We start from the raw sequence: 70,513 nt of genomic DNA, 5'->3' as shown, positions 1-70,513 counted from the left end.
TGATATGCCATAAAGGTTGAGATTATAAGGTTGATTCCTTGGTGTATCAGGTTGCACTAGCCAAGGAAGTGGTGGGGGATCTAGTTGACGTTCATTAGTCTCAACTGGCCGAACCCCACATTGTTCTTGCCAGGTCTATTGCGCTTCTTCCACATTAATGTATTTTCCAGCTCTTGCCAACTGTGTGTCGAAATTAATCGGGGGCTTATTTGACAAGGACTAAAAGAAATCACTGTCCCTAAGTCCTTAAGCAAAGACACCTATCAAGATTTCAGGGTCTGCAGAAGGAATTTCTTGTGTTGAATGTATTGACGCAACGTTTCCTAAGGCTTTTGCTTGATATTGAATAGACTATGTAGGGTAGTCACGTACCTTTAGGAACTAGAGAAATTCCGCAAGAATAATATAACAAAATTATCAAAAGAAGATATAGATCATGCACGTAACGTGTTGAATCATTACTGCCCTGATCTCACCAAAGTGGTGAGGTAGACATGACACTTTACTCCTTTTGTATATTGATGGAGCACGATGACATTCTCAAAAATACATAAATGGTCTTCCAGATCTAATAAGCTATTATACTCTGGAATATGTGGTGGTCAGAAATGTCGAGGTAGATCTTCCTTTAAAATTTTCTCAACAAAAGGAATTTACTAAGCAACCACCCTCATAGCAGAAGAAAGTCTTACAGACTTGTCCACCAGTAGTATATTATTTGGACGATGAGTCATTGGTGAAGGTATAATCGGTGTATCATTGATCAGCTTCTTACCAGATTGATATTGAGAAGTATCTCCCCTAGAGCTATGCGAAATAGGGGTAATTATCAGTGGTCGATTCATTAGAACATTTTCCTTCCCTTCTAATTAATACTCGAGGAGCTCCTTCTTGTCGTAGGGTTTCTTCTAAAATTGTTGCCACCATATGAGATATATTCTCTCAGAATATTGGATCTCTGTCGTCCCCATTAATTCTCGACAACAGAGCTTAAATGATACTATCAAATGTTCCAATAACTATTATATTACCGTTTTTCGACTCATAATATATTTTTAAGGAATTTTCCACGGATGGCATCAATTTAATGACATGTTTTTTGTTCGCTCAGGCTCCTCCCCAGAAAGCTAAATCGATTGTCAAACTCCTTTTAGATCCAGAAACCTAAGAGATTAACACAAATTAGGACTCGGGCCAGCATGGTCTGCATTCTAGTTAACACAAACCTGAGAGATTAACACAATCGATTGTCATTCTATTTTTAAGCTTTAGGTGGTTATCAATTACTATGTGAGTGTTGATTATTAGTGTATGGTCTGCATCAAAACATTTAATGTTGTAATTAGTTTAAGGGTGGTGCATTTGATGTTGTAATTAGTTTAGAGCATTACTAGTTTGCTACCGTTGTTGGAGTTTCATGGATTCAAAGTAGGGATGTATTTTGGATGCAATTGATTGATACTATGAATGCTAATGCTCGAACTTGCATTTGTAGCTGTCACATCTTGAATTGCTACTACAATTCGAGTGGTTAACTAGCCTAATGAAGTCCTGTATGGAGCCCTAATAATTTTTGAGTCATGATAGATGTTCAGATGTTAATGATAATGAGCTGTGTTTAAAGTTGATGGTTGTGAGATGCTATTTAACAAATAAAAAAGAGCAATTGATATGCTATAATGTCTAGAAAATTGAATGGTTTATTTTCAAATATTTACATTACCTATAAAATTTTGTTAATCGTACCAGTAACCGTTGCATCGACAGAAAAAAGTTTCTCGAAGTTAAAGTTAATCAAAAATTATTTTCGATCAATAATATTATAGGATAGACAAAATGACCTAGTAATGTTGTCAATTGAGAAATAAATAGTCTGACAATTAGATTATGCATATTTGATAAATATTTTTACTTCTAAAATAGCTAGATAAGTAGTGTTTATGTAATTATTTCAAATATTTATTTACTTTTGAGTAATGTAATATATTATTTTTTATTTATTTATGTATTTAATGTATTTGTTATTTGCAAACTAGATTTTATCATTATTTATCGTAATAAAAGAGTCATTTTTTATTATTCGTTTTAGGTATTGTCGAACACTGGTACAATTCTGATTATTTCTGATGCTTCGGAAACCCAGATCCCATCATAAATAAATAATAATAATTCTAGATATTTATCTTATTTATCTTTTTAAGTTTTTTAAAAAAATAGAAAAAACCTTTCAAACCAAACAATGCCCAGCCACAATCAAAACTAAATTACTCATACAATGATGAGAGAAGGGGACTAAAGGCGGGCGGTTTTGGGAGGAAGAAGACTAGGAAAATAATGAGAAGAAGCCAAAGGGGTTTAAATAAAAAATTAACAGTATGTTTGGGAAATTGTCTTTATATATTTTTAGAGTATTTTAATAAATTTATAACCAATTGATCCTCTATTTTTTATTATATGATTATTTCACACTATTTGAATGGTAGTCGTCCAATTTCGAATCGTTTGGGAATTGACAAATTTCTCAACCTGCATCTCTAAGTTTGAGAAATATCTGAGGATTATCTGTTTTGGGTTATCTTGTGCACCCTATTTAGAAAGGTTGTTCTACTAAAGCTGAATAAACCTTGATAATTTGTTCCCTTCCAAAGTGTGTGGAACCGTCTTAGAAATACCTAAAAAATATCTCCTAGTTTATAAATTTTAAAGCAACATTTTGACATTATTCTTCAAAGGCAATTCAAATATAAAAGGGGAAAATTTTTAAGAGTTTTTTTTTCAAAATTAAAATCAACTTCTACATTTCTATTCATTGCAAAAAGAAAAAAAGAAAAAAAAAAAGACTAATCACTCCTGCATGCCTAAGCAAACTTATCAAATAAATTTGGTTAAATTTAAAAACTTAAAAATATTTTCATGACCCCGGGTGGTCGTAGTGGCGCAGCTAAGCAGGAAATTGAGGCAATTTCAATGGCTCACAGATGCTCTCTCCTTGCATAAAGGATGAGAAGTTAATCACATGGAAGTTGCCGGGCATGAACAACCATTGCCCTGTTATTTGTTTTCCATTATATTATGTTTTCTCAAACGATTATAGTTAGTCTACAGTGGTGCATGAAAGTTGTCAAAATCTCAGTGGACATCTGAAAACTTTTTTATTTAGGAAAACACTAGTCATCTGAGAATTTTAAGCATTCAAATCTTCTTTGAATCTTGTACTGAGTAGTTGAGCTAATGCATATTCTTTTGTAACCTTTTTAAGCTTTGTTAGTTCAGTTCAGTCAATTCAAGCATTCTTATTATCTTGAAGAGAAGCAAGCACTTTAGATGATCGACCACATCTTACGTTATTAATTTCTAATTTATAGATGTCTGATATTACATGCAAATGGTGAGGAAGAACTATATACCACTTATGAACATGATCTGATGATTGAATTGGAAATTTCAGAGACAGTTTCCTCGAGAAGTAGATCGAGCACCTTCTTTGCAACTTCTGCTGCTATCTCACGGTTCTCTTCCGACCACCAAACTTTGTTCTTCACTTCCTCTTCTGTGAGCTCGATAATCCTGAGCCAATTTTGACTGTGATCTTGACCGACAGGCTTGAAATTGCTTGTTGTCTCAGGAGTTGCGGGCGGTTCTCTGCTGCTAGAGTGGAGAAGAAAATCTGAGGCTGTGCAGTTGAGGTTCTCAAACTTAGACGAGAGTCTCCTTGGGTTCTGGAACTCTGATATCTCCTCTTCTTCTGGATTACGCCAACAATTAGCACAACTATAATGGGTGATTAGAATTACTAAAACTCACCTGAATCGAGAGAATTAGAGTAGCGGATGAGGAAAGGATAGTCGAGGACTGAAACAGGACTAAGATCTTGATGGCAGCAGCAAGGCATGCTCTTTGTGCTGTTACAGTCGTCAATTCCGCAAGGTTTGCTACTTCGGTGCTCTTTCTCAGGTGAATTCTCCTTTCCAAGCACAGAATTCTTGCGATTGTTCCTGGTCTCCACTCCGCTGGAGAATTCCTCTTTCCTCTTCTTTAGCTTACATTTCCTGCCAATTCTCTCTACTTTCTCCTCAGGAACGAAGCTCAGAACCAGGAAGTTCTCGTTCTCCTGCCTCAGGAAAACAGGAGCTTCACAAAGTGACCGCCCAGACTCCGGAGAGGCGCAGGGGAACACTGGCATCGAATCGAGCCCCATCATCCGCGCCACCACGGAGGGACTCACCGGCTGTGTCTTCTTCTGCGCAGCACCACTGTCACCGGCCGCATTGCCACCGAGGCTCGCGCACAACAGTCGACGAACGAACGCAGACACACAACCGGTGCCGGCGTTGGAATTCAAGCGGAAGGGGGAGGGTGGTCGAGGGGTCTTCATGAGGAGGGGGAGAGAGCAACAAGTGGAAGGAAGAAGAAGGAGAAGGAGGAGTTGTGGGGAGTAGGTAGCGCAGTAAGAGGAAGATTTGAATGGAAAGAGGAGGGAACAGAGGAGGCAGAAAGCACAGGCTTTTGCTTTTGAAACGAACAGTGACGATAGAGGGAGAAGCATAGGGGTGGACGTTGTCGGAGGTGGGCCATGGAGAGTTGCTTTTGGTCTGGGAGGGTAAGAGAGGGAGGTGGGTGGAACGGAGGCCCGGCAAACTGCTTGTGGCAGTGGCACCAACATTTCTCCACCCTTCTGCTGCTGCTGCTGCTGGTGTTTCAGTGTTTTGCAGGTTTTTGCTGGTGGTGGTGGTGAGGCAGTCAAGTCAACAGAGTGTGACTGAGAAGCATTAAATCTCCTCGAGGAAATTGACGAGGGTGGTGGTTAACGCCCACCGCAAGGGCGACGATAGCAGCGGATGGGTTTTCAAAAGAGCAAATATCTACACTCATCTCGTTAGAATTTTGAGTTTGGACTTCTCTACAAAAGCGTCCAATTTAAAGATCCTAGAAACAAGATGAGGAACTGAGTCAATCAAAGAATGATAAAAAGTATAGGCTTTATTTTATATATAAAATTCCTATTGTTTACTCGGAAATGTATGGAAACAATTGTACGCACGAGAAATTTCTCTCATCTAACATTTTGATCTTACTATGTAATTAATTAGCTCTTCTTGGGTCCTCACTTAATATATGATGGCTGTCATGCTCGATGACTATCCATGAGTTTTAAACTCATTAACCTGTTGTATTTGTCATCCACGCTTCAGCTTCAATTGGCTCGATTAGTCCTACTCACCTGCCAATATTCATTGCCATAGAAGAAATAGATCATGAATTAGAACAAGGCTCGAAAAAAAAAGGAAAAGGGGAGGATGAGATCCAATCACAAGAAACCCACAACTAATTCTACACAAACTAATTCTGAAAAATAAATTTACCAGACGTGTATACTTGTTATGGCATAGTGACCTCAAATTACGCATATAGGTGTGACTAAACTGACGCATGTTCTGGACACACTTATTCTACAGTGCTGATTTAAGATTTTGATGAATTAATTCATGTACATATACCTCAGCATCTTAAATACCCATACATATTCATGAAACATTAAATCTAAAAGTCACAGTTGGTTCTACATAAAGCAATGTGATTTCCTTGGCAAATGGAATCTCCTGCAAACCAGATATAAGTATATAACAGGGATCTAAGTCACAGTTCATCGTTCATCGTGAGCTTATACACTATTAACATTTAGCACAGCTTATGTTGAGATATACAAAGCTAAAAGGTCCACTTTTCACTTTCCTAAACTTCCTGATCATCTTCTGCTCACAGAATAATACTCAGCATTGCATAGAACTGAACATGCAACTGGCAGTTCAAACCTTGATATTACAAAGTGATTCACGAGCTGTGAGATTTGTCCCTCTTCGTCGTTCCTGAAGATGATGGTTCACCTGTAGAGTCGGGAGAAACTGGCAAAGGCTCTTTCTTTAAAGTTGTTGGCATCCCGGATATTTCCTGGCAGAAGTCCAATCTTAGTTAAGTATGATAAAAACGGATACTAATCAAACCAAAACTTAGCAGGAAGTATCTGCCATTAAAAAGTTAAAAGTCTGGAGTTTCTACAGAAAACTAATGGCCAGAATTGCAATTTGCAAGAAAACAAAAAGCAATTATTATAATATGCATATCCATTTCAAGTGAAACTGATAAAAACCTTATAAGAAGAGTTTGGACAAAATGGAAGTTGCCTACTATTCCTTTGGCTTTGTCACAAGTGAGATTGCTACTCCTGCTTGTATCATTTAGTGAGCTCAAGCAAAAATATTTGATGGTGTCAGAACGTAATTTCATTACCTTGCTGAGGTTGTTCTCATGATAATAGATTTTTAAAAATAGTTTACGAATTTTCTCTGCTTTACACGAATGGGCACGAGAATGTCCAATGAATATAAAAGAATAAAACTCTCTTGCACAATTTGGTTATGGTATTTGAAGTTATCAATGCAGATAGAAGAGAGGAAGGTGAAAATGAAGCAACAGAATATATACCTTCATTAAGTGTAACCTGAGATCACTTGGCCGAACTTCTTCCCCAATACAAACCATAACAAATTGAGAATACTGATACAGAACGTCAGCAGCAGCTTGCTTTTTTTGTTCAGTCTGAATTAACACAAGCATAGTAGCAAAAACTACCATAAAAATCAACCTAAGCTATCAAAGATATAAGCACAAAATACATTCATAAACAATAAAACATAATGAGTACTATATCAGACAAAATATGTTGCCTTTGCTAAAATGATAATGTTGAGTCCAAACCCAAATACAAAATTTCAAGCGACATTATGCCTCAACAACTGGCATAAAAATAGTGTACAATAATGTTATCAACGTCAGTCCAAGTCAGAATAAAAAGGATGAAGGTTACATATGAAGATTTCATTATGCTCAGAGAGAGAATCCAAGATTGCTTGCTTGTTATTCTTGTAGACTCACATGAGCAAGAATAGTAGTAATAAGAATATGTTGGATTTATTTGTTAATAATAACAATAAGATGCTGTTTCAATTAATAATAAAGCAGCAGGTAAATACTGCAATTTATGCTATTGAAAGTGGAAACAGTTCATGTTGGATACAGGCCAGTGCAAATGATGCTGCTTCATTTGTCAACTATGCACTAGTAATATATAATGGTAAACTAAGATTTTTTGACGTCTATTAAAAATAAAATCATTTATTTATTTATATTGACTTAAACTTAGGGATAAAGGTTATATATTACTTGATTAGTCAATCATTTCGAGTAATAGTCTTCTTTGTTTCTCCCTTTTGCATCTCTCAGAAATGGACATTTTAATATGCATTCAGACTATGATCTTACCTCAACCTTTATCCCTCTGTCCTTCTATGGCTAATAAGTTTTGGAAAGTGAAAGAAAGTTCAAATACATCTCTTTAGTACAACAAAAAAGACATCTGCAGCATTAAGGAAACAAAGACAGGTAAACCACAGGGCTTACCTCAGGAATGCTTTGAAGTTCTAATTAAGAAGTAAATGCATGCTCTTTAAGGTGAACAGCGAAACAACACTCATGCATAAATGAGGCCATCTACAAGTTTCATGAAACACAAATAGTGATGGAAGAATAACATTCTGGCAAAACGAGTATTTGTCCACTTTGCCAATCAATGTTTCTTTTTTATTTTTAATAAAGGATTTGTAAGATCAATCACAAATTCTTAGGAGTCAGTTTTTAGTTTTCATAAGGCAATTACAACACCTCCAATCATTGTTGTGGTTAAATTTTAATTAGTAAACCTGCGACCTTTTTCATATCACATTGCCAACTTTTAATTAACAAAATATACACAATACATTAGCTACGGTTCTAGAAAAAAAAGACAGACAATTGTCCAAAAGAGTTCTATGTTTAAGTATTTTCTCCACTCAGGTCCCATTTTCATTAATTACCAGCCAAGTCCACACTACTCACTAGCCAAGTGGCAAAAACGAAAAAGAGGAGCAGCAGGGCAAAAAACTAGAAAAGAAAAAGAAGGATTTTTCTAAAGTAATTGCCAAAAAGAAAAACAAGCATTCCACCCGTTATTTAAGATGGCGAAATCAATTGCACAAAAAAAAAAAACACAGAATGAACTAAGAGATGTATGAAAAGAGTAGCTATGACGCACTAAATATATAGAAGTTTGATTTGGAAACTCTTAAACGGATACATACTGCGCCGAATAATTCGTAATGGCTGTCAAATACACTTTAATTGCAAAGCTAAAGCTCCTGGAGGATGCCTATGGGATTGGGATGACTAGTACTGACGCTCAATCAGAACCGTGATCGGGGTAAAAAAAACCAATTTCAGTTTCATATGCGAGGCTCAATTTTGAACAAAAAAGACAGATACGATTACAGCAAATATAATCTTCAAACATGAACTAAAAGCATCACTCGTACAAATCACATCGTTGATAAACATAAATCTAACCGACAAAAAACAACAATTGATACCTCGTAATCATCCTCTACGATAGCCTTCGGCGTCCGCCCCATCGCTTCTCTTCCCCTTCCCGACATCAGCGTCGGCGGCTCGATCCCTAAAACCCACTTTCATGTCCCAGCATAACACGGCCCACGCAAAGTTTCATTTTGGCCCGGAGGAGCGCTCGCGACGGTCTAGCAGCCTAACATTTTGTTGCCCCGGGACATATATATATAACTGATCTACTATCGGATCTTAAAACAGGTTCTCAGTGTTGTTTGGGTACAGTTAGTTTTGCACCCTGGTCCAGTAATTATCATCCTGGGCTTAACAGGGACGGCCCATTTCAGATTATCGGATTCGGATTCGGATTCGAATCCATTGACTAATGAGGATCGAGCGATTTGAAAAAGGAAATTAGGGTTTGCTGCTCCCGCTTCCCTGGCCCCGTTCTATTCGCTTACAAGACCCTTCTATAAAAGTTTCGCATCCACGGCTTCTTCCTTCCCAAATCGCACGGGGAGGTTAGAGTTAGGGACCGCTAGATCGAAGCCACGATCCCAGGCTGCACTTAATCTTCTCCTCCGATCTGTGGCCCCGCTCGTCTTTGTTCCCTTTTGATTACAGTTAAGGTATCGCTCTCCGCCCTCCGACTTAGGGTTTCTTTACGAACCGATCGGATTCTAAATTTTCATATCCATTTCATGGTTTCTATGTTTGCGATTTCTTTCTTCTTCTTCTTTTTTTTTTTTTTTTGCTTGCAATCGTTCATTTCGGTGGCGGATCCATATCTACTTTGTCGCAGTTTAGTTCGAGTTGTTTCTTTGTTTGAACAAGTATTTGTACTAGAATGTGGCTGCACTTTGTGGCGCTTTTGTTTATTCAACGAGGGCTTAATTTTGTATGTGCATTGACTACTTCATCATAATAGTTCGGTTTAGGGGCTAGGGTTTTACACATTTCCTTGGTTTTACACATTCCCTTCGCTGAATATTATTTATTTTACTTACATTCAATAACGCCGGCGACGGTGGCATAGTACTCCGGTTCAGGGCCTAAAGTTCATACACATTTCCTTCGCGTAATACTTTTTTTTTACTTACATGCAAGAATTTCATTGCAGCTGTCCCTTTTTTTTTTTAACTTTTTCACTTCATTCCGAGTTGGTTTGGGTATGTATGGATTCTCACTGGCTTGTTGATTACTATTCTTTTGAATGTCCCAATCAGGATATTTTGAGCAAGTAAACTATCTTGTCTATTGGATTTTCATTGGTCTTTCTGGTCTTAGAATATTTTTAGCAAAACTGATGTTTTCTTTGATATTTATTTTGTTAGTTACAATGATGATCAGTACTTGCACGTCATGCATACATCTAGATTGTTATTGATCTTAGAAGATATGAACTGGGAATTTACTTTTCTTAACAAAACGGATATGTTGTTTGATCTTCATTGTTTTGTTCGTTACAGTGATGGTAATTACTAACACGTTCTTACTTCTAGGTTGTATTTGAGTTTACAGCTTTTATGTGTGCATAGAAAAATTAATATTGATTTCTCTCAACTACATTGTTAAGCATAAAGCTAAGTAAAATGTCATTTACTGAATAGTTTGTTGCATCATTAAGCTCCCATACATTATAATTAAATTGATATATTAGAAAACTTTCTCCAGGTAGATCATGGTTAGGCACTGGATTAAATTTCTTATTTTACTCATTATTTTGTTTTCTATTTGTTGCTTTATTGTTCTTTAGTGCCTTGAATATGGCGATGGAGATTACCCAGATTCTGTTGGCTGCCCAATCTGCTGATGGGCAGATTAGAACTGTCGCTGAAGAGAACCTTAAGCAGTTTCAGCAACAGAATCTTCCGCTTTTCATCCATTCGTTATCCACTGAGCTATCAAGTGAACATAAGCCTCCTGAATCTCGTAGACTTGCTGGTCTTATACTGAAGAATTCTCTGGATGCAAAGGATGCTGCCCGTAGGGAAGAACTGACTCAGAGTTGGGTCAGCATGGATCCATCTATCAAATCCCAAGTGAAAGAATCCTTGTTGCTGACACTTGCATCACTGGTTTCTGAAGCACGGCACACCTCTTGTCAGGTCATTGCTAAGGTTGCATCCATTGAGATACCCCGACGTGAATGGCAGGAGCTTATAGTGAAGCTGCTGAACAACATGACTCAGCCAGATTCCCCTGCTCCATTAAAGCAAGCAACATTGGAGGCATTGGGCTATGTTTGTGAGGAGATATCTCCTCAAGACCTGGAGCAGGAACAAGTAAATGCTGTCCTCACTGCTGTTGTGCAGGGTATGAACCAAATGGAGCATAGTTCTGAAGTTCGCCTTGCAGCTGTTAAAGCTCTCTACAATGCTCTAGATTTTGCTCAGGCTAACTTCGAAAATGAGACAGAGAGGAATTTTATCATGAAAGTTGTTTGTGAGACTGCTATGGCCAAAGAACCAGAAATCAGACAAGCATCTCTCGAGTGTCTTGTTTCGATAGCCTCTACATATTATGGTTACCTTGAGCCATATATGCAGACTCTTTTTAATTTAACTTCTAATGCAGTGAGAGGAGACCAGGAGCCTATTGCTCTTCAAGCCATTGAATTCTGGAGCTCAATTTGTGATGAAGAGATTCAGATTCAAGAGGAGAGTGAGGAAGAAGATACTGGAAGTTCTCCGCATTCTAATTTCATAAATCAGGCGCTTCCTGTGCTTGTGCCTTTAATGCTAGAAACACTGTTAAAGCAAGAGGAAGATCAGGACCAGGAGGATGGTGTCTGGAATTTGTCTATGGCTGGTGGAACTTGTCTTGGACTCATTGCAAGGACTGTTGGAGATACAATTGTTCCCCTTGTGATGCCTTTTGTGGAGAGTAATATAACAAAGGATGACTGGAGATGCCGTGAGGCAGCTACTTTTGCATTTGGTTCAATTCTTGAAGGTCCATCTGTTAAGAAACTTGCACCTCTCGTTCATTCTGGACTTGAGTTCTTGCTGAATGCAATGAAAGACCATAGTAGTCATGTCAAGGACACAACTGCATGGACCCTTGGTAGGATATTTGAGTTCTTGCATTCAGCAAGTAGTGAATATTCAGTTTTAACTGCTGCAAATCTTCCACGGATTATAGCTGTTTTATTGGAAAGCATAAGGGATGCTCCAAATGTGGCTGAGAAAGTCTGTGGAGCCATTTATTTTCTGGCACAGGGATATGAGGGAGGAGATTCGAGTTCATCATTGCTCACACCTTATCTAGGTGATATTGTTACAGCTCTCCTATCTACAGCTGATCGGGCAGACACAAGCAATCCTAGGCTTCGTTCTTCTGCTTATGAAACACTAAATGAGTTAGTACGATGCAGCAACCTGCGTGAAACTTCAAGCATGGTCGCACAACTCCTCCTGGAAATTATGAATAGGTTAAGTAAGACTTTGGAACTTCAGATTGTATCCTCAGATGACAGGGAAAAACAGAGTGATCTGCAAGCCCTGCTCTGCGGTGTTCTTCAAGTAATAATACAAAAATTGAGTAACTCGGATGAGACAAGTTCCATAATAAACCAATATGCTGATCAGATGATGATCTTATTTCTGCAAGTTTTTGCATGCCGTAGTTCTACTGTCCATGAAGAAGCCATGCTTGCACTTGGTGCCCTTGCCTATGCTACAGGGCCTCAATTTGCTAAGTACATGCAAGAGTTTTACAAGTATTTGGAGATGGGTTTACAGAATTTTGAAGAGTATCAAGTCTGCTCAATATCTGTAGGCGTTGTTGGTGATATTTGTCGAGCATTAGACGACAAGATTCTTCCTTATTGTGATGGTATTGTGAGTCAACTTCTGAAGAACCTCTCAGATCCTGTTCTGCATCGATCTGTAAAGCCTCCTATATTTTCATGTTTTGGAGATATTGCTCTTGCAATTGGTGAGCACTTTGAGAAGTACATTCCTTATGTGATCCCCATGCTGCAAGGAGCTGCAGATCACTGCTCTGAGTTGAGTCCAGATGATGATGATATGCAAGAATATGGAAATCAACTTCGACGTGGCATTTTTGAGGCTTATTCTGGTATCCTTCAAGGATTTAAAAGTTCCAAGGCAGCTCTGATGGTTCCTCATGCAAACCGTCTTCTAAAGTTCATAGAAGCCGTTGTCAGCGATAAGTTTAGGTAGGAATAATCCCTGATGATTTTTGTTCTTTCTTTTTATGTGACATCTAAAGATAACTTCAAATTTGGTTATTTTTCTAGGGATGAGGAGGTAACCAAAGCTGCAGTGGCAGTGTTAGGTGATCTTGCAGATGCTCTTGGTCCGAACACGAAAGTACTGCTGAAGGACCATACCTTTCACGTAGAGTTACTGGGAGAGTGTATTCAGTCGGACAATGACCAACTGAAGGAGACTGCAGTTTGGACGCAAGGAATGATTCAGAGGGTATTAGTTTCATGAGGCAAGATCTATATAACTGCATCGTGTTAAAGGTGTCCGTCTACTTAGCCCATGGTCTTTAGCTGTGTATCACATTTTATGGTTTTATATTATTTCTGCACTTCTTTCGTGTCCTTAGTGTCCATGTTTTGCTACCCTTGGTTAAATGCTCGATATGGAGTTCGAACTTGTTTTACAGTCCACTGTTTTGTGGTCGGAAAACATGAAATGCATGCAATCGGCTAAGACTGCAACTGCACTGTTGCTTATTTTCTGCTAACTATTTTATTGCAGTTTTTATGGTTAAATTTGTCATCATGGTCTGTTATGCTGTATACATCACAACTCCGAGATTTCGTTTTGCTGCTTCCACTCTTTATTGCCCAACTAATCTCAGTGCATATATGATAAATCCAGTTATATCATACATGGGGATTGCTGGATGACAACTTAGAATATAAGTGCATAGATGCAATTACAGATTGTATATCTATAATGTTCGCTTCAATGGCCTGTGAAGTATTTCACCTAAAATATATAAAATAGTTTTGAGGAACTTTTTTACTGAAAAATATTTTCTATATTAGATGAAAAACATGATAATATTTTTCTTCTCCAAAGGACTTGTGAATAATTTTAACGGGGACAGAATAGAAATGGATTTACAGTTGATAATGGAGTGCAGACGAGAAAAAACGACATAGCGAATGCTAAGGATTATGTATAGGGTATAATCGAGTCAAATTGAATTTTTTAATTTTGAATTTGGTTCATTTATAATTGAACTGAGCTCAAGTTTTATTTAATAAATAAACATAACTCATGAATTTATTCAAATTTTTATCGAATTTAAACGAGTTTAATAAATATAAATTATAAATTTAAATGTTTATTAAAAATTAAATTATATATTTAGAAAAAATTAAAATATTCTTATTAAAATTTATAATTTTATTTTAATAAATAAATTTAATATATTTGTCTATATATTTTTATAAGTAAAATGTAAATTTTATAAATTTAATATTAAAATTATTTTTTTATTTAAAAATTAATTTATAAGTTTGCTAACGAAGAAGTTCATGAATTAATGAGGTAAGTATTGTGAAGTTTGAGCTTGATTTATTTATCTTAACGAGTCTCATTAAATGAACTTTTATCGAATCGAGGTTCGAATAGTTCATGAGCAATTTGGTTCATTTATATCCTTATTATGTGGCAAAAGATTATTCATTCGCTCCCGCGTCTTCGTCAACTCGTTCTTAGACCAACATGAAGGAGATAAATCATAGATGACTACTAATCATTAGTGTAGATGGTAAGGTATAGAAGGAGACATGCATAGATATATTAAGTTTTGACCTAAAATTTTTAGGTGGTAACACTCGATGGAGAAAAAAAGGGATAGAAACGTCAATGCTGGGGATAAGGGATAGAAAGGGATTCACAGTTTATAACCGAGAGAAAATAAAAAAAAAACGAGTGAAAAGCTAGAGAATTATGCGTTCGCTTTTTATAGTAAATTTACCACCATGTGGGGACAAGTATCAATTGAGAAAGCGTGTTGGAGAATGAGGTTGTAAGGGGGTGTTCAAAGGTTATCAGATGGTCGACGGAAAATCAATCATTTAGGTTAAAAAGTAGTAATAATTTCATACGAATGTTTTGTACAGTTTGTATTTAGCAAGTAATAATTATCCTCTGGTCATACCATCTTATATGATTTGCCCTGGGAGGTGTGGTGAAAGTACACGGAGTTGTGATTTAAGCATCTATGATTTAATTCTTAGTTATAATATATTTATAAAGATTTATTTTTCAAATGAGATGTGTAACTAAGGGATGCTGAGCTTCTGAATCACCTGCAGCGCTTCTCAATTTATCTTAGTTACGGATGAAAAATTTCAATAAGGCCTAGTCGGTCGCTTCAAGTTCGATATTATTTGACCTGCTTAATCATTTTTTTTATATATTATGTTGTTTTCATCTTAGGACAGAGTGTCATAGTTAAGTTCTCCAATGATAGAACAGAGATTTAGAGTTCAAGACTCAACTGTGAAATATTATTCAGAATTTTTCTCCTTAATGGTAGCAGATATGAGAATGTTAGCTGTTAGGATGTGCCTTCACGTGTAGTTTCCTGATTTACCTTAGATTCGACGTTATCTGACCTAATTAATCATTTTTTATATTATACTTTTTTTTAGAGTGACCCTCTAGAGCATAGCCGAGTTGGTTATCAAATAACAGGTTTACAGAATTGAACAAAAGTCAAATTCTAGCAAACATCGAGGAATTACCCTCCCATATGATAGCTAGCTTCGGTTTCCTGATTTACTCCCTCCTAATAGTGTGGAACAATCGTGAGAGGGGGGGGGGGGGGTCGTCAGGGTGACGGATTTTAGCTTTTGCATAATTATATTATTCCTTTTTTTGCTCCTATGACTATGGTGTAGTGGAAGGACATTCAGTTATCACACATGCACTCATAGTTTGATTCTCAAATATAACTCATTTGTAGGATTTTTTCCCTCTAAATGGGATCCATAACTAGGGGTTTAAACGAATTGAATCGAGCCGAATATGAAGAAAAATCTAAGGCTCGAATTCGGCTCAAAATTAATTATATTCGAGTTTAAGCTCAATTTGAAGCTTGAAATGTTTACAATTTTTAGCTCGGGTTTGGCTCGAATCAGAGCTCGGGTTCGAGTTCTGCTCGAAAGATTCGAACATGTTCGTGAATTATTCGAACTATTACTCAAAAATAAGTACTCGAAAGACTCAAAATTTATTTATTTAATATATAATTATATTATATTAATTAAATATTAAGGCTAGCAAGCGGCTTGCAAACTAACGAACTAAATAATTTGGGCTCGAGTTCGGTTCAAAAAAAAGTTTAAACATGTTTGAGTTTGGCTCAAATTTGACAAGTTCGAATACGAATCAAATATTTATCGAGCCGGCTTGAAAGCTCGTGAACTAGCTTAATTTGTTTACACCCTTATCCATAACCAAGGGATGTTGGACTTCTAGGTCGTTCGTCACGAGTGATTCTCGATTTACCCTAGCGCTTCCTGATTTACCCTAGCGCCCGATGGGAAATTTTCATGGAGCTGAACTGGTGGCCCTAGGTTCGACATTTCCTGACCTGGTTATTCCTTTTTTTTTATATATATTGTACTTTCTCGCCCTAGGACATAACCGAGTTGTCAGTTTTTTTTTGCTCCTGGGAGCAGAGTATCATGGTTAGACCTTCTAGTGATAGATTAGGGATCTAGAATTTGAAACACAACTGCAGCATATTATTGGAAAATTTTCTCCTTAATGGGTAGCGAACCTGAGAATGGTGGCTATCAAGATGTATCTGTTGGAACCCCAAGGTTGTTTTGGTGTGATCAACAAGTTAAGTTAGGTCCTGTGTGTTTCTAACCTTGTGTCTAAGTGTGCAGGAGCTTAGGAGCACAGGTACTCGAGCGGAAGACGCAGCCAGCGAGAAGGACGACACGCGGTGCGTCCGAGGGACGAGGTGCTGCGGAAGAGTACATCGGCGGACGAGAAGGAAGCGTGCGGTGGTTCCGAGGGTGAAAGCCGGAGCGGAAGATTGCTCAGGGAGCAAGAGACGCAGCTAGCAAGAAGGTCGGCACGGGGTGCAACCGAGGGACGAAGATTGCGAATGAGTATGCTGGTGGACGAGAAGGAAACACGCGGCGATTCCGAGGGACGAGAAGCTGGAGGGAAGCCTGCTCGAGAAGACCGGAAGTTGGGTTCGGGTGAGCCCTTTTCCGGATGGCAGAGATCACCCAAGCGAGCGGATCCGGAGTTGAAGACCCAGACCGAGGCGGACTGAACCGGAGCAAAGGTCCCGACAGAGAAAAGTCAATCGCTGTTGACTTTGGTGCTCTAGGCGCCCGGAACAGCCCGGGGCGCCCGAAATGGCTCCGAGCGCCCGGACCAGACTTTTGACCAGGATCGAACTTTGACTCGATCTGAACGTTGAGGGATAAAATTTATCCCCCCAGGACGCCCGGAACCCTTCCAGGCGCCCCCGACCAAGGCTATAAATATAACCTTGGTCTAGAAGCTTTTTAACGAACTCATTACTTGTAATTCCAACGCTTGTGCGCTTCTAGTTGTAGTTGAGCTTCTGTTTTTTGCGCTTCAACGTTGTAAGAGGCTTCTCTGCCTGAAGGAGTTTTAGTGCTTAATCTTCCTTGGATTAACAACCACATCGGTAGTAACCAAGTAAATATCGTGTGCCTCGTTCTTTTAATGTTTTATTTATCTACTCTGTTTATTAAGCAAGTGTTAGCTTAAAGAGTTCGAGAAGGGTTGTTCGTTATTTTTTACAGGACTATTCAATAACCCCCTTCTAGCCGGCCGCAACGGTCCTACAAGTGGTATCAGAGCCGAGTACGCCTCAAAAGGACTAACCGCCGTCTGAAGCAACAAAATGATGGTCGGAGCTAGCAGCTACCCACCAGCATTCGAGGGGGAGCTTACCTCTTGGAGGCAAAGAATGGAGGTATATTTAAACTCAGATGTTGGTATTTTTTTAATAATGAAATTTGGTTATGAAGCACCGAAGAACACGAACGGAGAAAAAATCGACATACGCCTCTGGACCGAGAAGCAACGTGACGAGTCTATGGCAAACGCTTGGGCAGAATTTCACATTCTAAGTGCAATACCAAATGAAGATTTCGACAGAGTCAGAGAATACAAAAGCACGAAAGAACTTTTGAAAAGTTCTTGAAACTCTACGAAAAATAAGTCGAGGCTGAATCCAACACCGATCCGTCATCTGAACAGCCCGAGAATGAAGAAACTGGCGCAACAGCCGAAGCACATCTCGAGGACGTAGAAAACCCTTCTTCACTGAGCATCGATGAAGGGGGAGAATCTTCGAAAGAAAGCAATTCAACAAGGGGAGAACCAACGGCCAACAAGGTAAGTAAGGTATGACCTCTTCCTTCTGAACAATTGATTAAAACAATTGAAAAGTTGTCTGAAGATTTTTGCGAATTAGAAATTGAATCGTCAAAAAAGTTTTTCGGATTAAGAAATCTACTGTCAAAAGAATCATCAAAAGATTTTTGCAAATCAGAATTTTTGTTGTCAAAAAATTCTTGTGAATTACAAAATATTTTGTCGAATGAATTCTGCAAATTAGAAAATATTTTTCTGAAAGAATTTTGCAAAGTAAAGACATTGCTGAAAGAATTTTTACAAATTATATTGTCGAAATTTTTTATTAAGTTAGAGTTTATACTATCAAAATATTTTTGCGAATTAGGAATTCAAAAAACAATAGAAAATAACATGTTACAATTTATACAAATTTTTACATGTTTAAATTTTCTTGCTTCAAATTTAAGAAATTATGATAAATTAAAATAAAAATTTAAATTTTTTTGATAAAAGCATTAGAATAAATAAATAAATAAATGCATAGAATTTTTTTTTAAATGTTATCAATTTTCTTATATTTTCTTGCATAAAGTTTTGAGTTTAGAAAGATTTTTTCTTGACGGCGAAAACTTAGAAATTTTTCAAAAGTTATTTTTGACTTAGAAATTTCCCCTTGACTTGAAATTTTTTTCTTGAAAATCATTGAAATAGACTTTCATATTTTTTTTAAGTGTCAACCCTTAGATTCTTTTTTTTACCCAATTTTTTATGTGATCAAAGGAGGAGAAAAAGTATAAGTTTAGGGGGAAGTAGAAATTTTTTGAAATTTAATTTTTCTATCTTGTTGCACGTTATTGCTATATAAATTGTTTAATTTTCATGTCTATTTTGACCCTAGCTTAACTTGAGTTGATCACATCAAAAAGGGGGAGATTGTTGGAACTCCAAGGTTGTTTTGGTGTGATCAACAAGTTAAGTTAGGTCCTGTGTGTTTCTAACCTTGTGTTTAAGTGTGCAGGAGCTTAGGAGCACAGGTACTAAAGCGGAAGACGCAGCTAGCGAGAAGGACGGCACGCGGTGCGTCCGAGGGACGAGGTGCTGCGGAAGAGTACACCGGCAGACGAACAAGAAGCGTGCAGTGGTTCCGAGGGACGAAAGCCGGAGCGGAAGATTGCTCGGGGAGCAAGAGACGCAGCTAGCGAGAAGGCCGGCACGGGGTGTGACCGAGGGACGAAAATTGCGGATGAGTACGCAGATGGACGAGAAGGAAACACGCGGCAATTCCGAGGGACGAGAAGCCGGAGGGAAGCCTGCTCGAGAAGACCGAAAGTTGGGTTCGGGTGAGCTCTTTTCCAGATGGCAGAGATCACCCAAGCGAATGAATCCGGAGTTGAAGACCCAGACCGAGGCGGACTGAACCGGAGCAAAAGTCCCGACGGAGAAAAGTCAAACACTATTGACTTTGGTGCTCCGGGCGCCTGGAACCATTCCGGGCGCCCGGAACAGCCCGGGGCGCCCGGAGTGGACCAGACTTTTGACCAGGATCGAGCTTTGACTCGATCTGAATGTTGGGGGATAAAGTTTATCCCCCCAGGACGTCCGAAACCCTTCCAGGTGCCCCGACCAAGGCTATAAATATAGCCTTGGTCTAGAAGCTTTTTAACGAACTCATTACTTGTAATTCCAACGCTTGTGCGCTTCTAGTTGTAGTTGAGCTTCTGTTTTCTGCGCTTCAATGCTGTAAAAGGCTTCTCCGCCTGAAGGAGTTTTAGTGCTTAATCTTCCTTGGATTAACAACCACATCGGTTGTAACCAAGTAAATATCGTGTGCCTCGTTCTTTTAATGTAACGCCCGCCCTTCAGCTGCTTACGAAGGACGGGGTTACTTGAAACATAGCCAAACATACATGCGTATATGGCAGCGGAAGTAAATAAATAAAAACTAATATAATATAATCATGTTATCATAAAAGCATATCCATTATCATAAAGCATACTAACATGGAACATGGAAACGAAAGTTCATAATGAGTATGCACCATCAAAAGCATCATGTAGCAAAATAGGGTCACATGTAAAGTTTTAAAACATATAAGCATAAAGCAGATCTATTCCACCATGTCACTGCCACACACATCCTTGCCCTTCCTGCTGCTCCCCTTTTAGTTTGACCATTCTTTTCCTTTTTCTGCAGTACAAGGAAAATTAAACTATAAGCACATATGCTTAGTAAGATTATTTCCTACTCACAAAACATGAATCATGCATTTAACATAAAGTAGTATTCCTTTAACCGTCATCCAGGTATAAAATTCGCATGTTAGCCTAAAGTAGTATCATACTCATTTAAGTAAATCATAACATAGCATATGAGAGCATATACATAAAGTAATAACATGATCATCTAGGCATCATAGACATGTTTTCAAAAGCATTTCACTAAAGCATAAAGGAAATCATTTATTATGAATAAGTATATGCAAGATGTCCTTTTAAAACATATATCATATAAGTACTTAAACATAATCTCAACATGAGGGCACGACTTTGTACCACATATATGAATTTACACGCATCCTAAATAGATCGGAGGTAGCTAATCTCAAACCTATTAGGAACTAGGTCCGTTTCCTTGACCATCGACCTAGGGGCACTTAGGAGCTCATCCCTTACTAGGCCCGCTTCTTTGACCATCGACCTAGGGGCAACTTAGGAGCCCATCTCCGGTACAAGCCATACAAAGTAAAATAGCATATCATGTTTCTTATCATATCATGACATATCATGTTCTTGTCATATCGTAGCATATCATGTTCTTGTCATATCATAAAGAGTGCTCTTAATCCCAACTTAAAGGAAGCATCTCTTAGTCTTTTTATCATACATAAACCTTGCATAAACATAACATGATAACATAAAATGCACATAATATATAGCATATCATAGAGAAAACATAACATGATGACATAAGTGCACATAACATATAGCATATCATAAGGAAAACATAACATGATGGCATAAGTGCACATAACATATAACATGGTGACATAAAATCCATATCACATCATAAAGAGTCATTATCATGCATGATTGGGGTTTTGAACTTCCTACAAACCCTAACTCAACTCATGATCTGGCCGAAACCTATGAGCATGAATAATAGATTTCCAAGCAACATAAAATATGAAATCAATAGCCTAAATTCTCATAATACAAAACATAACATGTGGGACCTATTAAGAACCCTAGGTAGCTCCTTAACCTAAATCCCTTGTCTTGGCCGAAACATGTAAGCATGATTCTAGTTTTCTTCTAACAATTTAAAGCATGAAACTTTTACACCATGCATAGTATAGCAAATGAGACTCTTAGCAGACATAAATGAGGTTCTAACCCTAATGTTCAATCTTGGCCGAAACCTCTAGAAGTATAATTCTAAATTTTTAATTGCAACATAAAGCATGGAAACTTAAACTAACACTATCAAGAAGATCATACATCATGAGGAAACATAAGTAAACATAATTTAGGTCTAAAGACTTTCTATAACCTTTTTCATTTCTTTGGCCGAAACCTAAAGGTAAGGCTTTAGGTTTTTAATGTAACATAAGGCATGGAAACTTAGACTAACATTATATAGAAAGTCATTCATCATGAGGAAGCATAAGTAAACATAATTTAGATCTAAAACTTTCTCTTACCCTTTTCATTTCCTTTGGCCGAAACCTAAAGGTAAGGTTCTAGGTTTTTCAAGCAATATAAGGCATGGAAACTTAACCTAACAATATATAGAAGATCATACATCATGAGGAAACATAAGCAACATAATTTAGGTCTAAAAACTTTCTCTAACCCTTTTCATTCCTTTTGGCCGAAACCTAAGGGTAAGGTTCAAGTAATATAAGGCATGGAAACTTAACCTAACAATATATAGAAGATCATACATCATGAGGAAGCATAAGCAACCATAATTTAGGTCTAAAACTTTCTCTAACTCTTTTTCATTTCTTTTGGTCGAAACCTAAAGGTAAGGTTCTAGGTTTTTCAAGCAATATAAGGCATGGAAACTTAACCTAACAATATATAGAATATCATACATCATGGAAAAGCATAAGCAACATAATTTAGGTCTAAAACTTTCTCTAACCCTTTTTCATTTCTTTTGGTCGAAACCTAAAGGTAAGGTTCTAGATTTTTCAAGCAATATAAAGCATGAAAACTTAAACTAACATCATATAGGAGATCATGCATCATAAGAAATCATGAACAAGCATAGTTAGGTTTCAAACTTTTCTCTAAACCTTTTTTCTATTCTTGGTCGAAACTTAAGGAGATGGTTTCTAAACTTTTTTTTTTTTTTTAAGCAACAAGTAGCATGAAACTTTTAACAACCATAGGTAACCTCAAATCCTTATCTTGGCCGAAACTTGCAAGGCAAGACCCTAGGTTTTTCAAGTAACCTTTAAGCATAAAGCATACGAAAGCTACTTGTATTGCAGGTGAGGGAATACTTATCTCCTTTTGCTAAGGAATAATACCCTTGTTTGAGAAGTTTGCCTAGGAAGAAGACCCCCCTTTAGTTTGGTTTCGGCAAATGAAGAAAATGGCTTGGGAATTTCGGTGGGAGAAGGAAGGAGGAGGAAGAAAGGAGAAAAAATAAAGTTTTCCTTTCCTTTCTCTTATTTATGCAAAAATGAAGGAAGAAGGCAAAACCATCTTCTCATTGGGAAGGAAGAAGGAAATTCAAACTTTTCCTTCTAAGTGAATGAGCCTTCACTTTCACCACCCTTAACAACAATCTCTCTTCTCTTCTTAACAGTACACCCCTGCTGGGGATACTGGTTATCACTTGCACCCATTTACCAAGAGGTTCAAGGTTCAAACCTTGGTTATGCCTCTTTTTTGTTCTATTTCCTTTTAAAATTTTTTTTGAAACAAATCTACATAAAGCCTATTCTAATCATGGGAAAACAAATTTATATAAAATTTCTAGGGATCCTATGGGTGTTACATTTAATGTTTTATTTATCTACTCTGTTTATTATGCAAGTGTTAGTTTAAAGAGTTCGAGAAGGGTTGTTCGTTATTTTTTAGAGGGCTATTCAACAACCTCATTCCAGCCGACCACAACGGTCCTACAGTATCTCCATGTGCATTTCTCCGATTTACCAGGTGACCAATGGAAAATTTTTATGAGGTCAGGCCAATCACCCTAGGTTCGATGTTTCCTATTTAATCATTTTTCTTATATTATACTTTCTCACCCCAAGATATAGTTGAGTTGGTTATTATATGACAGATTTATAAAATTTAGCAAGAGTCGAAAACTAATAAAGACTAAGGAATTACCCTCTCATATGATGGCTAACTTTGGTTTCCTAATTTACTCCCTTCCAATAGTGTGGGGTGGTTGGAGGAGGGGTGGGGGACACTAAGATGGCGAATTTCACCTTTTGTAGAATTATATTGTACTTTCCCGCCCCCATGGGCATAGTTGAGGTGGTAAATGGATGGAGCACTTGAGGTCGAGGGGTCGAATCTCGAGGTTGGTGAGGTGTAAATCCCTGCACCTCATATAACTCACCTACTAATCTACTTGCCTCCTTAATCATTGTGATTTACCTCCTCCGACCTTCGTGTTGGTCCTCAGTCAAGAAAACAGGGGCGTTGGGGGCTAGCACTTCGCCTTTTGCCACTTATATTGTACTTTCTTGCCTGGGGGGTATGGTACAGCGGAAGGACACCAAGTTGTCACCTAGATATACACGGTTCGATCTCCAGCAATAATGAATGTGCAGAGATTTTTCTTCCAAATAGGATGTGCAACCATGAGATGTTGGGCTTTTGGACCACCCACCGTGAGTGCTTCCTGATTTACTCTAGCAGTCGGTGGGAAACTTCCATGAGGCCGGTCTGATCGCCCCAGGTTCGATGTTACCTGGTTCATATTTTTTATATTGTACTTTCTCATCCCCATGGAGGTGCCCAATTGGTTGGAGGATGATAGTTTTGCTACAATGGGACAAGGGGTCAATTTTCGATGGACACATACTCTCGAGGAAAAAAAACTCCTACTTTCTAGTCATTTAACGGTCGACCATAAGCTGACCTTGTGGTTTACCTTCCTTCGCATAACTAGGAGACGGGCTATAAGAGACACCTATAGTGAACGTAATTAACTTTTACTAACATGGATGAGAGCAATGAGTCATTCATACTTCTGGATTTATTCTGATGGTCATAAGCAAATTTTCATAGGATCAAATCAATTATCTTCAGAATTAATCAGTTCAAAGAACTCGAACTTATACTTTTCTGCCACGATGCGTACAATAGGGGCAACTATTTTCCTTAAGTCTCTATTTGAATGGGATGAGGAGAGGCTCATTAATGCTTTGTTTATCTGAAGGAGTGGACAATAGATGAATAAAATAAACCTAAGGGCATGAGAAGAGAATGGAATGGGAAAAAAAAATCTCTTCTTCTTCTTTTTATATATATGGTGTAATTTTGTGAATGAAAAGGGGTACATGTGTCATTTTTTTATTCGTTACTTTTCGCCTGATTTTGAGATAAATGATTTTCATTCTAAAACCATCAGCTGATGGATTGTGTTTCTCTTTTCTCTTAAAATTTTAATAAAGTAAGCGACGAAAACTTTTTCACTGCAAAAACTTTTCCTTAGTTTTGCTTTCCGCTCTCCTAAGTAAACATAGCCTAATGAAAAAGGAAGGGAGGAGAAGGAAAGGAAAGGGAAGGTAACTTACACTCTTACGGTCTGTTTGGGAGGAGATAAGGGAAGGATAAGTAAAGAAAAGGTGACATTTACTCTTGTTTGGGAAGGAGGTGGGGGAGGGGGGAGGAACTTTTACCCTCCCTTACTCCTCAAATGAACTATTTCCTTACACTCCAAATTAGGGTGTAAGGAAGTTATCCTTCTCTTCCATTTCCTTTCCATTAATGAACCTCCCTTCACCTATCCAAAAAAGGATAAATTAAGGTGTAAGGATATATGTCATTTGAGGAATAAGGGAGTGTAAATATTATCTTCCCTCCCCTCACCTCATTACCAAACTCATTCCCAAACAAGATAAAAGTTACCTTTCCCTTTAATTACCCTTCTCTCACCTCTTTCTAAACAAATCATTATTCTCCTTTGGGCAACACGAATGCCGCATAGATTAATGAAAAGGTCAGTCGCCTCCTCTCGATAAGCCAATGCAAAGGCCCACTATTTTTTATTTTGATCGCGGTCGCAATATTAGTCCAGCACATTGCGGTGCTTAGGAGGTGGAGCAAGGTGGCACTGTAGTCTGCCAACGGCGAGGGACGAATTTTCGAGAAGCGGAGAGTGATTGCTAACTCGGTCGAGTATTGTGGTGCTCAAGAAGACAATTAATAGGGTATACATTATGTGCACTTGTAGATAAGTTACCAAATTATAAAATTCAATTAACATATGACACGTCAGAAGACTATGAATGTGCAAATTTTACGAGTGAGAGTTAATCTCACATATCTTCTTTTATAAGAGCATCTCCAATGTGGTTGGATATTTCTCCAAATATCTTCCATTCTTAAATATCCCCCATAGAAAGGGATATTTTTGGGATGATTAGAAATCACTTACCATAAAGTTATGGTCGGTAATTTCTCTTTTGTGGAGCCCACCAAAAGATGGGCTATCCTTTCTTTTCTTTTTTAAAAAAATTTAATTAACATTTTTGGAAAAAAAATTTAAAAAAAAAAATCAAAATTGAATGTTGGAAAATCAAAATCGAACATTGGGGGGAAAAAATTAAAAGTGAACGTTAATCAACGTTCATTTTTGTAAACGTTGGGCAACATTCATTTTCCCTTTATATATACATCATTCCTTTCATCTATTTTTATCAATTTCCACACTCATTCTATACCAAAAATTAGAGAGAAATGGATAAAAATTTTAGTCATTATTTTAGAGATTTGTTCAACTCTCCAAATATCGACAAAAATTCTAGTGAAGAAAGTTCTCAAGTTCGTCCTAATTTCTTCAATCCTCAATTTCCATTTCTCACTCAACACCCACCAAATTTCCAACCTTTTTTCCATGCCCACCATCATATTACCATAATTTTCAAAGTTATCCAAATTCTTTGAGCGGCGATCCCCGAGCTCCGTTTTATACATATCCTCTAGAATATTGATAGAGTGATCAATATTTCATACAAGCTTCATCTCATGGAATTAATCCGCTTCAATCACCAGAGATTCAATCAAATAAATCGAGAATAGCTAGTGTTAATGCAACTGACAGTGATAAAGGTACAGAAATACATTATACAGTCCCCTATTCACAATTTCATCCATTCTCATTTGAAATAGGGTGCGACGATATTATTCTTAATTAAGCATCAGAAATGGGCAACGAATCGGGTGTAGATCATAGTAAGCAAAAGTGTGAACAATAGCAAATGATAAGCTCCTTGCAGCGACCTACACAATTATAAGTGAAGATTCAGTAGTTGGTAATACCCAGAAGAGTGAGTCTTTTTGGAAACGGATGGTGATATCCTGCAATACTAATCGAGATAAGGGAGCTAAAAAGAGAACTGCAGATAAAACAAAATCACATTGGGCTTCATTGAAAAAGATCGTGAATGATATAATGGAATCTACAACAAATGGTATAATGATCGGTCAAGTGGATGGAGTGACGAAGATTTGATGGTGCAAGCTCATGAAGAATACATGAGTATTTTTAAAACTACTTTCCAATATGAATAAGTGTGGAGGATCATAAAAGAAAGTCTGATGTATACTCCTCAATCCTCAGAGCGATGGGCTACAAATAAAGCAAGAACATCAAAATTATCAGGTGCACATATTGACTTTTCTAATCCTAACACAATTATTGATCTAGATGATAGAGAAGTCCGATCTATTCCAATGAGACGGAAGGCAGCAAAGAGGAAAGACAAAGAAAGAGTAGACTAATTGATGATTTGAATTAGGCTGCCAATAACACATTTAGCAAATATAATAGCAATAAGAAAGTGGATCAACTCATCCAAGCACATCAACTCCTCGTAATGGATACACGAAGTATAATAGATGAACAATTTCAAAACCATCTAATGATATGTGAGTAGCTGAAGAAAAAATTGAATATATAGTTAATTTTTATTTTATTAATTGTAATTTGTAAATGTTATGGTGTATCATTATGTGTTTTATTAAAACCACATTTAATATAGTTTGTACCTTCGTATTTCAATTTCAAATTTATAAAATATTTATATTTGTATTTGTATTTGTATGAAGTAGTATTTTTTTTTTTAACTTTGTAGGTCTTCTATTGTATTTTTCTTAAAAATTAAATGTAAGTTAATAAAATGATCGTGAGACCCATAAATATTTAGTTGACAAGATATTTGATTGTGCAATTGGAGATATTTGAGAGTGAGTATTTGATGGGTGAGACACGTAAATATTTGATTGGTGAGATATTTCATTGTGAGATTTGAGATATTTGAATAGTGATGTAAAAATGGAGGGCCACAAATATTTTAGAAAAATATCCCTATCCGGTGTGGATGCTCTAAAGGTAACTTTAATCTTGGACCTATAAATCTAAATTCATTATGGGACATATTATGTCATATCATTGTCACATCAAAAGTAAAATATTCATAAGGGCATCTCCAATGAGGGATATTTGAGAGGTGAATAGAAATCACCGGGCATAAAATTATGCTAGTGATTTCATTTTAGGTGGCATGCAAGTGGGCCCCTAAAGGAGACAATGATTATTTTATTAAGATATTTTATTATATAATTTGAGATATTTAATAGTAAGATATTTAGAGGGTGTTTGGCTAAGCTTATAAGCTCTCTAAAATAGCTTATAAGCTGTTTTGGAGCTTATAAGCTCTTCAAATTTGTTTGGTAATTTTTTTTTTCAAACAGCTTATAAGCTGTCAAAATAAGCTGTTTTAGAGCTTATAAGCTGTTTTTAAAAAAGTATGGAAGAGCCTACTTTTTTAAAAAAGATCTTATTTTAATAATTTGTTTCTCTAAAATATCCTTATATAATTTCATAAATCCCCATCTTATCCTCGATAAATTTTTATAAGCTTAATATCTTTTTATCTCCATCGACTTTTCTTCCAACGTTGTATCATCTTCTCCACCAACGCCTCTTTCTAATTTTCTCTCCCCCGATGCAGAAATTCGCCCAAAACCCTCTATTAATAAAAATATCAAAACTCTCTATTAATAGTGATCCGGCGGTAAGAATGGGGGACCCACTTCCTGAAGGGTCCCAGCCTGAGGACGGATGGAGGGCTAACTAAGTGGGTAATGGCCGCGTCAAGCAGTTGAGTAGGTCCGAGCGGAGCCAGAGATAACCCAGCCATAGGCTTGGGTTTCCGACGCCAAGGCGGGAGGACTGAATGGCCGAGCGGGTGTCTGCCCGGCTGGAACCGAAGGGCCGAGCGGGTGGTCCGTTCGGCCAGGATAAGGGCGAGGATACAAAGGTTAGCCGAGCGGCCTATTCGTTCGGCTAAGGATATGGGATGTCAGCAAAGGCAAGTCTGATGATTATGCCGTACACAAGATTTCACGATAAAGGATCTTGCTGTCACATCATGGAGAGGTTGATACAGTAGCGGTATGGCCTTATGGATGTCCTTCTGACAGACTCATACCTGGGCATGGTCGAAAGCAGGTGATTGCTTTGATTGGCGCGCCCAGGCTCCCTCGAGAGGTCTATATAAGGTCTCCATTTCTTCACCGGAGGTACGCTGGTCTGAATCTCGGAGGCCACCTCTTTGTTATTCCTCGCCTGACTTGAGCGTCGGAGGGCCGTCGCCGGGACACCCCTCCCGGCCCGGTTTTGTTGCAGGTTCGCCGGAGCACTCGAGGATCCAGCAGGGAGCGCCACATCCCCAGCGTTCGTTGACCCCTGGTTCGGACAGGATCAATTTGGCGCCGTCTGTGGGAACGCTCCTGCATCCGAACGGGAACAATGGACGAGGCTGGACGGCAACACACGGTGACGCTTTCCATGGAAGAACTCGACGCTCTGGTCGAGATAAGGGCCGCCAAACTTGTGGAGCAAAAACAGAAAGCAGCAGCCGAGCGGCCGGAGCAACAAGCAACGTCTGCGTCGGGTGGCCGAGCGGAAGCACCTCCAGCCACCGTCGCATTCCATCGAGCCTTATTTCGCACCCCTGAAGCCATACCAGCTCGAAGAGATAGAAGATCTTCTTCAGACGAGATGCCTAGACGAGATGACAGAAAGGGGAAAGCCCCCCGAGCGGACTCATCTCCCGAGCGGATAAATCGTCAATTTTCGGAGGCTATTCTACGAGACCCTCTGCCCAAGCATTACGTGCCTCCGACGATCGGCGAGTATAATGGAACAACAGACCCGGATGATCATCTGGGTAAGTTTGATAACACAGCTACGCTCCATCAATACACAGATGGAGTAAAATGCCGAGTTTTTCTTACCACTCTCTCGGGATCGGCTCAACGGTGGTTTCGGAGGCTGCCAGACGGATCTATCACCAGCTTCAAAGACTTCCGAACGGCTTTCCTCCACCACTTTGCAAGCAGTCGGCGATATCAAAAAACTAGCGTTAGTCTGTTCACTATCAAGCAAGAAGCCCGTGAATCGCTCCGAGCATATATCCAGCGATTCAACCAAGTGGCGATGAATATTCCAACGGCCACATCGGAGACCATGATGAATGCCTTCACACAAGGCCTAGTGGATGGGGACTTCTTCCGGTCGCTCATCCGAAAGCCGCCCCGAGATTATGATCACATGCTACAACGGGCCAACGAATACATAAACGTGGAAGAAGCGCAAGCCGCCCGGAAAAAGGAAACTCCAACCGAGCGGGCACCTATTCATGCCGAACGGAAACAGCACGCCGCTCATCAGCCGCCCAGAGGACCGAGGGCCGAAGCAATCCGATCCCCCCACGCCAGATCACACGTACAAGAGGTGGCTGCCGCTTGGCCCAAGCCAAAGAAGAGATGGACCCCTATGTTCTGCTCCTTCCACCGGACGGATACGCACAATACGAGGGATTGTCGAAATCTTCCCTTCGTGGCTAATCCCGTTCCCAGGAATGCCGAACGACGGTCTCCTCCCATCGACAGAAGACAAAGGACCCATGAAGCCGACCGGACCCGCGCCGAGAGGCGACATCAACAGACGCCCGATCGGCACCGATCTCCAAGACAGGAGAATCGTCGGGCGTCCAGAGAACGGTCCAGACCGTCCACTCGGGAAGAGGAAAACAGGAGCAATACTTCCCGGGGCGAGATCAACGTTATTGCTGGTGGGTCGACCGGAGGAGACTCCAACCGAGCCAGAAAGGCGGGCGTCCGGCAGCTCCAGATCCACGCAGTCGGTTACAGCCAAGAGCGGGCAAGTGGACCCGAAATTACTTTCGGGCCCGGGGACTTAGAAAGAGTTGAAGTGCCCCACGACGACGCTCTGCTCATTAAAGCGGTAATAGCAAATTACACTATTCACCGCTGATTTGTTGACACAGGGAGTTCGGTCAACATCATGTTCAAGAAGGAGTTTGACCAGCTGCAAATTGATCGAGCCGAGCTGTTTCCCATGACAACCCCTCTCTACGGGTTTACTGGTAACGAAGTTCAGCCGGTCGGGCAGATCCGGCTGGCTACCTCGCTGGGAGAGGAGCCGCTCAGGAGGACCAGGACAATAAATTTCGTGGTGGTCGACTCTCCCTCGTCCTACAATGTCATTTTGGGACGACCGGCGCTCGGCGAATTCCGAGCGGTCGTCTCAACCTTCCACCAGAAGATGAAGTTCCCCGTCGAAGACAAGGTGGGATAAGTACGGGGAGATCAGTTAGCAACTCGACGATGCTACATCGAGATGGTCCGAGCAGAATCCAACTCCGCTCGGAAGGCGCCTCGAATCGAGGTAAATGCCATCACTGAAAAGCCACCCTCTTTAATTTATGAAGAAAAAAAGGAAGTGCAGATTCACCCGACCCGATCGGAGGCCACGACTTTTGTTGCCTCTGATCTGGAGGATAAGCAGAAGGAGGAGCTGATCCAATGCCTCCGACGAAATCATGATGCATTCGTCTGGTCGACACATGAGTTGCCCGGAATTTCGCCGAGCATAGCGCAGCATGAGTTGCATGTCCGACCGGACGCTCGGCCGATAAAGCAGAGAAAAAGAGATTTTAGTGCCGAGCAGAACTCCATCATCCGGGTGGAGGTCGAGAAGCTTCTGGAAGCCGGCCATATACGAGAAGTACAGTTTCCGAGTTGGTTGGCTAACGTAGTATTAGTCTCCAAGCCGGGTGGCAAGTGGAGAGTCTGCATTGATTTTCGGGACTTGAACAAAGCATGCCCCAAGGACTTTTATCCTCTGCCCCAGATAGATCAGCTGGTGGACTCTACGACCGGCTGCGAATTAATTTGTATCTTCGATGCCTACCAAGGCTATCATCAAGTGCCGCTCGCCCGGGAAGATCAAGAAAAAGTAAGCTTCGTAACGGCCGATGGCACATATTGCTATAATGTGATGCCGTTCGGATTGAAGAATGCCGGGGCCACCTATCAACGATTGATGAACAAAGTGTTCAGGGAGCAGATCGGGCGGAATCTGGATGACATTCTTATCAAATCCGCCCGAGCGGCCGATCTCTTCAAGGACATGGAAGAAACCTTCCTAACGCTACGCAAATATGGAGTCAAGCTAAATCCCCAGAAGTGCCTGTTCGGAGCAAAAGGAGGGCGTTTCTTGGGGTATATAGTGACCGAGCGGGGAATTGAAGCTAATCCCAGCAAGGTGAAAGCTCTACAAGACATGCCGCCTCCAAGAAATACAAGGGAAGTGCATCGTTTGACCGGTCGGATAACCGCATTGTCCCGATTCATCTCCAAAACTGCCGACCGGAGCCTCCCTTTCTTCAAAATTTTGCTCAAGGCCATTAAATTTCACTGGGACGAGGAATGCGACCGAGCATTCGAAGAATTGAAGACATATCTTAATTCTCTGCCTATACTAGCCAAGCCGATCGGGGGTGAGTCACTTTATATTTATCTGTCTTCAACTGAACATGTTGTAGGCTCGACACTTGTAAGGTCCAGCGGCGAGGAACAGCCGGTGTATTTTCTGAGCCACATTTTAAAAGATGCCGAATCTCGTTACACTGGGCTCGAGAAGTTGGCCTTTGCTTTGGTTCTAGCCGCTCGGCGCCTTCGACCATATTTCTTGGCTCACACCATCATTGTCCGGACGAACAGTCCACTAGGAAGAGTACTGTTGAATCCAGAAGCGTCCGGACGGCTCATCAAGTGGATGACAGAACTAAGTGAATTTGACATCCAATACCAGCCCCGCTCGGCGATCAAAGCACAATCCTTGGCTGATTTTGTGACCGAAGTGCAAAGGCCAGAGCCAGAAGCTATGTGGAAAATATATGTGGATGAGTCTTCCACTCAGCTCGGAAGTGGGATTGGAATATTGCTGCTATCACCCCAAGAAGAAAAGATGCACCTATCCGTCCGGCTGGACTACAAAGCCACCAACAATGAAGCAGAGTATGAGGCCCTCATAGCCGGATTGCAGGCAGCACGGCATGTGGGAGCCGGTCGGGTGACTCTCTATTCGGATTCACAGTTGGCCGCTCAGCAACTTTCTGGCACCTTTGAGATCAACAGCGTTCGGCTTAAACTCTACGTTGAGGCCTTTGAAAAACTTAAAGCTACTTTCCGAGAGGTTCTTATTCAGAAGATTCCCCGAACGGAGAACCAGGCAGCCGATGAGTTGGCCAAACTAGCAAGTTCTATAACGCCGGTCGCCATTCAGCAACCAGTTGAAAAAGTACTGCTGGTGGCGCACGTCGACCGGATGGAAAGCCTTACATTTCCAAGCGATTGGCGGGCACCCATCATAGAGTTCCTCCGCTCGGGAGCCACATCAGCCGACCGGAATGAAGCCCGGTTGCTAAGGAGGAGGGCCGGTCGGTTCGCACTCATCAGCGATCAGCTTTACAAGAAAGCTTTCTCGCGCCCGTTATTGAAATGCGTGAGCTCAGAGGACTCGGTTTACATCCTCCAGGAAGTGCATCAAGGATCATGCGGGGGGCATCCGGGCGGACGCTCGTTAGCCAAGAAGATCCTCCTGGTCGGGTATTTTTGGCCAACTTTGCAAGCAGACGCCGCTCGGATAGTATCTACATGCCTTTCATGCCAGAAATATCACAACGTCTCCCACCGACCGGCCGAAGAAATGAAGGCATCCACCATTTCATGCCCGTTCGATCAATGGGGAATGGATATTGTCGGTCCATTTCCGATGGCGACCGGGCAGAGGAAATTTTTGCTAGTGGTCGTCGACTATTTTTCCAAGTGGGTGGAAGCCGAACCGCTGGCGAAGATCACCGAGCAGATGGTCAAAAAATTCATCTGGCAACACATCATCTGTCGGTTCGGCATCCCTCGCCGATTGGTTTCCGACAACGGGCGGCAATTCACAGGGAAGGTGCTAGAAGATTGGTGCAAAAGCTACGGCATCGAGCAACACTTCACGTCCGTGGCTTACCCCCAAAGCAACGGTCAAGTCGAAGTAGCCAATCGGGAAATTCTCCGTATTCTGCGCGCTCGGCTCGACCACTTGGGAGGAAGTTGGCCGGATGAAGTGCTGGGCGTTTTATGGGCCATCCGAACGACTCCTAAGGAAGGAACGGGCGTCACACCTTTTCATCTAGTGTACGGCGGCGAAGCGGTCATTCCGGTGGAAGTCGGCGTCGAGTCCGTCCGGGTCCAATGTTACGATGAAGGCAACGCCGAGCGGAGGAACATGGAGCTAGATTTGGTTGATGAGGAGCGGGACAAGGCATCCGTTCGGCTGATGGCGTACCGTCAACGGATGAAGCAAAATTACAACCGGCGCGTCATTCCCAGATCATTCCAGGTCGGCGATCTTGTTTGGAAGAAAGTCAAGCCGGTCGGCGACGTCGGCAAGCTTGAAGCTCCGTGGGCAGGCCCCTTCAAAATCATCGAAAAGCTCCGCTCGGGCGCGTATTATTTGGAGGATGAGGACTGTCGGCAGCTAGATAGGCCGTGGAGCGCGAACCACCTCCAGCCTTACCGGGCGAGGTGAAAGGTGTGCCAATGTAAATCATCCTGTGTACTTTTTTCGACTGAATACTTGAAATGCAGAAATGAAAAATCAAGAGAACAAATATAAGGCACCGTCAACGAAAAAACGAAGGCCCCGAGCCGCTCGGCGGGAGGTAAATTATTTATGCAAAATGCTCAAAAAAGAAGGCCCTCGAGCCGATCGGCCAGGAGGTGTATATATTTACTCGTAAGCGAATGACCCGTGCTGTTCGGCCGGACATAAATATTGTTCTAGCGCGGGATATGATACGAAGGCCAAGGTCGCTCGACCTGGCAAGGAGTTAGCCTCGAAAGGCCGACGAGTCCCGTCGTTAAAGATCGAGAGCCGCGCCGACCGGCTATAAATATCCGCGCCGTCTAGCCCAAACCGTAGAGACGAGCCGGCGTCTATAAACTCTCCGAGCGGAAGACCGTCTAGCCCAGACGTTAAACCGTAGAGACGAGTCGGCGTCTATAAACTCTCCGAGTGGAAGACCGTCTAGCCCAGAGTTAAACCGTAGAGACGAGCCGACGTCTATAAACTCTCCGAGCGGAAGACCGTCTAGCCCAGACGTTAAACCGTAGAGACGAGCCGGCGTCTATAAACTCTCCGAGCGGAAGACCGTCTAGCCCAGACGTTAAACCGTAGAGACGAGCCGGCGTCTATAAATCCCCGAGCAGAAGACCGACGACCGACGAGCTCCGTCATTAAAGATCGAGAGTCGCGCCGACCGGCTATAAATATCCGCGCCGACGAGCTCCGTCGTTAAAGATCGAGAGCCGCGCCGACCGGCTATAAATATCCGCGCCGACGAGCTCCGTCGTTAAAGATCGAGAGCCGCGCCGACCGGCTATAAATATCCGCGCCGACGAGCTCCGTCGTTAAAGATCGAGAGCCGCGCCGACGAGCTCCGTCGTTAAAAATCGAGAGCCGCGCCGACCGGCTATAAATATCCGCGCCGACGAGCTCCGTCGTTAAAGATCGAGAGCCACGCCGACCGGCTATAAATATCCGCGCCATCGAGCTCCGACGTTAAAGATCGAGAGTCGAACCCGCGACTGTGAGCTTACTGGACGAAACTAAGGACGCCAAATAACGAGCGTTCGCAAGTACTAAATTGATTAAGTCCGATCGGCCATCAGTTTGCCAATACTTCGCATTCACTGAATGCAAACAGCATAGCCAAGCGCTAAACGATTTCGAGGAAAACAAGTCAACTGATTAACCTGATCGGTCGTCTAGTGGGGAACACGTGGAGCTTAACTGACTCTACGGATAAGCGCCAAGACATCCAAAACGAAGAGCCGAGCGGCTGAATTTGGCATAAGGGCCGGACGGCTCAAGGGATATTATAAGCGACGGTAAGGCGACGACCGCCCGCTCGGACACATAGTCCAGTCAGTCGGACTCACTGCCTCCTTCGACTAGACTTGAAGGGGAGGCAAGTGATCCGACGGTAAGAATGGGGGACCCACTTCTGAAGGGTCCCAGCCTGAGGACGGATGGAGGGCTGACTAAGCGGGTAATGGTCGCGTCAAGCAGTTGAGCAGGTCCGAGCGGAGCCAGAGATAACCCAGCCATAGGCTTGGGTTTCTGACGCCAAGGCGGGAGGACTGAATGGCCGAGCGGGTGTCTGCCCGGCCGAGCGGGTGGTCCGTTCGGCCAGGATAAGGGCGAGGATACAAAGGTTAGCCGAGCGGCCTATTCGTTCGGCTCAGGATATGAGATGTCAGCAAAGGCAAGTCTGATGATTATGCCGTACACAAGATTTCACGATAAAGGATCTTGCCGTCACATCATGGAGAGGTTGATACAGTAGCGGTATGGCCTTATGGATGCCCTTCTGACAGACCCATACCTGGGCATGGTCGAAATCAGGTGATTGCTTTGATTGGCGCGCCCAGGCTCCCTCGAGAGGTCTATATAAGGTCTCCATTTCTTCACCGGAGGTACGCTGGTCTGAATCTCGGAGGCCACCTCTTTGTTATTCCTCGCCTGACTTGAGCGTCGGAGGGCCGTCGCCGGGACACCCCTCCCGGCCCGGTTTTGTTGCAGGTTCGCCGGAGCACTCGAGGATCCAGCAGGGAGCGCCACATCCCCAGCGTTCGTTGACCCCTGGTTCGGACAGGATCAAATAGTATTATACCCTTTTTGGTAATTTTATTAATAAAAAGATCTTATAATACCAAACACATCAATATCTTTAAGTTGATTGTAATAAGTTCACCCAAACACTTTAACAACTTATTTTTAAAATAAGACCTAACAACTTATAAGCTCCTAAAACAACTTATAAGTTGTACGAGCTTATAAGCTGTTTTTAATAAGTTTAGCCAAACACCCTCTTAGTAGGTGGGATCTATAAATATTTAGTTGAGAGGATATTTGATTGTGAGATTTGAGATATTTGAGGAGTGAGATATTTAATTGATGATGTGAACATGGAGACCACAAATATTTAGGAGAAATGTTTACAGGATCATAAATCAAAAAGTAACTTTATATTAAGTCCTACTAATTTACATAATTATCTATATTTCCTGTTTATTATCTTTATTTGTAATATTCATTTATATAGTATCATAAATATATATTTATAATATGCATATTAATTAATTTATTAATAATATATATTATTTTTATTTAATAACTTTTAATACATTATTAATTTAATAATTAATATATAATAGTTAACTTAACTTTAATAATTTTTTTTTAAAAAAAAATAAAAATAACAAAAATGAAGTGGGCTTTAGCTAAAAATCTACTAACCTGGTAATGCTACTGGTTCATAAGGATTTTGTGAACCTCATTGTCGTTTCTCAGAGGATAATATGATGCGGCTACCAAGTCATAATATTTGTCATTTGGACCCAACCAAAACCCTAACGGAGTAAGTGGTGCATAATGCCTGCCATGGCTTCCGGTCTTCTGTGGCGACGGGCCATTACAGAGCTCGGCGAAGGCAGCAGCTCGGCTGTTCGGTGGTTCCTTCTTCCGCGCCGCTTCTTCGCGTCGCCATCCTCCTCACCAACTTCGAGCCCTAGCCTCTCGATCTGGCGGCGAAAGAAAGAGATGGGGAAAGAAGGCATCTTTGTGGTCCATCAGCTGAAGCGGCTCGCTTCTGCTGGGCCACGCCTTGACCGGTTCATGAAATCTAATGTCACTCGGCTTCTGAGAACGGATTTACTCGCCGTGCTCGCCGAACTCCAGCGCCAGGACCATGTGTTTCTCTCAATGAAGGTGGGGCACATTTTGGTTAATCTTTTTCTTTGTTAGATAATTGTTGTGTTGTTGTATTAAGATGAATTTTATGCCTCTTGCTAAATAGCACAACGATGAGATGAAAATTGAAGGTCAATGAGACAAGAATTGTAGTCTTTTGGTATCCTTTATTATATGTGATGCTGGATATCAGATTTTGTCAATGACAAACTAATTGGAGCCTATTTCGCCAGTGTGTCAAGGATGAGCCACATGCTCTTGACCGGCACAGAAAGAATGATGCTCAAGTGGACTAAGGTTGCCAACACCAATGATCGAATCAATTCATCAATAAGTAGAAGAAATAAAATGCAAAGTTGGGAGAGGAAGGGTGGAGTATGATTTACATGCTCAAAACTTTCCTGCGGGGAGGGATCACCCATCTTTGTAGTTGTTCATGATGAATCCTGAAGTGGTGAGCATGGGACTCTGATCATTTACTACTCTTCTCGCCATGTCATATCATGGCCAAGTGTTGTTAGGAAACACCAACTGTTGTGTGGCTTGAGAATGTGGCATACTGTTGATGTTCTTGGGGATCCAAGTTAGTAGGGTTCATGTGCTTTTGTTGTAGGGTTGCTGGTCTAGAAGCACTGCATTCTTGATGCATCGCATGGTCAGATGCTAATGCTGCTTTGCTAGATACCATGCCAAGCCTTTATCCATGATTTAGGTATTTATTGTTGGTTAAAATGGTATATTATATTTTTCTGACCGTAGGGAATTAGGTTGCAGTTTTCATCTTAAGAGTTATGCCCTACTTGAGTTCACTCATAAAATAGTAGCTATGTGTTGGAACCTAGGGCCAACTGATCATCCTTGTTCTCTGTGCTCAAATATTTTTACTGAAATTCTGCTTTTAGGCATTAACCAGGACATGCTTTCTTCCTTGATTCTACTCAAATTCATATTATAGAATACATATAGGATTATCACTCGATGACCACTAGTCATATTTGTTCTCCATGCTTGAGGTATTTATAGTCAGAATTCTACATTAAGATGCGATGACTTGCGGGGGTTAGGTTGGATTCTCAAGTTTACGACTTACCAACCTACCTGAGTTCACATATTGAGATAGTAGTATATAGACTATGCAGAATTGGGAGATAAGTGTTCCCTTACATCCTTTTGCTAACAAGAAAAAAATAGTTTTCCATGCTTAAATGCTAAATTTATGTGGAAGTACCTTCTTAGATTGAGTGAATGGCACTTAGTTCTTATCTCTGCAATTCAAAGATGACCAATGTGAGATTACATAGGCCGCTCATCACCTCCTGCTATTGTAGGATAATGTCCCTTATGAGCTGTTGCCTTTGCTCCTTTAGTAATGGTGTTATGGCTAGATGGATAATGAGCTGTGAGCATGCATGTGCCACATCTAGCATTAAACTGATCAAATCTTTCTAGTTTGAGTATAAATTCTTCGTTAGTGTCTCACATTTGGTGAGAGGCAATATGAGGGTTCAATAAAGGGTGCCACTTTCAGCGGAAATATATAAAAATTTCCCTGACGGCTATTCTGGACGTCAGGGTTGCAGGGAAGACCAACATCAACCTTGATGAGGTTTTTGAGTTGGGATCGTAAGGATGATTTGAAGGAACAACATAAGCAAGATTGGGATGCAGGCAGTTCCTAATGGCCTTACAATGGGTGCCAAAATTGTTGTTCATTGGTTATGGAAATAAATAGCTCTATTTTTGGTATGCATGCTATTACAATGCCATTGCATTCTCTTATTTTAAAGTATCTTCAGAGTGATTTACCCAACAAAGCTTGTCCTTATTAATGTTAAAAAAGCGCCTGAATGCTTAGATCCACCTAATCACCTTGCTAATGTATTTTTGATATTAAATTATGAGTTCTTAGATTCACCTCGTCAGTGTGTTTTTGAAAATGGAAGGATTGATATTAAATTAAGAAGTTATTTTATTTTATTCTTATAGTTAATTAGATGGGTCAGTTTCTTGGTTACCCATTAAAAACAAAGAGATCAATCCATATTCAGATGGGCTAAGTACTTCTCACTGTCGATTACTTGATTGAACTTCTTAGCTCTGTTTTGTTTTAAAATGGAATACTACCAATAGCTTCTAGTTATCACTTTAAAGTCAGTTTCATTGTGATCATTATCTTTCGATGATTAGAGGTATCTATTAAAGGCAAAACGTGAATATTGTGAACCCTACAATGTGTTGGTCATAGGTAAAATGTCAACCAACAACTTGGCATTGCTTCTGGAGTGTGTACATTCTGACTGGATGTACTTTACAGCGTAGCTGCCTTAGAGTTCTTATTTGACAGATTCATGCTTTATAAGTATCTATGTTAACATTTCTGTCAAAGTTTTATGTTTTGTTTCACAAGGAAAAAAACTTTTTTTTCTTCCTTTTTCTGCGTTCTGACCAGAAACTTGTACTCATATCTAAGTCAATTATAACATGACTGACCTCGATAACTTCATTAGATATATGATGCTGTCAGGAAGGAGATTTGGTACCGGCCTGATATGTACTTCTACAGAGACATGCTCATGATGTTGGCAAGAAACAAGAAGTTGGAAGAGACAAAACAGGTTTGGGCACATCTGAAGAGTGAGGAGGTCCACATTGATCAGCATACCCACGGGGATATCGTGAGAGCTTACTTGGACGGAGGGCTACCTGCCTTTGCAATGGAACTTTATGAAGACATGAGGAGTTCTCCGGATCCACCATTGTCTCTCCCATTCCGAGTCATGTTGAAAGGTCTCATACCCTATCCTGAATTAAGGGAAAAAGTTAAGGATGACTTCTTGAAGTTATTTCCAGGTATGATCGTATATGATCCGCCAGAAGATTTGCCTGATGAATAGCAATTATTCTTGTTCCGAAGAGGCATCAAAATTTGATTTGTCAATCTGCAAGTGCAATTTTACAAGGTGGTGGTACTCCATGGATGTAAGCTTTTGGTACGGCTGTCAACCAAGTCTATCAGAATTGGTTCTTATGTCGAATAGAAGCTGAAGAACTTGTCACTCCATGAAATGGGCAATTGTTGTAGAGTAGTACCACTAATTGCTGCAACTATGGTATGATTTGGAGTATTAATGAAGAGTTTTATTGTCATGGCACCTGAATAGTAAATCAACTTTTGTAGATAACGATCTGTGACTATGCAGCTTGATCGTTAGTGGGGCTGCGTGACATTCTAGTTTGGAGAAAATATAAATAAAAAGGGCGTTCTTTATTATTGTAATCATAAAAGAGTGCTTCATTGTGTTGATTATCAAAAAGATGCCTCAGGGATGTTTGTTATCCTTTATTTTTAATCTTAATTTATTGAAACATGAGAAATTGTTTATCGTTGCCAATTTGACATAAAAACCTTTTAATTGATGTACATAATTATTTATTTTTTAAACTGTGGAATATTCACTTGTCAATTTAGAAAAAATGTTTATCTCAAAATAATAAAAAGGAATAAATTTTGTTTTGTTAATTTGAGAAGTTGAAATGTAGATTGCAATAAATCTAGGAGAAAATAAATTATTTTATTTTATTCAGTAAAAGTAAATAAAGGTGGCAAAATATCTTTTCGAGAATAATTAAAACAGAAACGTCTATTTAATAATTTTAAAAATAATCATCAATATATATATATATATATACAGGATGGCCTTTTGGTCATTTCATTAATATATCTAAATATTATAGCCCGTGATAAAGCAGTTTGGCAGGGAAAGATATTTTTCTTGACACGTGGCATTGGGTAGCCAACTGTGCAGTGTGCATGGCGAGACTTGCAATTAAGAGAAGGGGCACCGCTAAAACCACCAACAGACATAACTGCATCCAACAAAGCAATTAGCCTTAACATTACCACAAACCAGATTTTAAGAGGTACTAACACAAAATGGAAGCAATCAAATAAAACAAAGATTTACTACCATCTGGCATTTTTCATATAAGAATGTTACATGTGTCATCATCAAGTGGAGGGAGTAAATACAAAAACGGGATGAAAAAAGGGAGACAAAAAAGGTTCTTACAGTGAGAATTATTAGCTTTGCCTTGCATAACAACTTGTTTCTTCCGCTAAGGGTGCCCACGCATTCCCAAGTTTCTCCCAATGGCCCACCTTTCAAACATCCAAGAGCCGAAGATGGTTAGGTTTCGTCAAGAATGAACTGACTAAATGAAATGGAGCACAAATTTGAAGTGGTTGGTCTGGTAGAATTGCTATGGGTTTTAATCCCCACAACAATGTGGATGAATTGGATGTTTGGTGTTGCTTCATTGAGGTACTTTGTGATGCTTCATCAGCACCAACCTAAATCATATGTCTGGTAGACACTATGATATGCTAGTTAACAGAGAATGAATTATAATTATGAGAAAATGACTAATGAGCTAAGGTCCTGGGGTAAGAATCCAAGAAGCACATCACCATCTGAACCTTCAGAAACCCCATTTGCAAGATACTAGACTATCTTGCTATCCATTGACTTGGAAACGTATCCAGATTTCGACTACATAACCACGACAGAATAACAGTGTCGCAGACAGGTAGCCATTGCCAACAAGGAGATCATTAAAATGCCATGCAGACATCAAGTATTTCAACTTTGCAAAGTAGGAATTGTGGTCGGTGCATTTCTAGCTTATTTTTATCCATGAAATGATGGCATCACAAGCAACACAACAGAATTCAAAGGATTTCGTTAAAAAACTGAAGATAAATTATTTGCACATAGAATCTTGGTGGTAATGTTGTGTGGCTTTTGGTTAGTAGGCATCACTATCCAGAATAATATGACTAATGCATAGGGAACAAAATTTTCAGACAGCTTGCAGGTCATTTAGTCATTATATGATACACCAAGGAACAAAGAACTTGCAATACCTGGCTCGTTACAAACCCTTTCAGCATGTTTAGAAAATCATCATGCTTCTCTCTATCTAGTCGGTTGAGCTCCGTCCTGTTGTTATCCTGTCGAATCAAATGCCATCACAATGCTATGTTTGGAGAAAGCATACATTTTCAAGATTCATTATTAACAAATTTAAGTTGAGAAATTAGAATTTTATTCATTTATGTCATCTTATATCATCTTCTAATCCATATTCATAATCTGACAATAATTACAGTACAAATGATCACTTCATATAACGTCACTGACAGAAAAATATGATAAAGTATAAATGTATAATTAGGAAGGAGGAATTTTAGAGATCCATCAATTATAACACTCCATTTGAGTAACAATGAGAGAAGCCTTGCAACTCTAAGCATCCACGTTATTATTAACGTGTTGTTATGAAATTTCAGCGAATGTGTATGCATACTGCACTTTCACTACACCAAAGAGTTCCTGCTAAAGGGCAGGCCCTAACAGGCAAGTGCCACTAGTTCCTACCTTCCATGCTCTATTCATCAAGTCATACAAAACCGGTAATAGTTGGTGGTAGGATTTAGTAAAGACAGTAGATTCTAAATACCGAGAAGCATAAGGTAACTTTTTGCCTATCCAGATGCAAACACACAGAATGAATTCAAGGGACCTGAAAATTGGCACATAATTTAAAGTGCAATGTTAAGTTTATCTACTATAATTAACCAATAGCATGAGCCTTTACTTTGTTTTGAGGGATATAATATGAGTTATTGAATATAGTCATAGCAATTAAAGAACTACTTGATTGCATGTGGATCAACAATGTCCATAAAGAACAATAATGAAAACATCAGCCCCCACGGGTTGGCGCAGTTGGCGCATACAGGGGTGGTTGCTCCAATAGATCTCGGGGTTAATTCCAAGGACTAATCTAGCAATATGTCCTTTCAGAAAACATACTTCAACTAAGAGAACTGCTGATTAATACTTCTAATCGAGACGACATTTAACTTCTCCAAATAATTGACATGGAATTTCAGACGCTGATGCTAAACAAACACCGTAAGTTTTAAGCAAAAAGGAAGTTAATAAAAGTACAAATGTTTAGCTGATTGTAGTTCTTTTTCTTATTAGCTCATTGCAAATTGGACTAGTACCTTTATCCGTTTATACTCTCTGAGTGCACAGCTTTTAGCGTCCTCTGTAACTCTTATTTTTCCCTTCAGTTCTTCCAATTTCTGGAGTCTTGATTGGTCACCACCAAAAATCTTTGAGGATGCAGCTTCAAGTTTCTCAACCTTTGAATGCAAAGATGACAAATCTGACATAAGTGTTTGTACAGTCAATAGAGCACTGGCCCTGTCGGAGAATCCGCTCTGAACAGCTAACATAGCCCCAAGATATTCATGCAAAGTAGACTGTCACAATATATAACATTAAAGAAAGAAGGTGAATTAAAGAAGACGAATAAATTTTCTGAGCAGAGAATTGAGCATTTATGACCCGATTTATCTTTTTGTTACCAGATGTTTTATGGTTAGGGCATTTAGCTCCCCGTATAACCTGCTTGCTTTTACTGCAGCTGTGGCTACACGTTTGGCATCAGCAGCTAGCATCTTTTGAGAAAAGAATGCACTCTCCTCTGTGTCAAACTTGGTGAACTTGATAAATGCCATCCCAAGCTCTGCCATTGTCTCACCAATATCTTGTTGTGCCTTCACAACTTCTTCAGCCTGAATCAGGAAAAATTATTCAACTTGTTGGTGTAAAATTAGGAGCAGCTTAACAATGACATATATATGTGCTTGTTCTCAAGCCCAAGAAAACTTTTTAGCACTATAAACCCAATTTGGCACATTGACACACGACTTTAATTTCATTACCACATTTCTGAATTATAGATTTTTTTTCCCTGAACCTAAATCAAACCCAAGTCAAACTTGCCACTGCTAACGGGTTTGATTTAAGGTAAACAGTGAGTATATAGCTGCTCACATTTTAAGTTTAGCATCAACATCCAAACATAACCTTTCCATCATTAACATAGAAGAAGTTTCATTACTTTTAAGTCTTGAAATGAAAAATAAGGAGCTCCTAGTAAGTCAAGCTTCAAATTATGTCAGGTATAATAGAATCATAAGCTTAATTGTTATCTCATTGTGATGACTTGTACATCAATGGTTTTTTTTCTAACTAAATTTTGAGGTTTTTTTGCTAATATATACCTGTAGTTGAACAGAAACTTAGATGTTATGCAGAAATACAATCACAAATTGTTCACCATATAATTGCATCAATCACAATTGATTCCTTTTCATTTTAGATTTATTAGTACCTGCAGTGATGTTGAACTAATCTGCTGCTGGAGGTCCTGCATCTTATCCTTCCTCTCCAAGAACTCCTTATCCTCCTCCACAACCAATGGCTTCACCCCTCCCCAATCATTAGACATCGTCTGTTTCAGCTCCTTAAAAATCCTCAGCAAGTCCCTTCCTTCCTTCGCCGGCTGCACCACACCTTCCGGCGCCACTTGCCCAGCTGCCCTTTCCCCGAAGAGCTGCTTCGGCAGGCTCGCCGCCCCATCAAGCATCCTAGACGCCACATCGGTGTTCGCCGGCAACGGAAGTTTCCCCTCCGCCAGCAAGAAAACCCTAAGCTCGTCGCTTCTTCCGATCACCGGATGCTGCGCCAGCTTCCGCAGGTACTTCTCGATCTCCGCCCGCCGCTGCTCGACGAACTCGTGCTTCTGCATCATCTGGCTCTCCACGATTCCCTTGTCCGGCCGTTGCGGGATAAAGTAGCCCCGGAACGCCTCCGAGATCCGAGCGGCGAGCGTGACAACGTCGCGGAACCGTCGACGGACGGTAAACTCGGTGGGGTCACCATCGGAGGCGTCGGCTCGGATCCAAGTGGTGATGAGGTAGGTGACGTAGGTGGTGCTACCGGTAACAAGAGAGTTCGCGGCCTCATGTACCATTTCCGGGTCGGACACGGAGATTGTGAGGTAATCCGATGTGGCGGCGTGGACTGTCCCGGGGGAGGTGCCGTCGCGTCGGGCAACCCAACTTCTAGAGGATGAAGCGGTCGAGGCGGCGTTATGGGGATCGGAGGAGGCTCTTCCGGAATCGGTCGATGGCAGCGAGGAGGAAGTAGCGGCGACGTCGTCTGTGGAATCGTCGGAGAGGGCGAGGCTCTCCATTTCCTCCGTCAACGGCGGAGATTCGGTACCCATCATCACCGCCTGATCTCGTGGGAGCAACAAATTTAGTTGTTGGGAGGAGCGGGTGAATTGAGAGACGGTGAACCGGAGGTGAAGGTACTTACGAGGTCAGCCGGCAAGGCAAAATAAAATAAAATAAAATAAAAAATAACCAGGTAAGGTCGAATCCGGGTCCGCCAAGCCAAAAGACTTCGTGTGTGGTGGAAAGAGAAAACAGGAGGCGTGGGCATGCCAGCCACGTGATGCAGGGCGGCGGCAGGTGGGTATTCGATTCAGAATTAGATTTTTTTTTTAAAAAAAAATATAATGATAAAAAATTCACAAAAAGAATCAAAAATTATTTTTTATCCGATAGTCTTTTCCAAGTCAGCATTTTTGTTTTTTTTAAAGAAAAGGATTAGTGTGTGGAGGAAAAAGTGAAAATATTGTTAAAGATGAAAGATGGAGGGATTTTACAAGGAGAGAGTGGGATTTACTATTCGATAATAGGTAGGATAAGTTTTTTTTTTTTTTGATAAAATATAGACTTTTTTAGAGATTAAATAACTTAACATTCTTTTTTAGCTTTATATTGTTTTTTTTTTAATTTCATTCAAAGATATATAATATAACATTTAGGAAATGGAAGAATAATTGAAGTGTGAATGAAAATTTTTCATGTGAGATGTGAGCTTTAAATTTATTTTTTTTCTACTTCTTCCCGGTGATTTCTCTTTCTACCAAATTTTACAACATTATTGAAAAGTGACCTCTTGCCTTTGTGTTTGTCTTAATTAGAAAGTGTTTGGCATAATAATTTTTATTTTCTTTTGATAATTCAGTGGACGATCCTCCCTCTCGATTCGTTGATCAAGTAAATTTAAAAATGCACGTACGTGGCTCTTTGTTTAATAATCAATTTTTCATTTCAGAATTAAATATATATTTTCTTAATTGTAGTACAACGTACAGAGGTCTTGGTTGACGCATCAATTTGACTCCAGTGGCAAGAAGTTGCCTTCTCGTGGAAAATGCTTACGGCTATCATATCCCAGTTTTTACATAATAATTAATCTGCACTGGAATATGCAGCAACTTAAGAACATGTGAACAATGTGAGTCGCACTCAGCAAACTTTCTTTAATTACGTATGCACAGTCAACTCCGTTATCTAATTTCCATGATTTTTTTAAGAAAAAATATAATCGACGTGAGTTAATGCATTGATTTAAATTAGCATGCCACTATACCATATTATAGGTTAAAAAATTGAAACCGGAAGTCAAGTAACATTGGAGTGACAGGCCGTCTTCTCCATTTCTAATGGGATCTTAACGAATAATTTTTTTTAATGGATCGTTAGATTAAAAATACTAAGATGATAGGCTATGAACTTTTTCTTATTTATCCTAATAGTCATAAAAAATTTTCTTACGTCAAATTGATCTTCAGAATTAATATATAAATAAGATATATATGATGTCAACTTAAAATAAAATCGAAATGAAAAACTTAAAAACAAAATTTGTTGAGCAATAAATTTGAGTGCGACTTGCATTTATTTATTAATGTTGCATAATATTACATCATTAGCATGCCATCTTTTTCAACTGTTGAAAGATAAAAACTTTAACATGTAAAAATTATATTGAATTTTAAAATATAATGTACAAAATTAATGACCCCGTAAATATGTCAATCTTCTTATAGTTTGAGAATCTATGCTTTACCACAAAACTTAGTTTAATCCAAAGCACATTTTGATGTCCACGTTTTATTCCACGGTGTGTTTACTCATCAGTCATCACAATTAAGTTCACAAAGTCAATTAGCGCGGCTTTAATCATAAACACTGAATGATCATCAAGATGGCTTTCCTGATTTTGCCACGAACGTACCTGCGGACTTCATTTATTCGGCATGTGCTCCCGCCCTTCTTGTATATAACAAGGACTCTCCCCTCGCACAACATCCATCACACGGCACAGAGAGAACAGCTTCAAAATGGGCAACAACCTTAGAAGCTGCTTGGCTTGCATGTGTCCTTGTGGCGTCCTCGATGTTGTCCGCGTCGTGCATCTCAACGGCCGTGTCGAGGAGCACAGCCGCCACATCACCGCGGCAGGAGTCCTGGCAGCGAGCCCCAACCATGTCCTGACCGAGCCATGTTCGCAAGGAGTGGCGCGGAAGATTGTGATAGTCGCACCAGAATTGGAGCTCAAACGTGGGCATATTTACTTCCTCATCCCAACATCTGCATTGCCAGAACAGAAGAGGAGCCGCGATAGTAAGAAGCATGGGAAGCTCACATCAAGGTCAAGTATGCAAAGAAAGGACAGGGAGATCCTCCCGGAGAAGAGAATTACTCACCCTAGTCGTCATCGTCGTCGGTGCAGTAGGGTCGGAAAATGGCAACCAAAACTTGAGAGCATATGTGAAGGCATATGAGGGCAGTAGTGGCCGGCCAGGATGTGAAGTTGGACGGTTAATTTCTATTTTCAGTCTCTTGCAATCTAACAAGCATAGCAAACATCAATACTTTTTGAAATTCAAACAGAAGTAAAAAAAACAAATGTATTACCATTCTTTTGGATAAACTTTGATGCAGATATTAATCAAATATAACTGGGCTGAGCTGAAAACAACCAAGCACACATGTTTGATTTTGTCAAGAGAAAAGGAAACTACTACAGCCAAAATACACAGATCTAATTACCTACTTGAGTTAAAATATTAAATAAACTGAAAGTTAGACGACCACAAATAAAAAGAAGCATCAACAAGTAAAATCAAGACACTTCTTAATGCAAAAAAGAAATAAGATAAGAACAGAAAAGAATAGTCTCCTCGTATACAAAATGGCAAAATCAACTATGATCGCTCATAGCTACACATTTTATTGCTATTATCCTATCCAATCATAAAAATTTGTTTATGTATTACCACCACTGGTGAACAAGAACGCCACTATTCCTAAGTGAAGTGAACAATTTTAGACAGTCCCCATATGTGTACTTGTATTTGGGACTCCTTTGTCCAGGGCAGCACTTCTGCCATCGGTTATAATGGCACTCGAGAAAAAGCTCATCAATCAAGCAAATTGTCCCTGTCTTGAGGAGCCGTGGAACAAGATCAAACTCAGTTCCCTCAACATCCATCTTCATCACTACATAGTCCTTCTCAGTCACTGTCTGCTTAAGCCATGCAGTAAAATCAAACCCCTGAATGGCATGCACATTGCCTGATAAAACTTTGTCATTGGAGTCCCCAATTGGCCTGATCCGGCCCATTCCTTGGCCTTTCTCCACATCATGGTTATCAGGATCATGATTGATCTCAAAAGTTAGTGTCTCGTTACGCACCCATGCTGCAAAAGGCAACAAATTGACTCCTTTCTTGGTCCTGTATTCACCATGAAATGCCCTATCTGCTTCAATTGCATAAATTTCAAAGGTATGATTCTGCTTTGGGTACTGTTTCCTGAACCAGCTGCCAATGCTTGACCCATAGCTCCGTGCTCCAACATCAACATAGACATATCTCTGCTTGAAGTTTATATCAGCAATTGAAGATAGGTATTTGACGTTTTGGATATTCCTCTTGAGGGAAATCCATGGCTTAAGTGGCTCTTTCTTGATGAGAGGCTCTGCAGATCGTATAATTTGGAGTTTGTGCTCAGGCAGAGGGCAATGATTACTAGAACCCTTTTTAGGCCTAACAATCTCTGCACTTTCTAGCTTCTGAAATACAATCTCTTGGAGAGGCTCTGGTGAATTCATGCCATTGATTTCGCGAGACAACACAATAATGCAGCCCGGAAAGAGCTCAGTAAGCGAGTTCAGGCTGTAGGCATCACGAGCGGAGGTGGTGAGCACCGCGAGGAACCAATGTGGTCTCAGCGTCCTTGTAATCTCCGCCGCTAGATATGCAGGCTGTTTACTCCGGTCGAGACTTTGGCCAGCGTAAACGAAGTCAAAGCTTCCATTCTTGAAAGGAAGTCGGAGAGGCTCGCCACCACCCACCACCAATGGTGGCGCACTCTTCTTCGCAACGCCAACGGCGTCGGGGACTCCGATCTCCTTAAGGGCAAGGACCTCGTAACCTGCGGCAGTATCCACGCAGAGGGATTCCGATGCCGAGGAGAGGAATCCCTCAGCGATGAGATCCTGGAACACGGAGGAGTAGTATCCGACGGCCTTCCTCCATTCTAGGGTAGTCCAGAGAGCGCGATACGAGGGATTGGAGGCAGTTGCAGCAGAGGAAGCGGGCGTCGCAACTTCAGCAAGATTGGTGAAAAAACAGTAATCGCCACCACCGCAGGAGCCTCCGCGGAGGGTGACCACGTAGACGAACCGCAAGAGGAATATGGAGACGACAAAGAGGAGAGCGCGGAGGAGAAGATTCTGCACCGAGCTCGGCTTAGCCGCCGACTCCATCGCCGGAAAGAATAGATCAAAGAATCCCTATGTACGTCAACAAATTACAAAAGAAAGAAAAAAAAAATGAACGAAAGGCAAACCCTAGTCAGTAGTGGAGAGGGGTTTAACGGGAGAAGAAGCGGGCGGAGGCGTGATTGACGCCGACGAGAGGGCGAGGCGATCCCTGAAGCGGTTGGTTTACTCGGCAGCTGACAAGAGGAACCTAGACGGAGAGACGGCGATGAACCCGTTTTCCCGAACCCGTTCTGTGTGCCCCGGTAAAAAAAAACAACGGGCGGAGAGTCTCGTCGGCGAAGCGAGACGTGATCATGGCCGTCCATCAAATCCCGTGACCTTGGGGAACGTGACGAAATAACGGTAACACGGCAAAGCCGAGACGACCAGTGGGAACAACGTCTATGGAGGAGATGGCATTGCTGTAGTTTCGGTATACGTGAAGGTGATTTTGGATCAATGGCCAGATGCCTTTACAATTCTGGTAAATGAGAGGAAATCCGTTATTATGTCCTCTTATTTCTGGTTTTTTTATTTATATTCCTAAAATATTTTCGTTCCTATTTATATTTTTCTCCTTAATATTTTTTTAAATAATATCTCTATCATCAATTAAAATATATTATTATGTCTCTCTTATTTCTAATTTTTTCACTTATATCCCTAAAATATTTTCATTCCCATTTATATCTCCCTCTTTGATTTTTTTTAGATAAAATATCTATCATTAATTGCTCTGTAAATATCAGACGGAGTGACATGTAATATACACGTAACTCTATTCTATCTTGTCATGCATTTCTGTTCCTCTTCTCCCATGTCACGGTGTGTCCTCATTGTCACTGTTCGAATTTGACCTGACATTTCGAGATAAGAAATTTGGTAGCAAGTGGGGAAACCACGCTACTGATTTCCTATCTCTCGTCGACGATCTATCTGCTGTTGATTCTGCAAGCGACTTGTTCTTCTTCTGCAAGTTCCACGCGATGTCGACGCAGGCCTTGTCCACTATGTTAAAAAAGTCCCTCACGGTGATGAACAACTGCAACGAGTAGGCTCCACTCATCCCGGAGGTTCCAGGCTGATATTATTCTGTTACGCCCCTCACCAACTCCATCGCAACAATGCTCAGGCCTTCAACCTCTCCGTCCTTTGCAAGCTCCCCGACGTGAAGAGCATTGACGGGAGCACGATACTATTGCACTTCGTAGTGGAGGAGGTTGTCTGGTCAGAGGGCAAGCCCCTAGTGGTCAACCACAACCATGACCATGGGTCGACCACCTTGGACCGCACAACCAGTTGGGGCAGCGTTGGCACGAGGGAGGAGAGGGAGAAAGATTACATCAAGTTGGGCCTTCTAGTCATCGGGGGGATCAACGACGAGTTTGCTAGCGTCAAGAAGGTCGTCGGTGTCTTCCCCAACTCCCTCGTGGATACCTGTGCTTCTCTAGGTGCTAGTTTGACTGAGATCAAGCAATTCTTGGACTCATGAGGCAGCGACGGGTTCATGAGGGAGATACGGACATTAGTCGGGACGAGAGAAGAGTAGGGGCGGGCGATGGAGCTGGTGAAGGGCGTCAAGGAATATTGCCACCCTAGAACCTCCAGAACGAATGGAACCCACCCGCAGTGGTTGTTCATCACTTTGAGGGACTTCCTGAACATGGTGGACAACGCCTGCGCCAATATCATGTGGAACCTACAGAAGAAGAAAAAGTCGCCCACAGAATTGTTGGCAGGTAGATCGTCGATGAGAGACAGGAAATCGGTGGCGCGGTTTTCCCACTTGCCGACAAATTTCTTGTCATGAAATATGACAGGGGAGAAGAGGAATATAAACGTGCGATAAAGAAGAATAGAGCCATGTATGTACATCACATGTCATTTTCATCAACGGTAGGAATAATATCGAGAACAAAAATAAAATATGAAGGATATAAATAGAAAAGAAAATGTTTTACAGAGGAAAAATAGGAAATATGAAGGACATAATAATGTATTTCAATTAATTAATGGTAAAGATATTATTTAGAAAAAATAAAGGAGGATGGATATAAAATATTTTAGGGATATAAATGAAAAAAAAATAAAATTAAGAAGGACATAATAATATATTTTCCGGTAAATGATGAAAAAACATATACAGCAAAGATACCGAAATATAACAATTAAACAGCTAATTAGATTTGATACCATTAGATTACAATTCTAGTCAATACATAATGGGAAAAATTAAAGAATTTTATATGTCTAAATATTTTTAAAAATTATAAAATTAGGCATGATTACTTTTTTGTCATAAGAATCTATTTCACGTTTGAGCTAATTTTATAAGTTTAACCGCATCATGTTCGCATGGAGCGAAAAAAAAAAATTTTACTCATGCATTTTAGAAAAAAGATCAGTTATTTTAAGGGCCTCCTATCCTTATCCTATAGATATAGAAAAAAATAAATATATATATAAAATGTATAATCAGGTAGGTATTAATATGAAGTGTATAATAAGTAAATAAAATAAGTATGTAACAAGTATCGGGTAGTGACCAACCGAAGTAAAGACGAACATAATCATTACTAAAGGTTATAACCTACTAAACATATCAACATGACATTATCAAAGATAAATCAAGGTATCCGCCTCAAAAATGGGGATTGAGTCAGTCAAATCCAACGTCAAGATGCTCATCTCGCGTCAAAATCTTGTGTCAATCAATATATATATATATATATATATATATATATATATATATTATATAGCTAAAATTCATAAGAATTTAAATAGGTAAATAAAATCCACAAGACTAAATTATAAGCAATTAACTCTAATCACACTAATCATGTATCAACTAGTGATATACTAACCATCTAGTAATCCATATCATCTCCAATTCAACAAATACCTAATTCATTAATAATACAAACCAATTACCCCTACTTCTTATCTTAATCCACGACCCTCCCTTCTGTTGATCCACACAAGGAACCGATGCTGGATCAAAGAACACCACAGCAAGACCTCTTTGGAAATTCCTCCTCACTGATGGATGGATTGTTGCCGGCACTAAGAACACTGTAAATAATTCCAACTCCATAAAAACAGAACCTCACCTCACTGATCGGATCAAGAGAAAAGATCACACAAACATCTCAACAACCAAACGAACATGATGTCTTACCTTCAAGATCGCAGCTAGGCACGCATTTGTCTTCGCGACAACTGATCAGAGAAAATCCAGAGAAGAGGACTCAAGAGTCTACCATTGTCATCGGCGACAGTGGTGTCGACGCACGCTCCCGTCTCCCGGCAATCTAGGGCACGGGTCCGCAAGATGAAACGGACTCGGTGAAGCTAGCCCCTATCTCGAACCTCCTGTAGAAGACCCTCGCCGACGATCGGATCTGGCCCGTTTCCAATGGTGTCGGCAGTCGGTGCAAGGGAGGATCGGGTGGCCCTCGTTGGCCGGCGACAAAAATCTAGGGCACGCGAAGGGAGTGGTCGGAAAGGGCAGCGACAGTGGCGTCAATGCTGCTTCGTGCGGCGACGGCGGCGGAGCGATGCGATGGGAAAAGGTGACAGCTCGGGTGTAAGAAAAAGAAATCGGGAAGGGCGAAGGAAGAGGCGAAGCCCTTAGCCGAGGGATTTTGTATGCCCGAGGAGGAGAAACCGCCGCGGCAGCATCGGTTGAGGAAGGAGCAGTTAGGCAGATGAGTTCGGCGGGGAAAGAAGAGGGGCACGGGGCGAGGCTCGAGTGAGGGCACGGGGAGGAAGAAAAATAAGAAACATGAAATAGGAAAAGAAATAAAGTTTTTCCTCGCTCAGTGGGGTAGCCTAAACAGGCTTTTCCTGGGCCCCGTTTTTATCCCCGTAACCTGAGTCATACGAGTTCCGAAAAATTCCCAGAAAATTTCTAAAAATTCTGGAAAATTTCCTTAAGGTGTTACGCCCATTTCCGGTATTTTACATTCTCCCCCACTAATAAAAATTTGGTCCCCAAATTTCGTTATCTATCATCAGCAAATACTAACAACAGGTAAAATGTATAAATGCTGAACGGTAATTAACTCACATACCTCAAATAAAAAAAGATGGAGATATCGAGCTCGGATAGTATCCTCGAGCTCCCAGGTAGCCTCCTTGTCCGAATGATGCTACAATCCGACTTTAACCAGCCGGATAGTCTTGTTCCGCAACTGACGCTCTTTCCGGTCCAGAATCCGTACCGGAACCTCCTCAAAAGTGACGTCAGACTGAACGGGAACTGAGATATCTGTCAGCACATGTGTCGGGTCGGGTATATATCTCCTCGACATAGACACATGGAATACATCGTGGACGCTTGGCAGGGACGGTGGTAGTGCAGACGGTAAGCTACCGCCCCAATCCTCTCCAAGATCTGGAAAGGTCCAATGTATCGTGGAGTTAACTTACCTCTGAGGCCAAATCTCTTCACCCCTTTCATGGATGAAACTCGCAGAAATACACGGTCGCCTTTAGAGAACCCCAGGGGTCTGTGTTTCCGATCAGCATAACTCATCTGACGGTCCTGCGCCTCTGACATCCTTCGTCTTATAGTAGGGACCCACTCTACCTCATGCCTAGCTCTATGAGGTCCCAACAACTGGGCCTCCCCAACCTTATCCCAGAGGGTGGGTGTCCGACAAGGCCTATTATACAACGCTTCAAACGGTGACATCTGGATAGCCGAATAAAAGCTGTTGTTATAGGCGAACTCTACCAATGGAAAATGGTCCTCCCAACTGTCTCCAAAATCCAATACACAAGATCTCAGCAAGTCCTCTAGAGTCTGAATGGTTCGCTCTGACTATCCATCTGTCTGTTGATGGAAAGATGTACTGAATCGGAGCTGAGTGCCCAAATCCTACTACAGACTCTGCCAGAATCGGGACGTGAAACGAGGGTCTCTATCCGAAATGATACTCAAAGGAAGACCATGTAATCTGATGATCTCCTGACAATACTGATCTGTCAATCGATCCAGGGAATCAGTCTTCCGGATCGCTAAGAAGTCTGCAGATTTGGTTAATCGATCAACGATTATCCAAATCGCGTCATGCTTCGTCGTGTCCTAGGCAAACCCACCACAAAATCTATGGTAATATGTTCCCATTTCCACTCGGGAATAGGAATCCGCTGAAGTAAGCTGGCAAGTCTCTAGTGCTCGGCCTTCACCTGCTGACAGACCAGACATCTCTCTACAAATTTCGCAATATCTTTCTTCATACCGTTCCACCAGTAGGAACACCTCAAATCTTGATACATGCGAGTTCCACCTAGATGGATCGCAAATTGAGAGCAATGAGCCTCCTGAAGTAGCCTTTGTAAGACCGGGTGAGACTGAGGTATGTATAATCTGCCTCGAAAGTATATAATACCCTTCTCATCTCGTGGGAACTCGGTCTGCAATCCGGAAGCTATCTGGCTATCAATAAACTGCAAATGCTGATCACCGGCCTGAGCCTCTCGGACTCTCGTCTTGATCGACAACTGAGCAACTATAGTAACCAGAATACCCTGCTCTGTCTGTCCTTGCTCCTCAAGGCCTAACTCAGCAAAACCCTGAACCAAGTCTGTGACTGAAACTCGATGGCAAGCCAAAGTCCCTCTGGACTTCCTGCTGAGTGCATCAGCAACCACATTAGCTTTTCCCAGGGGGTAGCTAATGGTACAATCATAATCCTTCAGGAACTCCATCCATCTCCTCTGTCGGAGATTGAGTTCCTTCTGAGTGAACAGATATTTGAGACTCTTATGGTCCGTAAGAATCTCAAAGGTAATGCCATATAGATAATGTCGCCAAATCTTTAAAGCAAAGATATGGCGGCTAGCTCCAATCATGTACTGAGTAGTTCTTCTCATGCGCCTTCAACTGCCGAAAAGCATAGGAGACTATCCTACTGTGCTGCATCAAAACAGTGCCCAAACCTTGAAGAGACGCGTCAGTGTAGAGTACAAATCCGTCCTCTCCGGAGGGTAAAACCAAAACTGGAGCCGACACTAATCTCCGCTTCAGTTTCTGAAAGCTGGTCTCACAGGCTTCTGACCAAGTGAACTTCACGCCTTTTCTGGTCAGGCGTGTCAGTGGCATAGCTAGATAGAAGAAACTCTCGACGAAAGGTCTGTAATATCCTGCTAGTCCCAAGAACTGCGGATCTCCTGCACTGATTTCGGCTGCTCCCCATTGGTGGCAGCCTCGATCTTCTGAGGGTCTACCGAAATATCTCGGCTAGAGACCACATGACCCAGAAAATCGACTGAAGATAGACAGAAGGCACACTTGCTGAACTTCGCGTATAGTTGATGTCGTCGAAGAGTCTCCAAGACTATGCAAAGATGCTGTGCATGTTTCTCCTCGGAACGCGAGTAGATCAATATGTCGTAGATGAAAATGACAACGAACTGATCTAGATACGCCATAAAGATGCGGTTCATCAAAACCATAAATACCGTTGGAACATCGGTAAGCCCAAATGGCATTACCCAAAAGCTCATAATGTCTGTACAACAAACATTCTCAACCAGAGATCCCCGATAACAAGTCCGAAATCTGATCACTAACTACAAATCACCAAAGATAGATCATCTAACGTAAGAGCAACGCTCCGTCACAAGAAATACTACATATGTGGGAGCAACGCTCTACCACCAATAAGGCAACTTATATCGGAGCAACGCTCCAACACAACAATCCAAAATATGTGGGAGCAACGCTCCACCACACACAATCCAAAATATGTGGGAGTAACGCTCCACCACAATAATCCATAATATATGGTGATCCTGTCCGAACCAGAAGTCAACAGACGCTGGGCACGTGGCGCTCCAAGGCTCGCTGATGTAGATCTCCAACTAGTGTCGAGATGCTCCGGCTATCCTGCACAGAAGTCGAGCCGGGAAGGGGATTCCCAGCGACGACCCTCCGACGCTCAAGTCAGGTAAATCACGATGAACAAGATGGCTCCAGAAGTCTCAGAGTACGTACCAGAATTCTCTCGCCGGTGAAACCTGAGGTTCTTTATATAGAGCGGTGTCAAGTTTGGGCACGCGTACCGAAGTGCATAAGTGTCCTCTGTCCTTTCCTAGGTATGCGGCTGTCAGAAAGCTTACCTGACCCATATCGCTACAGTCAGAGCATGCCCTCGATGGGACAGCGGAATCCCGAAGTGCATAAGTGTCCTCTGTCCTTTCCTAGGTATGCGGCTGTCAGAAAGCTTACCTGACCCATATCGCTACAGTCAGAGCATGCCCTCGATGGGACAGCGGAATCCCCTGCCACAAGATCTGGAGCATGGCACACACGTGAAACTTACAGCTTGTCAGAGGAAGAAATCCTCTGGCCTTTTCCCGTGCTCCAAACTTGTAGTCCGGGCGGACAGATACCCAAACATCCGACCGGACATTAGCAGTGGTTTACTTGTGCTTTGTGGAGACTAACAAACAGGGGTGTTTTATGACTGTGGTCGGTCAAAAGGTCAGCTCGGTCCACCTTTTTAACTGAGCGTCGGAACCCCGATTTGACAGGGTTCTTCCCAACTATAAGTGCGAGCCGGCTGGACCCCTTCGGGTATTCGATTCCATCGGCCGGCCAGCAATTCAGTCGGACCGGCCGTCTACAGCCGTCCGTCCGGTCGGACCACACTCTCCTCTGGGCGGGTGACTGTTCCGGTGACTTCCACGGCGTTGACTTGGCAAGAAAAAAGGTGGGGGGCCCGCTCTTACTACCGGATCACTTGCCTCCCCTTCAAGTCTAGTCGAAGGAGGCGAATAGTCCGACTGACTGGACTGTGAGTCTAGCCGAACGGCTCATTCATGATGGTATTCTCCGCCCGGTCAGCCGTAGAGATGTCCTTGAATGAGTCAGTGATGGCCTTCACCGGATCTCCTCGCGTTCTGCGCCAATCTTCGCCATCAAGGTTGATCATACCTTCATTAAATGCTCCGAACGATTGACTGCCACGTGGAGCGATGCCATCGGAATACGGAGGCGGTAGCGTGATATTTTGATGTGACCGAAGCAATTCGAAATATACGGCTAGATGTATGCTTTGATTCCCGTGACCTGGATCCGACGGTGGAGGCCGCCCGGCCCTCACCCTATAAATTCTTCATTTCCTCCTCACCTTCACACGCCTCCGTCACCTCTACTGTTGCTCTCTGCGCTCTGGAGCTCCGGCGATCTCGCTTCTGCCCTTTGACGCTATCCGGCGCCTTTCTTCGATCCCTCTTCCCCCAGTAAGGTTTTAGATCTTTCCTTTTTCCTTTCCGATATCTAATTCGCACTTCTGCTCTAGTTTTTGAAACTCCATTTCCTCGTCTTTGAAACTTCCTTTTTGATTTCTTCTGTCCCGATCATGGCCAGTTCTTCTCATCCCGAAGAACAATCCTTAGGCCCATGGTATACTACCATGCGATCTCGTTTCGAACAACGGGATTTTGATATTTTGGCTGACAATTTCGAAATCCCCGAGGATATCGAAGTTCGCCTAGCTGGTCCCCTCACAGACCACCGCGCGGCGGTTTCTGTGTCTTTCGCGACCAATTCATCGCCGGTCTGCGGTTCCCCGTACATCCTTTTATAGTAGACGTCAGTAACTATTTTAGCGTGCCGCTCGGAAGTTTAGTACCAAATACCTTTCGTCTGGCGTTGTCGTTTTATTTAAGATTCACAACATCCCCTCCGACCGGAGGTCTTTTCTTATTTCCTAAGCAAGCCGAGCCGAGCACCTTTATGTTCCAAGCTCGGCCCGGTCCGGTCTTCTTCAATAAACTACCCACTTCCAATAAACATTGAAGGACTATTATTTCTACCTCCGCATGCCCAACACCAAACTTTCCACCCGTGGCAAGTCACCTACCTCCTCCCGAATCAAGAAATTCAAGACCGACCGGATTATCTTCACAAGAAATGTACTAGCTTGCCTACTATTGACATCAACAAGCTTCTTCACGAGGGAGTGATGTACATTTTGGGCTGAGTCCTATACGAACCCCACTTCCGACCGGCTTCGGTAAGAACTTTGCTTTGGCACTTGCTTTAATTGCTAACCGATTTCTTTTCTCTTCCTGCAGTGACATCGCCATGGACTCGGTGATGGCCGGCGTTCTAAAGAGGCACTGGAGGCCGTGGCAGCCAAGGAAATGAAGGCGCTGGGTATTCACCGGTCGGTTCTCACGAAGGAGAAAGCGGCACCCAGCCGAATCGGCCGCTCAGGCCTCTCAACAGCAGGTGGACAGCGGAGCTACCCCTCCAGGGAACCAACGACCCCGAGGAAGGGTCCGTTCGGGAGGAGGATCAGCCACTGCAAAAGAGACGCCGGTTGGAGACTCCGCTACGCTCGGCTACCTCCGCGGTCCAACCTTCCGACCGGGCCGCTGCGACTGCTAAAGGCAAGGCGCCCGTGCCCGAGACTATCTCGTCCGACCGGACGCCTTCTGACTGGGACGAGCTGAATGCTCCAATCGAGGCCACTCCGGTCGACACTCTCCCTCCTGCTCGCCGTTCAGTCCAATGTTCGACCATCCATTCGCGATTTTCTGCGCCAGCTTCTGACCCCGGTCGGGCGATCCCTGGCCACGGCCGCACAATACGAGTTACTCTTCATCTTCCAACTGAAGAGTTGCTACCAGAAGCCGACCGGACAACCGTGCCCGAGCACACTATTACTTTGAAAGGCCGAGATGTGGGCCGACGCTCGGGCGCCGTAGCTCGATCCTCTCGAACTTAGCCAACAGCCACATGCAAGCGGCTACGGGGGTAAGTTCTTCGTTGTTTTTTGTTTTTTGTTTTGCCTAAAATATTTCCGCTCGGCTTCTAACAACTGCGCCTTCTCGTTTCAGAGGTGGGTGGAAGAGATAGCAGTTTCCAGCCGTCTGGCTATAGCGGATGAGGAGATAAGGCAACTGCGGGCGACAGGTGGTCCGAGCGGCTCCCAAGGACCTTCCTACTCCGAGCTGCAAAAAGAGCTGAAGAAAGCTCAAACTCTACTGGCTGCTGAGCAGAAGAAAACAGCTGACCAGGCCCACGCCCTAGCCGAGTCCGAGTGACAGGTCAAGTCGCTTGACACAAAGATAACTCTGGCCACCACTCGGAAGAACACGGCCATCTCCGATCTGGAGAAGAAAAACGTGGAGGCCCGGGGCCTGGAGTCGAAGATAAAAGAGCTGACAGAGCAGCTCGATCGGGAGAAGGCAGGCCGCTCGGCTGATGCGGAGAAGATCGAACGTCTGAATGAGGCCCTCACAAGCTCCCAAGCAACCTTCAAAGAATACCAAGATGCCGAGCCGAGCCGAGTCGCCGCTCTCCGACAAAGCCACATCCGATCGCCCGAGTTCTCGGAGAAAATTTGCGAGCGGATGTACTCGGCTTTCGACTTGGCAATTACGACTACTATGACCTATCTGAAGTCGAAGGGCCTTCTTCCGGAGTCCACCAATATTCCGGGCGGCGATCAGGTGGAGCTTCTGAGCAACATTCCGAGGGACCTCTACGACTACATCGAGTAATTCTTGTAATTTAGCCGCTCGGCTGATCATGAACCCTTTTGTATTTAGGCCACTCGGCCTAAGGTTTTAATTTTAATGAAATGCTTTCCTTTCGTGTATTCTTCTTGCTCTGCCCCCTTGCTAACACTTGTGCTGTCCGCTCATCTCCTGTCACATCACACCTTTGGAGAATCGCTGGAGTATTTTCTTCAGCTCTTCCGTTCGGCCGCACATAATTCTGTGTTGCTACCAAGAATCGCTGGTTATGAGACGATCCGAACCTCTCGATGTTCAACCTCGGAGCTCGACGGTTGGCCTGCTCGGATTATTTATAGACGCCGACTCGTCTCTCGATCTTTAACGACGGTGCTCGCCGCGGATATTTATAGCCGGTCAGCGCGGCTCTCGATCTTTAACGACGGTGCTCGTCGGTCTTCCGCTCCGAGGGTTTATAGACGCCGGTCTCTTGATCTTTAACGACGGTGTTCGTCGGCGCGGATATTTATAGCCGGCCCGGCTCTCGATCTTTAATGACGGTGCTCGTCGGTCTTCCGCCGGAGGGTTTATAGACGCCGGCTCGCCTCTTGATCTTTAACGACGGTGCTCGCCGGCGCGGATATTTATAGCCGGGCCGGCTCGATCTTTAACGACGGTGCTCGCCGGTCTTCCGCCGGAGGGTTTATAGACGCCGGCCTCTTGATCTTTAACGACGGTGCTCGCCGGCGGATATTTATAGCCGGCGGTAGGCTCTCGATCTTTAACGACGGTGCTCGCCGGTCTTCCGCTCGGAGGGTTTATAGACGCCGGCTCGCCTCTTGATCTTTAACGACGGTGCTCGCCGGTCTTCCGCCCGGAGGGTTTAGACGCCGGCTCGCCTCTTGATCTTTAACGACGGTGCTCGCCGGCGCGATATTTATAGCTACGCGCCTCGATCTTTAACGACGTGCTCGCCGGCCTTCCGCCTGAGGGTTTATAGACGCCGGCTCGCCTCTTGATCTTTAACGACGGTGCTCGTCGGCGCGATATTTATAGCCGGCCGCGGTTTCACGGCTTAACGTCTGGCTAGACTACCGCTAGGCTAATTTTGACACTCCGCTAGGCGAGCTCTTTGCCTTTCCCCGCCTGATAATGCCCTCCGGCCGCATCTCCAGATCTACTTCATCGAGTATTTTGGCTCAGCTAATATACCTCCGTCCGAATGGCACGGGGCCTTCATCTTCGAGGCTTGGCTCGACCCATTTACCTCCTGCCGAACGGCGCGGGCCTCGAGCGCTTGGCTCGACTAATTTACTTCCGGCCGAACAGCACGGGTTATTTGCTTACAAGTCTTAACCACATAAACCTCCCGCCGATCGGCTGGGGCCTTCGCCACGATGATAATGCCTTATATTCGCCCCTTTGACTTTTCATCTCGCATTTCAAGTATTTAGTCGAAAATGGAATACACGGTGATTTACAATGATACACCTTTCACCCCGCCTTAAGGCCGGAGGTGGTTCGCGCCCACGGCTATCTAGCCGTCCGTCCTCATCCTCCGATAATACGCACCGAGCGAGCTGATGATTTTGAAAGGGCTCGCCCATGGCGCTCAAGCTTGCCGACGTCCGACCGGCTTGACTTTCTTCCGCATAAGATCGCCGACTTGGAACGATCCGGAATTACGCTACGGCTGTAGTTTTGCTTCATCCGCACGACGGTACGCCATCACCGAACGGACGCCTTTGTCCTCTCCTCTTCTACCAAGTCCAGCTCCATGTTTCTTCGCTCGGTGTTGTCATCATCATAGTTCGGATCCGGCCGACTCAACGCCGACTTCGACCGGTATGACAACCTCACCGCCATATACCAAATGGAACGGCATGACTCCCCTTCTTTTGGCGTCGTTCGGATAGCCCACAAGACGCCCGACACTTCATCCGCCAACTCCTCCCAAATGGTCGAGCCGAGCGCGTAGAATCCGAAGAATTTCCGCTACTTCAGCTTGACCGTTGCTCTGAGGATAGGCCACGGACGTGAAATGTTGCTCAATGCCGTAGCTTTGGCACCAATCCTCCAACATCTTCCCCGTGAATTGCCGCCCGTTGTCGGACACCAGTCGGCGAGGGATGCCGAACCGACAAATGATGTGCTGCCAGATGAATTTTTTAACCATTTGCTCAGTGATCTTTGCCAGCGGCTCGGCCTCCACCCACTTGGAGAAATAGTCTACCGCCACTAGTAAAAATTTCCTCTGCCCGGTCGCCATCGGAAATGGACCCACAATATCCATTCCCCACTGATCGAACGGACATGAGATGGTTGATGCCTTCATCTCCTCCTCGGCCGGTGGGAGAAGTTGTGATACTTCGGCATGAAAGGCATGTAGATACCGTCCGAGCGGCATCTGCTAGTAAAGTTGGCCAAAAGTATCCGCCAAGAGGATCTTCTTGGCTAACGAGCATCCACCCGGATGACCTCCACATGATCCTTGATGTACTTCCCGGAGGATGTGTTGAGTCCTCCGAGCTTACACATTTTAGCAGAGGACGCGAGAAAGCTTTCTTGTAAAGCTGATCTCCGATGAGTGTAAACCGACCGGCTTCTCCGAGGAGCCGGGCTGCATATTCATCGGATGGTGTGGTGCCCGAACGGAGGAATTCTATAATAGGTGTCCTCCAATCACTTGGAAACGCGAGGCCTTGCATCCGGTCGACATGCGCCACCATCAGCGTTTTTTCAATTGGTGCTGAATGGCGACCGGCGTTATTGAGCTCGCGAGTTTGGCCAACTCATCGGCCGCCTGGTTCTCCGTTCGGGAATCTTCGAATAAGCACTTCTCGGAAAGTAGCTTTGAGTTTTCAAAGGCCTCAGCGGAGAGTTTAAGCCGAACACAGTTGATTTCAAAGGTGCCGGAAAGTTGCCGAGCGGCCAACTGTGAATCCGAATAGAGAGTCACCCGACCGGCTCCACATGCCGGGCCGCCTGTAATCCGGCTATAAGGGCCTCATACTCGCCTCATTGTTGGTGGCCTTGTAGTCCAGCTTGACGGATAGGTGCATCTTTTCTTCTTGTGAGATAAGCAATATCCCAATCCCGCTCCGAGTCGAGTGGAAGACCCATCCACATATATCCTCCACAGAGCTTCCGGCTCTGACCGTCGGTCACAAAATCAGCCAAGGATTGGGCTTTAATCGCCGAGCGGGGCTGGTATTGGATGTCAAACTCGCAATTCTGTCGTCCACTTGATAAGCCGTCCGACACTGATTCAACAGACTCTTCCGAGTGGACTGTTCGTCCGGACAATGATTGTGTGAGCCAAGAAAACGGCGCCGAGCGGCTAGAACCAAAGCAAAGGCCAACTTCTCGAGCCCTTGTAGCGAGATTCAAGATCTTTCAAAATATGACTCGTAAAATACACCGCCGCTTCTTCACCGTCGCTCACAAGTGCCGAGCCTACAACATGCTCATTGACGACAGATACATATAAAGTGACTCACCCCGATCGGCTTGACAAGTATAGGCAGAGAATTCAGATATGTTTTCAACTCTTCAAATGCTCGGTCACACTCTTCGTTCCACTGGAACTTAGTAGCCTTGCGCAGGATCTTGAAGAATGGCAGGCAGTTTTGGAGATGAATCTGGACAAAGCAGTTATCCGACCAGTCAACCGTTGCACTTCCCTTGTGTTTCTGGGAGGAAGCATGTCTTGCAGAGCTTTCACCTTGCCGGGGTTGGCTTCGATTCCCCGCTTGGTCACTACGTATCCCAAGAAACGTCCTCCCTTTGCTCCGAACAGGCACTTCTGGGATTTAGCTTGACTCCATATTTGCGCAGCGTTCGGAATGTCTCTTCCATGTCTTTAAAGAGATCTGCCGCTAGGACGGATTTAATAAGAATGTCGTCCACATAAACTTCCAGATTCCGCCCTATCTGCTCCCTGAACACTTTGTTCATCAAGCGTTGATAGGTGGCCCCGGCATTCTTCAATCCGAACGGCATCACGTTGTAACAGTAAGTGCCGTCGGCAGTCACGAAGCTAACCTTTTCCTGATCTTCGCGGGCGAGCGGTACCTGGTGATAGCCCTGGTAGGCGTCGAGCATGCAAATTAATTCACAGCCGGCCGTAGAGTCCACCAGCTGATCTATCCGGGGCAGAGGATAAAAATCTTTGGGACATGCTTTGTTTAAGTCCCGAAAGTCAATGCAAACTCTCCACTTGCCGCCCGGCCTGGAGACCAATACCACGTTGGCTAGCCAGCTCGGGAACTGCACCTCACGTATGTGGCCGGCCTCCAGAAGTTTCTCTACTTCCGCCCGGATTATGGCATTCTGCTCGGCGCTAAAATCTCTTTTTTTCTGCTTCACTGGCCGAGCGTCAGGTCGGACATGCAACTCATGCTGCGCTAGGCTCGGCGAAATTCGCAACTCGTGTGTCGACCAAACAAAGACATCATGATTTTGCCGGAGGCATTGGATCAGCTTCTTCTTCTGTTTTTCCTCTAGATCCGAGGCGATAAAGTGGTGGCCTCCGATCGGGCCGGATGGATCTGAACTTCCTCATTTTCATCATAAATTAAAGCAGGAGGTTTCTCGGTTGGATACCGGGGGCCTTCCGAGCGGAAGAAGCTTCTGCCGGATCATCTCTATATAGCATCGCCGAGCCGCTAGTTGATCTCCACGCACTTCTCCTACTTTGTCTTCCACGGGAACTTTATCTTCCGGTGGAAGGTTGAAACAACCGCTCGGAATTCGCCGAGCGCCGTCCCAGAATGACATTGTAGGATGATGGAGAGTCGACCACCACGAAGTTTATTGTCCCGTCCTCCCGAGCGCTTCTTCCCTGAGGTGGCCATGATCCGTCCGACCCAACTTCGTTCGTGAAACCCGTAGAGCGGGTAGTCATGGGCAAGAATTTCTCGATCAATTTGCACCGATCGAACGCCTTCTTGAATATGATGTTGACCGAGCTCCCCGTGTCAACGAATATGCGATGAATAGTGTAATTTCTATTACCGCTTAATGAGCAAGGCCGTCATGGGGCACTTCTACTCCTTCCAAGTCTCCGTGCCCGAAAGTGATTTCGTCCACTTGCCCGCTCTGGCACAAATGACCGTGTGGATCTGCACACGGACACCGCCTTTCTGCCTCGTTGAATCTCCTCCGGTCCGCCAAAGAATAACGCTGATCTCGCCCGGAAGTATTGCTCCTATTTTCCTCCTCCCGAGTGGGCGGCCGGGATCGTTTGACGTCCGCGACTCTCCTGTCTTGGGGATCTATGCCGATCGGACGCCCGTGATGTCGCCTCTGCGCGGGTCCTCGGCTTCGGGTCCTTTGCCTCCGTCGAGGAGGAGACCGCTGCTCGGCTCTCCGGAACGGATTAGTCACGGGAAGACTTCGACAATCCCTCGTGTTGTGCGATCCGACCGGTGGAAGGAGCAACATAGGGTCCACATCTTCTTTGGCTTGACGAGCAGCCCACTTCTGTACGCGCGATCCGCGCGGATCGAATTGCTTCGCCCTCGGTCCTCCGGTGGTTGCCGAGCGTGCCGCTCCGCAGATGAACAGTGCACGCCGTTGGAGTTTTTCCGAGCGGCTTGCTTCTTCCACGCTTATGTATTCGTTGGCCCGATGTAGCATGTGATCATAGTCTCGGGCGGCTTTCGAATGCGACCGGAAGAAGTCCCCATCCACAAGGCCTTGTGTGAAGGCGTTCATCATCGTCTCCGGTGGCCGCTGGGATGTCCATCGCCACTTGGTTGAATCGCTGTACGAAGCGATTCTTTTGGTTCTTGCTTGATGGCGAACAAGCTAACACTTGTTTTCTGATAACGCCGACTGCTAGCGAAGTGGTGGAGGAAGGCCGTTCGGAAGTCTTTGAAGCTTGTGATGGATCCGTCCGGCAGCCTACGGAACCACCGTTGAGCCGATCCCGAGAGAGTGGTAAGAAAGACGCGGCACTTCACTCCATCGGTGTATTGATGGAGCGTGGCTGTATTATCAAACTTACCCAGATGATCATCCGGGTCCGTTGTTCCATTGTATTCGCCGATCGTCGGAGGCACGTAGTGCTTGGGCAGAGGGTCTCGTAAAATATCTTCCGAGAATTGGCGATTGGTCCGCTCGGGAGATGAGTCTGCCCGGGGGGCTTTCCCTTTTCTGTCATCCCGCCTTGGCATTTCATCTGAAGAGGAGCCTCTATCTCTTCGAGCTGGTGCGGCTTCAGGAGTGCGAAACAAGGCTCGGTGGAATGCGACGGTGGCTTGAGGTGCTTCCGCTCGGCTACCAGACGCAGATGTCGCTTGTTGCTCCCTCCGCTCGGCGGATGCTTTTCCCACTGCTGCTGCCACCTCTGTCACCCACTGTCGCCCACCGCCCATTGTCCCGATGATGCAGGAGCGTTCCCACAGACGGCGCCAATTTGATCCTGTCCGAACCAGAAGTCAACAGACGCTGGGCACGTGGCGCTCCAAGGCTCGCTGATGTAGATCTCCAACTAGTGTCGAGATGCTCCGGCTATCCTGCACAGAAGTCGAGCCGGGAAGGGGATTCCCAGCGACGACCCTCCGACGCTCAAGTCAGGTAAATCACGATGAACAAGATGGCTCCAGAAGTCTCAGAGTACGTACCAGAATTCTCTCGCCGGTGAAACCTGAGGTTCTTTATATAGAGCGGTGTCAAGTTTGGGCACGCGTACCAAAGTGCATAAGTGTCCTCTGTCCTTTCCTAGGTATGCGGCTGTCAGAAAGCTTACCTGACCCATATCGCTACAGTCAGAGCATGCCCTCGATGGGACAGCGGAATCCCGAAGTGCATAAGTGTCCTCTGTCCTTTCCTAGGTATGCGGCTGTCAGAAAGCTTACCTGACCCATATCGCTACAGTCAGAGCATGCCCTCGATGGGACAGCGGAATCCCCTGCCACAAGATCTGGAGCATGGCACACACGTGAAACTTACAGCTTGTCAGAGGAAGAAATCCTCTGGCCTTTTCCCGTGCTCCAAACTTGTAGTCCGGGCGGACAGATACCCAAACATCCGACCGGACATTAGCAGTGGTTTACTTGTGCTTTGTGGAGACTAACAAACAGGGGTGCTTTATGACTGTAGTCGGTCAAAAGGTTAGCTCGGTCCCTGACCTTTTTAACTGAGCGTCGGAACCCCGATTTGACAGGGTTCTTCCCAACTATAAGTGCGAGCCGGCTGGACCCCTTCGGGTATTCGATTCCATCGGCCGGCCAGCAATTCAGTCGGACCGGCCATCTACAGCCGTCCGTCCGGTCGGACCACACTCTCCTCTGGGCGGGTGACTGTTCCGGTGACTGTTCCGGTGACTTCCACGGCGTTGACTTGGCAAGAAAAAAGGTGGGGGGCCCGCTCTTACTACCGGATCATATGGGAACAACGCTCCACCACAAACAATCTAAAATATGTGGGAGCACCGCTCCACCACAACATCCCCTAAGTGACCAAGACATCTTACTATCCAACTAGTGACTGCACGAATCACTCTACCACATATCACTATATATCACTGTGAGCAACCAAAGGTATCACAATCCAGTAAACAAATTAAATCCATCGTCAACTCTATCAACATCATAGTGGGTCACCCACTAATAGGAGAATTAGTTGGCAAGGCAATACAATAAATAACATAATGTAGACACTCCACATAAGTAGAATTATCATGATGCTACCAACAATACACCTGACACATGTGCTCACACAACATAGGTATGATCGACATAATCCTCCAATTAGTACACACCAAACATACTCATAACACAGGTATAAATCAGCGTGATACCTCCAAAAATACATTTCGAACCTGTGTGCATAAATCCACGTAGGTATAATCAACAATACACCTCAAACTACATTCACCTAACATATATACACCTATGCCAAGAGTAACATCAACGTAATACTTCCAACAAATCATAATATGTATGTGTACACACAACACAAATATAATCAACAAGATACCTCCCATAATACCCCAAACACATGTACACATACCATAACACAGATTTAATCGACATGATACCTTCAATAATAAAATCAGACACATACACCTAACTACATAGCTATAATCCACCAGGAACCTACAATAATCATATCGGAACATGTATACAAATACTACTTGCAAATGGACAGTCTACCACAGGACTCCTACAACACATAACAATCATATGTACATGCAACATAGATATGAATAATCAGCATATATAACCCAAATCAACCTGACATTCCCTATGCTACCTTCTAAGTTATCTAACTAAGTATATACAGTCAAAAATTAAAGTCCACATGGAATAGGATACATTGATCCTCTATAGACTAATCAAACCGACAATGGTATCCGGCTAATTCAGTCTTTTCCACGTCCGTACAAGTCATGTACTCAAATGTGGTCTAGATACCTTACTAAGCACAAATAACCCAAAGATTCGAGCCTCTAAAAATAAAGTATGACAATCCCCTACTGATCGGACCAACAAAACTAAATCGGTCACCTACTAACTAATCAAGAATACATTAATCCTCCACAAGCAACTAAGATATGTCAATCCACGACTACCCAAATCAACAAGTGTAAATCAAACTTCTTCTGACATATGTAATAAGAGTAAATCAATTATCTACTGATGAAATTAGCTAAGATAAAATGATATTCTACTGGCTAAGTCAACATGCATATGTAGATACTATCCACTACCCAGCTAATAATAGCAGAGGCTGGTATGTGCCTCCATCTCCTAACCAACTAATAGTAACAGAAGCTAAAATTACTGGTGGTATGATATGAAAAATCACCAGAGACTATAATCCTGAATCTCTATTAAGGTCGACCAAGATCAGTGTCTAACCCATCACATGAAATATGTGCTACAACAACCAAACAGGTACTAAATAAAAAGTGCTAATACATGTCATAACTATCATATTGAACAATGCATACACTAACAGAAGTATATGATAACAATATACCAACATACCTCCTATAGCTTGGAGATGTCCTGCTGCTGCCAGGTCCCAAAATCCAAAAAGTCACATAGAGAAAACTAAATCACGAAATCCGAATCACAGGAAATAAGACTCGTAAACCGTGCTATGATACCAATAAATTGGTATCAGATAAATCTCGAAATCCATAACACGATATACAAACAAGTATCACCAACTTGGCTCTGATACCAAATAAATTTTATTGTAATGTCACGACCCCTCGGCCCCTTGGGCGGCCACACTAGCGGCCCAACTAGCGGCCCCATGGGCGGCCCAACTAGTGACCCCTTATGTCGTCGACCAACGACTTAGTCGTGTCGTTACTCACAAGGACTTCCCACCCCTGGCCAGTGGATTTTTGCCTTCCCAGGATTCGAACTCTAGATCTCCAAGTTAAATACTAGAGTTTATGAATCCTGGTAGCCAAGTGAGCGCGACTCACTTGGCTACCAGGATTCATAAACTCTAGTACTTATCCTGGAGGTCTAGAGTTCGAATCCTGGGGAAGGCAAAAATTCACTGGCCATGGGTAGAAAGACCTTGTGAGTAACGGTACACGCCCAAGGGTCGTCGGTTGATGACAGAAAGGGGCCGCCAGCTGGGCCGCTCAAGGGGCCAAGGGATCGGGTCGTTACAATAAAAGGCGCCTTTTTATTGTAACGTCACGACCCCTCGGCCCCTTGGGCGGCCACACTAGCGGCCCAACTGGTGGCCCCTTGGCGGTCCCTTGGGCGGTCCAACTGGCGGCCCAGCTGGTGACCCCTTATGTCTTCGACCGACGACCCTCGGCCGTGCCGTTACTCATAAGAACTTCCCACCCCTGGCCAGTGGATTTTTGCCTTCCCCAGGATTCGAACTCTAGATCTCCCGGTTAAATACTAGAGTTTATGAATCCTGGTAGCCAAGTGAGGATTCATAAACTCTAGTATTTAACCTGGAGATCTAGAGTTCGAATCCTGGGGAAGGCAAAAATTCACTGGCCAGGGGTGGGAAGTCATTGTGAGTAACGGCACGGCCGAGGGTCGTCGGTCGACGATATAAGGGGTCACCAGTTGGGCCGCTAGTGTGGCCGGTCAAGGGGCCGAGGGGCCGTGACGTTACATTTAGACTCAAAAAACTAATGTTAAAGTTTAAATAGCTAATAAGAAACTTTAAGGAAATAAGTTTTCTAAGAAAAATTTTCAGCGATGAACTTTTTTTTTTCAAGATTAAAGCTTTTAAAAGACTATTTCTTGTAAAAATGAAACTTTTTCAAAAATTTTCAAGGAAGAGCTTTTTCAAGTTTGCTTAAAAACAATTTACAAAAATTAAAGTAG

General features: G+C 42.9%; 6 protein-coding genes across 10 annotated transcripts; 2 read left to right on the top strand and 4 right to left on the bottom strand.

Moving 5' to 3' along the window:
* Positions 1-3,338: 3,338 nt before the first annotated feature.
* On the bottom strand, positions 3,339-4,967 carry LOC122012877. 2 transcript variants are annotated; one of them, XM_042569536.1, is made up of 2 exons: positions 3,805-4,967; positions 3,339-3,742 (listed from the first exon to the last, which is right to left on the bottom strand). In XM_042569536.1, exons 1-2 carry the CDS (start codon positions 4,661-4,663, stop codon positions 3,411-3,413), a joined length of 1,191 nt encoding a protein of 396 aa, XP_042425470.1. In that variant the 5' UTR covers positions 4,664-4,967; the 3' UTR covers positions 3,339-3,410. The 2 variants fall into 2 exon arrangements, with proteins under 2 accessions (XP_042425470.1, XP_042425469.1); XM_042569535.1 differs by having other exon boundaries at positions 3,339-3,745; positions 3,805-4,961.
* Positions 4,968-5,598: 631 nt separating this feature from the next.
* LOC122012878 lies at positions 5,599-8,645 on the bottom strand. Of its 2 annotated transcripts, none has more exons than XM_042569538.1 (3): positions 8,460-8,645; positions 6,484-6,546; positions 5,599-5,949 (listed from the first exon to the last, which is right to left on the bottom strand). In XM_042569538.1, the coding sequence occupies exons 1-3, from the start codon at positions 8,523-8,525 to the stop codon at positions 5,833-5,835; spliced, it is 246 nt and encodes an 81-aa protein (XP_042425472.1). In that variant the 5' UTR covers positions 8,526-8,645; the 3' UTR covers positions 5,599-5,832. The 2 variants fall into 2 exon arrangements, with proteins under 2 accessions (XP_042425472.1, XP_042425471.1); XM_042569537.1 differs by having other exon boundaries at positions 6,484-6,597; positions 8,460-8,644.
* A 210-nt stretch (positions 8,646-8,855) lies between these two features.
* Positions 8,856-13,190, top strand: LOC122012875 (importin subunit beta-1-like). 2 transcript variants are annotated; one of them, XM_042569534.1, is made up of 3 exons: positions 8,856-9,056; positions 10,190-12,616; positions 12,698-13,190. In XM_042569534.1, exons 2-3 carry the CDS (start codon positions 10,200-10,202, stop codon positions 12,894-12,896), a joined length of 2,616 nt encoding a protein of 871 aa, XP_042425468.1. In that variant the 5' UTR covers positions 8,856-9,056; positions 10,190-10,199; the 3' UTR covers positions 12,897-13,190. The 2 variants fall into 2 exon arrangements, with proteins under 2 accessions (XP_042425468.1, XP_042425467.1); XM_042569533.1 differs by having other exon boundaries at positions 8,856-9,062.
* Positions 13,191-36,767: 23,577 nt separating this feature from the next.
* LOC122012874 (pentatricopeptide repeat-containing protein At1g62350-like) lies at positions 36,768-40,446 on the top strand. The gene is made up of 2 exons (XM_042569532.1): positions 36,768-37,179; positions 39,669-40,446. The coding sequence occupies exons 1-2, from the start codon at positions 36,844-36,846 to the stop codon at positions 40,053-40,055; spliced, it is 723 nt and encodes a 240-aa protein (XP_042425466.1). The 5' UTR covers positions 36,768-36,843; the 3' UTR covers positions 40,056-40,446.
* A 338-nt stretch (positions 40,447-40,784) lies between these two features.
* LOC122012872 (sorting nexin 2A-like) lies at positions 40,785-45,393 on the bottom strand. 2 transcript variants are annotated; one of them, XM_042569530.1, is made up of 6 exons: positions 44,413-45,393; positions 43,601-43,810; positions 43,235-43,495; positions 42,086-42,172; positions 41,232-41,320; positions 40,785-41,028 (listed from the first exon to the last, which is right to left on the bottom strand). In XM_042569530.1, the coding sequence occupies exons 1-5, from the start codon at positions 45,310-45,312 to the stop codon at positions 41,243-41,245; spliced, it is 1,536 nt and encodes a 511-aa protein (XP_042425464.1). In that variant the 5' UTR covers positions 45,313-45,393; the 3' UTR covers positions 40,785-41,028; positions 41,232-41,242. The 2 variants fall into 2 exon arrangements, with proteins under 2 accessions (XP_042425464.1, XP_042425463.1); XM_042569529.1 differs by lacking the exon at positions 40,785-41,028 and having other exon boundaries at positions 41,111-41,320.
* A 2,263-nt stretch (positions 45,394-47,656) lies between these two features.
* Positions 47,657-49,951, bottom strand: LOC122012873. The gene is made up of 3 exons (XM_042569531.1): positions 49,824-49,951; positions 47,858-49,739; positions 47,657-47,789 (listed from the first exon to the last, which is right to left on the bottom strand). Exon 2 carries the CDS (start codon positions 49,710-49,712, stop codon positions 48,216-48,218), a length of 1,497 nt encoding a protein of 498 aa, XP_042425465.1. The 5' UTR covers positions 49,713-49,739; positions 49,824-49,951; the 3' UTR covers positions 47,657-47,789; positions 47,858-48,215.
* Between the last annotated feature and the right edge of the window lie 20,562 nt (positions 49,952-70,513).

Source organism: Zingiber officinale, chromosome 8A, assembly GCF_018446385.1.
Source record: "Zingiber officinale cultivar Zhangliang chromosome 8A, Zo_v1.1, whole genome shotgun sequence".
Taxonomy (NCBI): domain Eukaryota; kingdom Viridiplantae; phylum Streptophyta; class Magnoliopsida; order Zingiberales; family Zingiberaceae; genus Zingiber; species Zingiber officinale.
This window is presented reverse-complemented; position numbering and strand designations above follow the sequence as displayed.

Bases quoted from the DNA above. Each gene is read 5' to 3' on its own strand.
- LOC122012877 (XM_042569535.1), bottom strand. From the start codon at position 4,663: ATGTTGGTGCCACTGCCACAAGCAGTTTGCCGGGCCTCCGTTCCACCC. The intron at 3,746-3,804 runs GTGAGTTTTAGT...GGCGTAATCCAG, and splicing joins CTCTAATTCTCTCGATTCAG to AAGAAGAGGAGATATCAGAG.
- LOC122012878 (XM_042569537.1), bottom strand. From the start codon at position 8,525: ATGTCGGGAAGGGGAAGAGAAGCGATGGGGCGGACGCCGAAGGCTATC. The intron at 6,598-8,459 runs GTATCAATTGTT...GTGTTAATTCAG, and splicing joins TCGTAGAGGATGATTACGAG to ACTGAACAAAAAAAGCAAGC. The intron at 5,950-6,483 runs GTATATATTCTG...GACTTCTGCCAG, and splicing joins TCAGGTTACACTTAATGAAG to GAAATATCCGGGATGCCAAC.
- LOC122012875 (XM_042569534.1), top strand. From the start codon at position 10,200: ATGGCGATGGAGATTACCCAGATTCTGTTGGCTGCCCAATCTGCTGAT. The intron at 12,617-12,697 runs GTAGGAATAATC...TTATTTTTCTAG, and splicing joins GTTGTCAGCGATAAGTTTAG to GGATGAGGAGGTAACCAAAG.
- LOC122012874 (XM_042569532.1), top strand. From the start codon at position 36,844: ATGCCTGCCATGGCTTCCGGTCTTCTGTGGCGACGGGCCATTACAGAG. The intron at 37,180-39,668 runs GTGGGGCACATT...TAACTTCATTAG, and splicing joins ATGTGTTTCTCTCAATGAAG to ATATATGATGCTGTCAGGAA.
- LOC122012872 (XM_042569530.1), bottom strand. From the start codon at position 45,312: ATGATGGGTACCGAATCTCCGCCGTTGACGGAGGAAATGGAGAGCCTC. The intron at 43,496-43,600 runs GTAACAAAAAGA...ATATTGTGACAG, and splicing joins CCCTAACCATAAAACATCTG to TCTACTTTGCATGAATATCT. The intron at 42,173-43,234 runs GTACTAGTCCAA...TTGATTCGACAG, and splicing joins GAGAGTATAAACGGATAAAG to GATAACAACAGGACGGAGCT.
- LOC122012873 (XM_042569531.1), bottom strand. From the start codon at position 49,712: ATGGAGTCGGCGGCTAAGCCGAGCTCGGTGCAGAATCTTCTCCTCCGC.